We start from the raw sequence: 72,089 nt of genomic DNA, 5'->3' as shown, positions 1-72,089 counted from the left end.
AATCCTGACAATAGGATTAAGTAAATGATTCTTTTTTACTATAATTAACTTTCATTCAATTCATTTAACTTGATACTTCATAAACACTAAAAAACATGATTTTATATGATTATTTTGACGAATATCAAAAATTCATGTTTTAAACTGCTTATAAAGCACTAAGTTATCGAGTCATTCTCCAATTATTATATATATTTAACTGATTAAATTTTTTTAGATGGCAATACAGCAGATGACTCAAGGAATGCTGAGACATTTATTCGTGTGCATACAACTTTGGAAAAGTATGAACATCCAATGTTGAAAATGAACTAAAAGATACTGATTATAAAGAATTAATGCAATGTACGTGTAATGGTTATTGGCTGTAGTTGATAGAAAATTAATAGCAATGTATCTAAAAGTTACTCAAATGCTTCCCAGTCCATAATATTAATTAAATTATTTTAATTTACCATTATCAACTAGCATACATTTCATTTAAGCAGATAATTCATAAACAAAATAAAACACGATTTTATACGATAATTTTGACTAATATTAAATATTTATGTTTCAAAACTGTTTACAAATACACAATTCTCAAGTTAATCTCTTGAAACCTGGACCACTATATTAAGAAAATGATTCAAATTTTTTATTATTAACTTGTATGCATTTCATTTAAGCAGATACTTTATATACTCTATAATACATGATTTTATATGATAATTTTGACGAATATTAAATATTTATGTTTTTAACTGCTTATAAAACCCACAATTCTCAAGTTAATATCTTGAAACCTGTACCACAATATTAAGAAAATGATTCTAATTTTTTATTATTAACTTGCATACATTTCATTTAAGCAGATACTTCATAAACACTATAAAACTTGATTTTATATGATTATTTTGACGAATATTAAATATTTATATTTAGAACTGCTTATAAAACACACAATTTTCAAGTTTATCTCTTGAAACCTGGACCACTATATTAAGAAAATGATTCTAATTTATTATTATTAACTTGCATACATTTCATTTAACCTTATACTTCATAAACACTATAAAACATGATTTTATATGATAATTATGACGAATATTAATTATTCATGTTTTTAACTGCTTATAAAGCACTGAGTTCTCGAGTCATTCTCCAATTATTATATATATTTAACTGAATAAATTTTTTTAGATGGAAATACAGCAGGTCACTCAAGGGATGCTGAAACATTAATTTCTATTCATACAACTTTGTGAAAGTATGAACATCCAATTTTGAAAATGAACTAACAAATACTGTTTATAATGAATTTATGCAATTTACATTTAATGGTTATTGAATATAATTTATAGAATATTAATTGTAGTGATACAATAGAGATTTGTTAACAAAGTGAATAAATGATTATTAAACACCTGAGAACTTTTAATTTTCATTCTTAAAATTTGTCTTAGGTATACAAATCATTTTATTTTTATTACATTTATATGATAATTTTGTTGAATATAACAAATTCATACATTTAACAGCTTAAAAAATATTATATTCTCAAGTACGTTTTTTGAAACCTTGACTGCTATACAATGAAAATTATTCCATTTTATCATTTATAACTATCATATGTTTTGTTTAACTAGATATTTTTACTTCAAAAGAACTTTAACAAATTATTTTATATGTTAATTTCGACGAATTAAACAATTCATATTATTTTTCATATTGAATAGAAGAAAATTTAAGTTATTGTTCGAGTGTATTATTTAGTTACATTTATTTTACATTCAAATTCAACAAAATGATTTGGTAGATTTGTACTATCTTTTATAGCTTATCATAATTATTATTTCTTATCATCTGTTATATGATTATATTTCATATCACCTTGCTGTTTTACAATCGTATTTGCATTTAAGTTTTAACTGAAAATTGTTTTTAAATATTTTGTATTAAGAATAAAGTTGTTCATATAATTATTGTTTGATTGTTTCCGTTACTGACTTATTCAGTATTTTCCAAGTACTAGTTATCATATAAACATTTTCGTTCTAATTATGGTGTGTAGTAGTGACTTTATTTACTACAATTATACGCATATTTAACTGACTACAATATTTTCAGATTGCAATACAGCAGACAATGAAAGCCATGGTGAGACATGAATTCGCGATTCTATCAGTTTGGAAAATATAAACATCCTACGATGACAATGGACTAGAAGATACTGATAATAATAATTGTTTTATTCAACGTACGTTTAGAGCTTATAATTGAATATAATTGATAGAAAATTAATAGTAATGTAACAAAATGTTAATGTCATGAAATCCTGACAATAGGATTAAGTAAATGATTCTTATTTACTATAATTAACTTTCATTCAATTCATTTAACTTGATACTTCATAAACACTAAAAAACATGATTTTATATGATTATTTTGACGAATATCAAAAATTCATGTTTTAAACTGCTTATGAAGCACTAAGTTATCGAGTCATTCTCCAATTATTATATATATTTAACTGATTAAATTTTTTTAGATGGCAATACAGCAGATGACTCAAGGAATGCTGAGACATTTATTCATATGCATACAACTTTGGAAAAGTATGAACATCCAATGTTGAAAATGAACTAAAAGATACTGATTATAAAGAATTAATGCAATGTACGTGTAACGGTTATTGGCTGTAGTTGATAGAAAATTAATAGCAATGTATCTAAAAGTTACTCAAATGCTTCCCTGTCCATAATATTAATTAAATTATTTTAATTTACCATTATCAACTTGCATACATTTCATTTAAGCAGATACTTCATAAACACTATAAAACATGATTTTATATGATAATTTTGATGAATATTAAATATTTATATTTAGAACTGCTTATAAAACACACAATTCTCAAGTTTATCTCTTGAAACCTGGACCACTATAATAAGAAAATGATTCTAATTTATTATTATTAACTTGCATACATTTCATTTAACCTTATACTTCATAAACACTATAAAACATGATTTTATATGATAATTTTGACGAATATTAATTATTTATGTATTGAATTTTTTATTAAACTCACAATTCTCAAGTTAATCTCTTGAAACCTTGACCACTATATTAAGAAAATGATTCTAATTTTTTATTATTAACTTGCATACATTTCATTTAAGCAGATACTTCATAAACACTATAAAACATGATTTTATATGATAATTTTGATGAATATTAAATATTTATATTTAGAACTGCTTATAAAACACACAATTCTCAAGTTTATCTCTTGAAACCTGGACCACTATAATAAGAAAATGATTCTAATTTATTATTATTAACTTGCATACATTTCATTTAACCTTATACTTCATAAACACTATAAAACATGATTTTATATGATAATTTTGACGAATATTAATTATTCATGTTTTTAACTGCTTATAAAGCACTGAGTTCTCGAGTCATTCTCCAATCATTATATATATTTAACTGAATAAATTTTTTTAGATGGAAATACAGCAGGTCACTCAAGGGATGCTGAAACATTAATTTCTATTCATACAACTTTGTGAAAGTATGAACATCCAATTTTGAAAATGAACTAACAAATACTGTTTATAATGAATTTATGCAATTTACATTTAATGGTTATTGAATATAATTTATAGAATATTAATTGTAGTGATACAATAGAGATTTGTTAACAAAGTGAATAAATGATTATTAAACACCTGAGAACTTTTAATTTTCATTCTTAAAATTTGTCTTAGGTATACAAATCATTTTATTTGTATTACATTTATATGATAATTTTGTTGAATATAACAAATTCATACATTTAACAGCTTAAAAAATATTATATTCTCAAGTACGTTTTTTGAAACCTTGACTGCTATACAATGAAAATTATTCCATTTTATCATTTATAACTATCATATGTTTTGTTTAACTAGATATTTTTACTTCAAAAGAACTTTAACAAATTATTTTATATGTTAATTTCGACGAATTAAACAATTCATATTATTTTTCATATTGAATAGAAGAAAATTTAAGTTATTGTTCGAGTGTATTATTTAGTTACATTTATTTTACATTCAAATTCAACAAAATGATTTGGTAGATTTGTACTATCTTTTATAGCTTATCATAATTATTATTTCTTATCATCTGTTATATGATTATATTTCATATCACCTTGCTGTTTTACAATCGTATTTGCATTTAAGTTTTAACTGAAAATTGTTTTTAAATATTTTGTATTAAGAATAAAGTTGTTCATATAATTATTGTTTGATTGTTTCCGTTACTGACTTATTCAGTATTTTCCAAGTACTAGTTATCATATAAACATTTTCGTTCTAATTATGGTGTGTAGTAGTGACTTTATTTACTACAATTATACGCATATTTAACTGACTACAATATTTTCAGATTGCAATACAGCAGACAATGAAAGCCATGGTGAGACATGAATTCGCGATTCTATCAGTTTGGAAAATATAAACATCCTACGATGACAATGGACTAGAAGATACTGATAATAATAATTGTTTTATTCAACGTACGTTTAGAGCTTATAATTGAATATAATTGATAGAAAATTAATAGTAATGTAACAAAATGTTAATGTCATGAAATCCTGACAATAGGATTAAGTAAATGATTCTTATTTACTATAATTAACTTTCATTCAATTCATTTAACTTGATACTTCATAAACACTAAAAAACATGATTTTATATGATTATTTTGACGAATATCAAAAATTCATGTTTTAAACTGCTTATAAAGCACTAAGTTATCGAGTCATTCTCCAATTATTATATATATTTAACTGATTAAATTTTTTTAGATGGCAATACAGCAGATGACTCAAGGAATGCTGAGACATTTATTCGTGTGCATACAACTTTGGAAAAGTATGAACATCCAATGTTGAAAATGAACTAAAAGATACTGATTATAAAGAATTAATGCAATGTACGTGTAATGGTTATTGGCTGTAGTTGATAGAAAATTAATAGCAATGTATCTAAAAGTTACTCAAATGCTTCCCAGTCCATAATATTAATTAAATTATTTTAATTTACCATTATCAACTAGCATACATTTCATTTAAGCAGATAATTCATAAACAAAATAAAACACGATTTTATACGATAATTTTGACTAATATTAAATATTTATGTTTCAAAACTGTTTACAAATACACAATTCTCAAGTTAATCTCTTGAAACCTGGACCACTATATTAAGAAAATGATTCAAATTTTTTATTATTAACTTGTATGCATTTCATTTAAGCAGATACTTTATATACTCTATAATACATGATTTTATATGATAATTTTGACGAATATTAAATATTTATGTTTTTAACTGCTTATAAAACCCACAATTCTCAAGTTAATATCTTGAAACCTGTACCACAATATTAAGAAAATGATTCTAATTTTTTATTATTAACTTGCATACATTTCATTTAAGCAGATACTTCATAAACACTATAAAACTTGATTTTATATGATTATTTTGACGAATATTAAATATTTATATTTAGAACTGCTTATAAAACACACAATTTTCAAGTTTATCTCTTGAAACCTGGACCACTATATTAAGAAAATGATTCTAATTTATTATTATTAACTTGCATACATTTCATTTAACCTTATACTTCATAAACACTATAAAACATGATTTTATATGATAATTATGACGAATATTAATTATTCATGTTTTTAACTGCTTATAAAGCACTGAGTTCTCGAGTCATTCTCCAATTATTATATATATTTAACTGAATAAATTTTTTTAGATGGAAATACAGCAGGTCACTCAAGGGATGCTGAAACATTAATTTCTATTCATACAACTTTGTGAAAGTATGAACATCCAATTTTGAAAATGAACTAACAAATACTGTTTATAATGAATTTATGCAATTTACATTTAATGGTTATTGAATATAATTTATAGAATATTAATTGTAGTGATACAATAGAGATTTGTTAACAAAGTGAATAAATGATTATTAAACACCTGAGAACTTTTAATTTTCATTCTTAAAATTTGTCTTAGGTATACAAATCATTTTATTTTTATTACATTTATATGATAATTTTGTTGAATATAACAAATTCATACATTTAACAGCTTAAAAAATATTATATTCTCAAGTACGTTTTTTGAAACCTTGACTGCTATACAATGAAAATTATTCCATTTTATCATTTATAACTATCATATGTTTTGTTTAACTAGATATTTTTACTTCAAAAGAACTTTAACAAATTATTTTATATGTTAATTTCGACGAATTAAACAATTCATATTATTTTTCATATTGAATAGAAGAAAATTTAAGTTATTGTTCGAGTGTATTATTTAGTTACATTTATTTTACATTCAAATTCAACAAAATGATTTGGTAGATTTGTACTATCTTTTATAGCTTATCATAATTATTATTTCTTATCATCTGTTATATGATTATATTTCATATCACCTTGCTGTTTTACAATCGTATTTGCATTTAAGTTTTAACTGAAAATTGTTTTTAAATATTTTGTATTAAGAATAAAGTTGTTCATATAATTATTGTTTGATTGTTTCCGTTACTGACTTATTCAGTATTTTCCAAGTACTAGTTATCATATAAACATTTTCGTTCTAATTATGGTGTGTAGTAGTGACTTTATTTACTACAATTATACGCATATTTAACTGACTACAATATTTTCAGATTGCAATACAGCAGACAATGAAAGCCATGGTGAGACATGAATTCGCGATTCTATCAGTTTGGAAAATATAAACATCCTACGATGACAATGGACTAGAAGATACTGATAATAATAATTGTTTTATTCAACGTACGTTTAGAGCTTATAATTGAATATAATTGATAGAAAATTAATAGTAATGTAACAAAATGTTAATGTCATGAAATCCTGACAATAGGATTAAGTAAATGATTCTTATTTACTATAATTAACTTTCATTCAATTCATTTAACTTGATACTTCATAAACACTAAAAAACATGATTTTATATGATTATTTTGACGAATATCAAAAATTCATGTTTTAAACTGCTTATGAAGCACTAAGTTATCGAGTCATTCTCCAATTATTATATATATTTAACTGATTAAATTTTTTTAGATGGCAATACAGCAGATGACTCAAGGAATGCTGAGACATTTATTCATATGCATACAACTTTGGAAAAGTATGAACATCCAATGTTGAAAATGAACTAAAAGATACTGATTATAAAGAATTAATGCAATGTACGTGTAACGGTTATTGGCTGTAGTTGATAGAAAATTAATAGCAATGTATCTAAAAGTTACTCAAATGCTTCCCTGTCCATAATATTAATTAAATTATTTTAATTTACCATTATCAACTTGCATACATTTCATTTAAGCAGATACTTCATAAACACTATAAAACATGATTTTATATGATAATTTTGATGAATATTAAATATTTATATTTAGAACTGCTTATAAAACACACAATTCTCAAGTTTATCTCTTGAAACCTGGACCACTATAATAAGAAAATGATTCTAATTTATTATTATTAACTTGCATACATTTCATTTAACCTTATACTTCATAAACACTATAAAACATGATTTTATATGATAATTTTGACGAATATTAATTATTTATGTATTGAATTTTTTATTAAACTCACAATTCTCAAGTTAATCTCTTGAAACCTTGACCACTATATTAAGAAAATGATTCTAATTTTTTATTATTAACTTGCATACATTTCATTTAAGCAGATACTTCATAAACACTATAAAACATGATTTTATATGATAATTTTGATGAATATTAAATATTTATATTTAGAACTGCTTATAAAACACACAATTCTCAAGTTTATCTCTTGAAACCTGGACCACTATAATAAGAAAATGATTCTAATTTATTATTATTAACTTGCATACATTTCATTTAACCTTATACTTCATAAACACTATAAAACATGATTTTATATGATAATTTTGACGAATATTAATTATTCATGTTTTTAACTGCTTATAAAGCACTGAGTTCTCGAGTCATTCTCCAATCATTATATATATTTAACTGAATAAATTTTTTTAGATGGAAATACAGCAGGTCACTCAAGGGATGCTGAAACATTAATTTCTATTCATACAACTTTGTGAAAGTATGAACATCCAATTTTGAAAATGAACTAACAAATACTGTTTATAATGAATTTATGCAATTTACATTTAATGGTTATTGAATATAATTTATAGAATATTAATTGTAGTGATACAATAGAGATTTGTTAACAAAGTGAATAAATGATTATTAAACACCTGAGAACTTTTAATTTTCATTCTTAAAATTTGTCTTAGGTATACAAATCATTTTATTTGTATTACATTTATATGATAATTTTGTTGAATATAACAAATTCATACATTTAACAGCTTAAAAAATATTATATTCTCAAGTACGTTTTTTGAAACCTTGACTGCTATACAATGAAAATTATTCCATTTTATCATTTATAACTATCATATGTTTTGTTTAACTAGATATTTTTACTTCAAAAGAACTTTAACAAATTATTTTATATGTTAATTTCGACGAATTAAACAATTCATATTATTTTTCATATTGAATAGAAGAAAATTTAAGTTATTGTTCGAGTGTATTATTTAGTTACATTTATTTTACATTCAAATTCAACAAAATGATTTGGTAGATTTGTACTATCTTTTATAGCTTATCATAATTATTATTTCTTATCATCTGTTATATGATTATATTTCATATCACCTTGCTGTTTTACAATCGTATTTGCATTTAAGTTTTAACTGAAAATTGTTTTTAAATATTTTGTATTAAGAATAAAGTTGTTCATATAATTATTGTTTGATTGTTTCCGTTACTGACTTATTCAGTATTTTCCAAGTACTAGTTATCATATAAACATTTTCGTTCTAATTATGGTGTGTAGTAGTGACTTTATTTACTACAATTATACGCATATTTAACTGACTACAATATTTTCAGATTGCAATACAGCAGACAATGAAAGCCATGGTGAGACATGAATTCGCGATTCTATCAGTTTGGAAAATATAAACATCCTACGATGACAATGGACTAGAAGATACTGATAATAATAATTGTTTTATTCAACGTACGTTTAGAGCTTATAATTGAATATAATTGATAGAAAATTAATAGTAATGTAACAAAATGTTAATGTCATGAAATCCTGACAATAGGATTAAGTAAATGATTCTTATTTACTATAATTAACTTTCATTCAATTCATTTAACTTGATACTTCATAAACACTAAAAAACATGATTTTATATGATTATTTTGACGAATATCAAAAATTCATGTTTTAAACTGCTTATAAAGCACTAAGTTATCGAGTCATTCTCCAATTATTATATATATTTAACTGATTAAATTTTTTTAGATGGCAATACAGCAGATGACTCAAGGAATGCTGAGACATTTATTCGTGTGCATACAACTTTGGAAAAGTATGAACATCCAATGTTGAAAATGAACTAAAAGATACTGATTATAAAGAATTAATGCAATGTACGTGTAATGGTTATTGGCTGTAGTTGATAGAAAATTAATAGCAATGTATCTAAAAGTTACTCAAATGCTTCCCAGTCCATAATATTAATTAAATTATTTTAATTTACCATTATCAACTAGCATACATTTCATTTAAGCAGATAATTCATAAACAAAATAAAACACGATTTTATACGATAATTTTGACTAATATTAAATATTTATGTTTCAAAACTGTTTACAAATACACAATTCTCAAGTTAATCTCTTGAAACCTGGACCACTATATTAAGAAAATGATTCAAATTTTTTATTATTAACTTGTATGCATTTCATTTAAGCAGATACTTTATATACTCTATAATACATGATTTTATATGATAATTTTGACGAATATTAAATATTTATGTTTTTAACTGCTTATAAAACCCACAATTCTCAAGTTAATATCTTGAAACCTGTACCACAATATTAAGAAAATGATTCTAATTTTTTATTATTAACTTGCATACATTTCATTTAAGCAGATACTTCATAAACACTATAAAACTTGATTTTATATGATTATTTTGACGAATATTAAATATTTATATTTAGAACTGCTTATAAAACACACAATTTTCAAGTTTATCTCTTGAAACCTGGACCACTATATTAAGAAAATGATTCTAATTTATTATTATTAACTTGCATACATTTCATTTAACCTTATACTTCATAAACACTATAAAACATGATTTTATATGATAATTATGACGAATATTAATTATTCATGTTTTTAACTGCTTATAAAGCACTGAGTTCTCGAGTCATTCTCCAATTATTATATATATTTAACTGAATAAATTTTTTTAGATGGAAATACAGCAGGTCACTCAAGGGATGCTGAAACATTAATTTCTATTCATACAACTTTGTGAAAGTATGAACATCCAATTTTGAAAATGAACTAACAAATACTGTTTATAATGAATTTATGCAATTTACATTTAATGGTTATTGAATATAATTTATAGAATATTAATTGTAGTGATACAATAGAGATTTGTTAACAAAGTGAATAAATGATTATTAAACACCTGAGAACTTTTAATTTTCATTCTTAAAATTTGTCTTAGGTATACAAATCATTTTATTTGTATTACATTTATATGATAATTTTGTTGAATATAACAAATTCATACATTTAACAGCTTAAAAAATATTATATTCTCAAGTACGTTTTTTGAAACCTTGACTGCTATACAATGAAAATTATTCCATTTTATCATTTATAACTATCATATGTTTTGTTTAACTAGATATTTTTACTTCAAAAGAACTTTAACAAATTATTTTATATGTTAATTTCGACGAATTAAACAATTCATATTATTTTTCATATTGAATAGAAGAAAATTTAAGTTATTGTTCGAGTGTATTATTTAGTTACATTTATTTTACATTCAAATTCAACAAAATGATTTGGTAGATTTGTACTATCTTTTATAGCTTATCATAATTATTATTTCTTATCATCTGTTATATGATTATATTTCATATCACCTTGCTGTTTTACAATCGTATTTGCATTTAAGTTTTAACTGAAAATTGTTTTTAAATATTTTGTATTAAGAATAAAGTTGTTCAGATAATTATTGTTTGATTGTTTCCGTTACTGACTTATTCAGTATTTTTCAAGTACTAGTTATCATATAAACATTTTCGTTCTAATTATGGTGTGTAGTAGTGACTTTATTTACTACAATTATACGCATATTTAACTGACTACAATATTTTCAGATTGCAATACAGCAGACAATGAAAGCCATGGTGAGACATGAATTCGCGATTCTATCAGTTTGGAAAATATAAACATCCTACGATGACAATGGACTAGAAGATACTGATAATAATAATTGTTTTATTCAACGTACGTTTAGAGCTTATAATTGAATATAATTGATAGAAAATTAATAGTAATGTAACAAAATGTTAATGTCATGAAATCCTGACAATAGGATTAAGTAAATGATTCTTATTTACTATAATTAACTTTCATTCAATTCATTTAACTTGATACTTCATAAACACTAAAAAACATGATTTTATATGATTATTTTGACGAATATCAAAAATTCATGTTTTAAACTGCTTATGAAGCACTAAGTTATCGAGTCATTCTCCAATTATTATATATATTTAACTGATTAAATTTTTTTAGATGGCAATACAGCAGATGACTCAAGGAATGCTGAGACATTTATTCATATGCATACAACTTTGGAAAAGTATGAACATCCAATGTTGAAAATGAACTAAAAGATACTGATTATAAAGAATTAATGAAATGTACGTGTAACGGTTATTGGCTGTAGTTGATAGAAAATTAATAGCAATGTATCTAAAAGTTACTCAAATGCTTCCCTGTCCATAATATTAATTAAATTATTTTAATTTACCATTATCAACTAGCATACATTTCATTTAAGCAGATAATTCATAAACAAAATAAAACACGATTTTATACGATAATTTTGACTAATATTAAATATTTATGTTTTAAAACTGTTTACAAAATACACAATTCTCAAGTTAATCTCTTGAAACCTGGACCACTATATTAAGAAAATGATTCTAATTTTTTATTATTAACTTGCATGCATTTCATTTAAGCAGATACTTCATAAACACTATAAAACATGATTTTATATGATTATTTTGACGAATATTAAATATTTATATTTAGAACTGCTTATAAAACAAACAATTTTAAAGTATATCTCTTGAAACCTGTACCACTATATTAAGAAAATGATTCTAATTTATTATTATTAACTTGCATACATTTCATATAACCTTATACTTCATAAACACTATAAAACATGATTTTATATGATTATTTTGACGAATATTAAATATTTATATTTAGAACTGCTTATAAAACAAACAATTTTAAAGTTTATCTCTTGAAACCTGTACCACTATATTAAGAAAATTATTCTAATTTTTTATTATTAACTTGCATACATTTCATTTAAGCAGATACTTCATAAACACTATAAAACATGATGTTATATGATAATTTTGATGAATATTAAATATTTATATTTAGAACTGCTTATAAAACACACAATTCTCAAGTTTATCTCTTGAAACCTGGACCACTATAATAAGATAATGATTCTAATTTATTATTATTAACTTGCATACATTTCATTTAACCTTATACTTCATAAACACTATAAAACATGATTTTATATGATAATTTTGACGAATATTAATTATTTATGTATTGAATTTTTTATTAAACTCACAATTCTCAAGTTAATCTCTTGAAACCTTGACCACTATATTAAGAAAATGATTCTAATTTTTTATTATTAACTTGCATACATTTCATTTAAGCAGATACTTCATAAACACTATAAAACATGATTTTATATGATAATTTTGATGAATATTAAATATTTATATTTAGAACTGCTTATAAAACACACAATTCTCAAGTTTATCTCTTGAAACCTGGACCACTATATTAAGAAAATGATTCTTATTTATTATTATTAACTTGCATACATTTCATTTAACCTTATACTTCATAAACACTATAAAACATGATTTTATATGATAATTTTGACGAATATTAATTATTTATGTATTGAATTGTTTATTAAACTCACAATTCTCAAGTTAATCTCTTGAAACCTGGACCACTGTATTAAGAAAATGATTCTAATTTATTATTATTAACTTGCATACATTTCATTTAACCTTATACTTCATAAACACTATAAAACATGATTTTATATGATTATTTTGACGAATATTAAATATTTATATTTAGAACTGCTTATAAAACAAACAATTTTAAAGTTTATATCTTGAAACCTGTACCACTGTATTAAGAAAATGATTCTAATTTATTATTATTAACTTGCATACATTTCATATAACCTTATACTTCATAAACACTATAAAACATGATTTTATATGTTAATTTTGACGAATATTAATTATTTATGTATTGAATTGTTTATTAAACTCACAATTCTCAAGTTAATCTCTTGAAACCTTGACCACTATATTAAGAAAATGATTCTAATTTTTTATTATTAACTTGCATACATTTCATTTAAGCAGATACTTCATAAACACTATAAAACATGATTTTATATGATAATTTTGATGAATATTAAATATTTATATTTAGAACTGCTTATAAAACACACAATTCTCAAGTTTATCTCTTGAAACCTGGACCACTATATTAAGAAAATGATTTTAATTTATTATTATTAACTTGCATACATTTCATTTAACCTTATACTTCATAAACACTATAAAACATGATTTTATATGATAATTTTGACGAATATTAATTATTCATGTTTTTAACTGCTTATAAAGCACTGAGTTCTCGAGTCATTCTCCAATCATTATATATATTTAACTGAATAAATTTTTTTAGATGGAAATACAGCAGGTCACTCAAGGGATGCTGAAACATTAATTTCTATTCATACAACTTTGTGAAAGTATGAACATCCAATTTTGAAAATGAACTAACAAATACTGTTTATAATGAATTTATGCAATTTACATTTAATGGTTATTGAATATAATTTATAGAATATTAATTGTAGTGATACAATAGAGATTTGTTAACAAAGTGAATAAATGATTATTAAACACCTGAGAACTTTTAATTTTCATTCTTAAAATTTGTCTTAGGTATACAAATCATTTTATTTGTATTACATTTATATGATAATTTTGTTGAATATAACAAATTCATACATTTAACAGCTTAAAAAATATTATATTCTCAAGTACGTTTTTTGAAACCTTGACTGCTATACAATGAAAATTATTCCATTTTATCATTTATAACTATCATATGTTTTGTTTAACTAGATATTTTTACTTCAAAAGAACTTTAACAAATTATTTTATATGTTAATTTCGACGAATTAAACAATTCATATTATTTTTCATATTGAATAGAAGAAAATTTAAGTTATTGTTCGAGTGTATTATTTAGTTACATTTATTTTACATTCAAATTCAACAAAATGATTTGGTAGATTTGTACTATCTTTTATAGCTTATCATAATTATTATTTCTTGTCATCTGTTATATGTTTATATTTCATATCACCTTGCTGTTTTACAATCGTATTTGCATTTAAGTTTTAACTGAAAATTGTTTTTAAATATTTTGTATTAAGAATAAAGTTGTTCAGATAATTATTGTTTGATTGTTTCCGTTACTGACTTATTCAGTATTTTCCAAGTACTAGTTATCATATAAACATTTTCGTTCTAATTATGGTGTGTAGTAGTGACTTTATTTACTACAATTATACGCATATTTAACTGACTACAATATTTTCAGATTGCAATACAGCAGACAATGAAAGCCATGGTGAGACATGAATTCGCGATTCTATCAGTTTGGAAAATATAAACATCCTACGATGAAAGGACTAGAAAATACTGATAATAATAATTGTTTTATTCAACGTACGTTTAGAGCTTATAATTGAATATAATTGATAGAAAATTAATAGTAATGTAACAAAATGTTAATGTCATGAAATCCTGACAATAGGATTAAGTAAATGATTCTTATTTACTATAATTAACTTTCATTCAATTCATTTAACTTGATACTTCATAAACACTAAAAAACATGATTTTATATGATTATTTTGACGAATATCAAAATTTCATGTTTTAAACTGCTTATGAAGCACTAAGTTATCGAGTCATTCTCCAATTATTATATATATTTAACTGATTAAATTTTTTTAGATGGCAATACAGCAGATGACTCAAGGAATGCTGAGACATTTATTCATATGCATACAACTTTGGAAAAGTATGAACATCCAATGTTGAAAATGAACTAAAAGATACTGATTATAAAGAATTAATGCAATGTACGTGTAACGGTTATTGGCTGTAGTTGATAGAAAATTAATAGCAATGTATCTAAAAGTTACTCAAATGCTTCCCTGTCCATAATATTAATTAAATTATTTTAATTTACCATTATCAACTAGCATACATTTCATTTAAGCAGATAATTCATAAACAAAATAAAACACGATTTTATACGATAATTTTGACTAATATTAAATATTTATGTTTTAAAACTGTTTACAAAATACACAATTCTCAAGTTAATCTCTTGAAACCTGGACCACTATATTAAGAAAATGATTCTAATTTTTTATTATTAACTTGCATGCATTTCATTTAAGCAGATACTTCATAAACACTATAAAACATGATTTTATATGATTATTTTGACGAATATTAAATATTTATATTTAGAACTGCTTATAAAACAAACAATTTTAAAGTATATCTCTTGAAACCTGTACCACTATATTAAGAAAATGATTCTAATTTATTATTATTAACTTGCATACATTTCATATAACCTTATACTTCATAAACACTATAAAACATGATTTTATATGATTATTTTGACGAATATTAAATATTTATATTTAGAACTGCTTATAAAACAAACAATTTTAAAGTTTATCTCTTGAAACCTGTACCACTATTTTAAGAAAATGATTCTAGTTTATTATTATTAACTTGCATACATTTCATTTAAGCAGATACTTCATAAACACTATAAAACTTGATTTTATATGTTAATTTTGATGAATATTAATTATTTATGTATTGAATTGTTTATTAAACACACAATTTTCAAGTTTATCTCTTGAAACCTGTACCACAATATTAAGAAAATTATTCTAATTTTTTATTATTAACTTGCATACATTTCATTTAAGCAGATACTTCATAAACACTATAAAACATGATGTTATATGATAATTTTGATGAATATTAAATATTTATATTTAGAACTGCTTATAAAACACACAATTCTCAAGTTTATCTCTTGAAACCTGGACCACTATAATAAGATAATGATTCTAATTTATTATTATTAACTTGCATACATTTCATTTAACCTTATACTTCATAAACACTATAAAACATGATTTTATATGATAATTTTGACGAATATTAATTATTTATGTATTGAATTTTTTATTAAACTCACAATTCTCAAGTTAATCTCTTGAAACCTTGACCACTATATTAAGAAAATGATTCTAATTTTTTATTATTAACTTGCATACATTTCATTTAACCTTATACTTCATAAACACTATAAAACATGATTTTATATGATTATTTTGACGAATATTAAATATTTATCTTTAGAACTGCTTATAAAACAAACAATTTTAAAGTTTATATCTTGAAACCTGTACCACTGTATTAAGAAAATGATTCTAATTTATTATTATTAACTTGCATACATTTCATATAACCTTATACTTCATAAACACTATAAAACATGATTTTATATGTTAATTTTGACGAATATTAATTATTTATGTATTGAATTGTTTATTAAACTCACAATTCTCAAGTTAATCTCTTGAAACCTTGACCACTATATTAAGAAAATGATTCTAATTTTTTATTATTAACTTGCATACATTTCATTTAAGCAGATACTTCATAAACACTATAAAACATGATTTTATATGATAATTTTGATGAATATTAAATATTTATATTTAGAACTGCTTATAAAACACACAATTCTCAAGTTTATCTCTTGAAACCTGGACCACTATATTAAGAAAATGATTTTAATTTATTATTATTAACTTGCATACATTTCATTTAACCTTATACTTCATAAACACTATAAAACATGATTTTATATGATAATTTTGACGAATATTAATTATTCATGTTTTTAACTGCTTATAAAGCACTGAGTTCTCGAGTCATTCTCCAATCATTATATATATTTAACTGAATAAATTTTTTTAGATGGAAATACAGCAGGTCACTCAAGGGATGCTGAAACATTAATTTCTATTCATACAACTTTGTGAAAGTATGAACATCCAATTTTGAAAATGAACTAACAAATACTGTTTATAATGAATTTATGCAATTTACATTTAATGGTTATTGAATATAATTTATAGAATATTAATTGTAGTGATACAATAGAGATTTGTTAACAAAGTGAATAAATGATTATTAAACACCTGAGAACTTTTAATTTTCATTCTTAAAATTTGTCTTAGGTATACAAATCATTTTATTTGTATTACATTTATATGATAATTTTGTTGAATATAACAAATTCATACATTTAACAGCTTAAAAAATATTATATTCTCAAGTACGTTTTTTGAAACCTTGACTGCTATACAATGAAAATTATTCCATTTTATCATTTATAACTATCATATGTTTTGTTTAACTAGATATTTTTACTTCAAAAGAACTTTAACAAATTATTTTATATGTTAATTTCGACGAATTAAACAATTCATATTATTTTTCATATTGAATAGAAGAAAATTTAAGTTATTGTTCGAGTGTATTATTTAGTTACATTTATTTTACATTCAAATTCAACAAAATGATTTGGTAGATTTGTACTATCTTTTATAGCTTATCATAATTATTATTTCTTATCATCTGTTATATGTTTATATTTCATATCACCTTGCTGTTTTACAATCGTATTTGCATTTAAGTTTTAACTGAAAATTGTTTTTAAATATTTTGTATTAAGAATAAAGTTGTTCAGATAATTATTGTTTGATTGTTTCCGTTACTGACTTATTCAGTATTTTCCAAGTACTAGTTATCATATAAACATTTTCGTTCTAATTATGGTGTGTAGTAGTGACTTTATTTACTACAATTATACGCATATTTAACTGACTACAATATTTTCAGATTGCAATACAGCAGACAATGAAAGCCATGGTGAGACATGAATTCGCGATTCTATCAGTTTGGAAAATATAAACATCCTACGATGAAAGGACTAGAAAATACTGATAATAATAATTGTTTTATTCAACGTACGTTTAGAGCTTATAATTGAATATAATTGATAGAAAATTAATAGTAATGTAACAAAATGTTAATGTCATGAAATCCTGACAATAGGATTAAGTAAATGATTCTTATTTACTATAATTAACTTTCATTCAATTCATTTAACTTGATACTTCATAAACACTAAAAAACATGATTTTATATGATTATTTTGACGAATATCAAAATTTCATGTTTTAAACTGCTTATGAAGCACTAAGTTATCGAGTCATTCTCCAATTATTATATATATTTAACTGATTAAATTTTTTTAGATGGCAATACAGCAGATGACTCAAGGAATGCTGAGACATTTATTCATATGCATACAACTTTGGAAAAGTATGAACATCCAATGTTGAAAATGAACTAAAAGATACTGATTATAAAGAATTAATGCAATGTACGTGTAACGGTTATTGGCTGTAGTTGATAGAAAATTAATAGCAATGTATCTAAAAGTTACTCAAATGCTTCCCTGTCCATAATATTAATTAAATTATTTTAATTTACCATTATCAACTAGCATACATTTCATTTAAGCAGATAATTCATAAACAAAATAAAACACGATTTTATACGATAATTTTGACTAATATTAAATATTTATGTTTTAAAACTGTTTACAAAATACACAATTCTCAAGTTAATCTCTTGAAACCTGGACCACTATATTAAGAAAATGATTCTAATTTTTTATTATTAACTTGCATGCATTTCATTTAAGCAGATACTTCATAAACACTATAAAACATGATTTTATATGATTATTTTGACGAATATTAAATATTTATATTTAGAACTGCTTATAAAACAAACAATTTTAAAGTATATCTCTTGAAACCTGTACCACTATATTAAGAAAATGATTCTAATTTATTATTATTAACTTGCATACATTTCATATAACCTTATACTTCATAAACACTATAAAACATGATTTTATATGATTATTTTGACGAATATTAAATATTTATATTTAGAACTGCTTATAAAACAAACAATTTTAAAGTTTATCTCTTGAAACCTGTACCACTATTTTAAGAAAATGATTCTAGTTTATTATTATTAACTTGCATACATTTCATTTAAGCAGATACTTCATAAACACTATAAAACTTGATTTTATATGTTAATTTTGATGAATATTAATTATTTATGTATTGAATTGTTTATTAAACACACAATTTTCAAGTTTATCTCTTGAAACCTGGACCACTATAATAAGATAATGATTCTAATTTATTATTATTAACTTGCATACATTTCATTTAACCTTATACTTCATAAACACTATAAAACATGATTTTATATGATAATTTTGACGAATATTAATTATTTATGTATTGAATTTTTTATTAAACTCACAATTCTCAAGTTAATCTCTTGAAACCTTGACCACTATATTAAGAAAATGATTCTAATTTTTTATTATTAACTTGCATACATTTCATTTAAGCAGATACTTCATAAACACTATAAAACATGATTTTATATGATAATTTTGATGAATATTAAATATTTATATTTAGAACTGCTTATAAAACACACAATTCTCAAGTTTATCTCTTGAAACCTGGACCACTATATTAAGAAAATGATTCTTATTTATTATTATTAACTTGCATACATTTCATTTAACCTTATACTTCATAAACACTATAAAACATGATTTTATATGATAATTTTGACGAATATTAATTATTTATGTATTGAATTGTTTATTAAACTCACAATTCTCAAGTTAATCTCTTGAAACCTGGACCACTGTATTAAGAAAATGATTCTAATTTATTATTATTAACTTGCATACATTTCATTTAACCTTATACTTCATAAACACTATAAAACATGATTTTATATGATTATTTTGACGAATATTAAATATTTATATTTAGAACTGCTTATAAAACAAACAATTTTAAAGTTTATATCTTGAATCCTGTACCACTGTATTAAGAAAATGATTCTAATTTATTATTATTAACTTGCATACATTTCATATAACCTTATACTTCATAAACACTATAAAACATGATTTTATATGTTAATTTTGACGAATATTAATTATTTATGTATTGAATTGTTTATTAAACTCACAATTCTCAAGTTAATCTCTTGAAACCTTGACCACTATATTAAGAAAATGATTCTAATTTTTTATTATTAACTTGCATACATTTCATTTAAGCAGATACTTCATAAACACTATAAAACATGATTTTATATGATAATTTTGATGAATATTAAATATTTATATTTAGAACTGCTTATAAAACACACAATTCTCAAGTTTATCTCTTGAAACCTGGACCACTATATTAAGAAAATGATTTTAATTTATTATTATTAACTTGCATACATTTCATTTAACCTTATACTTCATAAACACTATAAAACATGATTTTATATGATAATTTTGACGAATATTAATTATTTATGTATTGAATTGTTTATTAAACTCACAATTCTCAAGTTAATCTCTTGAAACCTGGACCACTGTATTAAGAAAATGATTCTAATTTATTATTATTAACTTGCATACATTTCATTTAACCTTATACTTCATAAACACTATAAAACATGATTTTATATGATTATTTTGACGAATATTAAATATTTATATTTAGAACTGCTTATAAAACAAACAATTTTAAAGTTTATATCTTGAAACCTGTACCACTGTATTAAGAAAATGATTCTAATTTATTATTATTAACTTGCATACATTTCATATAACCTTATACTTCATAAACACTATAAAACATGATTTTATATGTTAATTTTGACGAATATTAATTATTTATGTATTGAATTGTTTATTAAACTCACAATTCTCAAGTTAATCTCTTGAAACCTTGACCACTATATTAAGAAAATGATTCTAATTTTTTATTATTAACTTGCATACATTTCATTTAAGCAGATACTTCATAAACACTATAAAACATGATTTTATATGATAATTTTGATGAATATTAAATATTTATATTTAGAACTGCTTATAAAACACACAATTCTCAAGTTTATCTCTTGAAACCTGGACCACTATATTAAGAAAATGATTTTAATTTATTATTATTAACTTGCATACATTTCATTTAACCTTATACTTCATAAACACTATAAAACATGATTTTATATGATAATTTTGACGAATATTAATTATTCATGTTTTTAACTGCTTATAAAGCACTGAGTTCTCGAGTCATTCTCCAATCATTATATATATTTAACTGAATAAATTTTTTTAGATGGAAATACAGCAGGTCACTCAAGGGATGCTGAAACATTAATTTCTATTCATACAACTTTGTGAAAGTATGAACATCCAATTTTGAAAATGAACTAACAAATACTGTTTATAATGAATTTATGCAATTTACATTTAATGGTTATTGAATATAATTTATAGAATATTAATTGTAGTGATACAATAGAGATTTGTTAACAAAGTGAATAAATGATTATTAAACACCTGAGAACTTTTAATTTTCATTCTTAAAATTTGTCTTAGGTATACAAATCATTTTATTTGTATTACATTTATATGATAATTTTGTTGAATATAACAAATTCATACATTTAACAGCTTAAAAAATATTATATTCTCAAGTACGTTTTTTGAAACCTTGACTGCTATACAATGAAAATTATTCCATTTTATCATTTATAACTATCATATGTTTTGTTTAACTAGATATTTTTACTTCAAAAGAACTTTAACAAATTATTTTATATGTTAATTTCGACGAATTAAACAATTCATATTATTTTTCATATTGAATAGAAGAAAATTTAAGTTATTGTTCGAGTGTATTATTTAGTTACATTTATTTTACATTCAAATTCAACAAAATGATTTGGTAGATTTGTACTATCTTTTATAGCTTATCATAATTATTATTTCTTATCATCTGTTATATGTTTATATTTCATATCACCTTGCTGTTTTACAATCGTATTTGCATTTAAGTTTTAACTGAAAATTGTTTTTAAATATTTTGTATTAAGAATAAAGTTGTTCAGATAATTATTGTTTGATTGTTTCCGTTACTGACTTATTCAGTATTTTCCAAGTACTAGTTATCATATAAACATTTTCGTTCTAATTATGGTGTGTAGTAGTGACTTTATTTACTACAATTATACGCATATTTAACTGACTACAATATTTTCAGATTGCAATACAGCAGACAATGAAAGCCATGGTGAGACATGAATTCGCGATTCTATCAGTTTGGAAAATATAAACATCCTACGATGAAAGGACTAGAAAATACTGATAATAATAATTGTTTTATTCAACGTACGTTTAGAGCTTATAATTGAATATAATTGATAGAAAATTAATAGTAATGTAACAAAATGTTAATGTCATGAAATCCTGACAATAGGATTAAGTAAATGATTCTTATTTACTATAATTAACTTTCATTCAATTCATTTAACTTGATACTTCATAAACACTAAAAAACATGATTTTATATGATTATTTTGACGAATATCAAAATTTCATGTTTTAAACTGCTTATGAAGCACTAAGTTATCGAGTCATTCTCCAATTATTATATATATTTAACTGATTAAATTTTTTTAGATGGCAATACAGCAGATGACTCAAGGAATGCTGAGACATTTATTCATATGCATACAACTTTGGAAAAGTATGAACATCCAATGTTGAAAATGAACTAAAAGATACTGATTATAAAGAATTAATGCAATGTACGTGTAACGGTTATTGGCTGTAGTTGATAGAAAATTAATAGCAATGTATCTAAAAGTTACTCAAATGCTTCCCTGTCCATAATATTAATTAAATTATTTTAATTTACCATTATCAACTAGCATACATTTCATTTAAGCAGATAATTCATAAACAAAATAAAACACGATTTTATACGATAATTTTGACTAATATTAAATATTTATGTTTTAAAACTGTTTACAAAATACACAATTCTCAAGTTAATCTCTTGAAACCTGGACCACTATATTAAGAAAATGATTCTAAATTTTTTATTATTAACTTGCATGCATTTCATTTAAGCAGATACTTCATAAACACTATAAAACATGATTTTATATGATTATTTTGACGAATATTAAATATTTATATTTAGAACTGCTTATAAAACAAACAATTTTAAAGTATATCTCTTGAAACCTGTACCACTATATTAAGAAAATGATTCTAATTTATTATTATTAACTTGCATACATTTCATATAACCTTATACTTCATAAACACTATAAAACATGATTTTATATGATTATTTTGACGAATATTAAATATTTATATTTAGAACTGCTTATAAAACAAACAATTTTAAAGTTTATCTCTTGAAACCTGTACCACTATATTAAGAAAATGATTCTAATTTATTATTATTAACTTGCATACATTTCATTTAAGCAGATACTTCATAAACACTATAAAACTTGATTTTATATGTTAATTTTGATGAATATTAATTATTTATGTATTGAATTGTTTATTAAACACACAATTTTCAAGTTTATCTCTTGAAACCTGTACCACAATATTAAGAAAATTATTCTAATTTTTTATTATTAACTTGCATACATTTCATTTAAGCAGATACTTCATAAACACTATAAAACATGATGTTATATGATAATTTTGATGAATATTAAATATTTATATTTAGAACTGCTTATAAAACACACAATTCTCAAGTTTATCTCTTGAAACCTGGACCACTATAATAAGATAATGATTCTAATTTATTATTATTAACTTGCATACATTTCATTTAACCTTATACTTCATAAACACTATAAAACATGATTTTATATGATAATTTTGACGAATATTAATTATTTATGTATTGAATTTTTTATTAAACTCACAATTCTCAAGTTAATCTCTTGAAACCTTGACCACTATATTAAGAAAATGATTCTAATTTTTTATTATTAACTTGCATACATTTCATTTAAGCAGATACTTCATAAACACTATAAAACATGATTTTATATGATAATTTTGATGAATATTAAATATTTATATTTAGAACTGCTTATAAAACACACAATTCTCAAGTTTATCTCTTGAAACCTGGACCACTATATTAAGAAAATGATTCTTATTTATTATTATTAACTTGCATACATTTCATTTAACCTTATACTTCATAAACACTATAAAACATGATTTTATATGATAATTTTGACGAATATTAATTATTTATGTATTGAATTGTTTATTAAACTCACAATTCTCAAGTTAATCTCTTGAAACCTGGACCACTGTATTAAGAAAATGATTCTAATTTATTATTATTAACTTGCATACATTTCATTTAACCTTATACTTCATAAACACTATAAAACATGATTTTATATGATTATTTTGACGAATATTAAATATTTATCTTTAGAACTGCTTATAAAACAAACAATTTTAAAGTTTATATCTTGAAACCTGTACCACTGTATTAAGAAAATGATTCTAATTTATTATTATTAACTTGCATACATTTCATATAACCTTATACTTCATAAACACTATAAAACATGATTTTATATGTTAATTTTGACGAATATTAATTATTTATGTATTGAATTGTTTATTAAACTCACAATTCTCAAGTTAATCTCTTGAAACCTTGACCACTATATTAAGAAAATGATTCTAATTTTTTATTATTAACTTGCATACATTTCATTTAAGCAGATACTTCATAAACACTATAAAACATGATTTTATATGATAATTTTGATGAATATTAAATATTTATATTTAGAACTGCTTATAAAACACACAATTCTCAAGTTTATCTCTTGAAACCTGGACCACTATATTAAGAAAATGATTTTAATTTATTATTATTAACTTGCATACATTTCATTTAACCTTATACTTCATAAACACTATAAAACATGATTTTATATGATAATTTTGACGAATATTAATTATTCATGTTTTTAACTGCTTATAAAGCACTGAGTTCTCGAGTCATTCTCCAATCATTATATATATTTAACTGAATAAATTTTTTTAGATGGAAATACAGCAGGTCACTCAAGGGATGCTGAAACATTAATTTCTATTCATACAACTTTGTGAAAGTATGAACATCCAATTTTGAAAATGAACTAACAAATACTGTTTATAATGAATTTATGCAATTTACATTTAATGGTTATTGAATATAATTTATAGAATATTAATTGTAGTGATACAATAGAGATTTGTTAACAAAGTGAATAAATGATTATTAAACACCTGAGAACTTTTAATTTTCATTCTTAAAATTTGTCTTAGGTATACAAATCATTTTATTTGTATTACATTTATATGATAATTTTGTTGAATATAACAAATTCATACATTTAACAGCTTAAAAAATATTATATTCTCAAGTACGTTTTTTGAAACCTTGACTGCTATACAATGAAAATTATTCCATTTTATCATTTATAACTATCATATGTTTTGTTTAACTAGATATTTTTACTTCAAAAGAACTTTAACAAATTATTTTATATGTTAATTTCGACGAATTAAACAATTCATATTATTTTTCATATTGAATAGAAGAAAATTTAAGTTATTGTTCGAGTGTATTATTTAGTTACATTTATTTTACATTCAAATTCAACAAAATGATTTGGTAGATTTGTACTATCTTTTATAGCTTATCATAATTATTATTTCTTATCATCTGTTATATGTTTATATTTCATATCACCTTGCTGTTTTACAATCGTATTTGCATTTAAGTTTTAACTGAAAATTGTTTTTAAATATTTTGTATTAAGAATAAAGTTGTTCAGATAATTATTGTTTGATTGTTTCCGTTACTGACTTATTCAGTATTTTCCAAGTACTAGTTATCATATAAACATTTTCGTTCTAATTATGGTGTGTAGTAGTGACTTTATTTACTACAATTATACGCATATTTAACTGACTACAATATTTTCAGATTGCAATACAGCAGACAATGAAAGCCATGGTGAGACATGAATTCGCGATTCTATCAGTTTGGAAAATATAAACATCCTACGATGAAAGGACTAGAAAATACTGATAATAATAATTGTTTTATTCAACGTACGTTTAGAGCTTATAATTGAATATAATTGATAGAAAATTAATAGTAATGTAACAAAATGTTAATGTCATGAAATCCTGACAATAGGATTAAGTAAATGATTCTTATTTACTATAATTAACTTTCATTCAATTCATTTAACTTGATACTTCATAAACACTAAAAAACATGATTTTATATGATTATTTTGACGAATATCAAAATTTCATGTTTTAAACTGCTTATGAAGCACTAAGTTATCGAGTCATTCTCCAATTATTATATATATTTAACTGATTAAATTTTTTTAGATGGCAATACAGCAGATGACTCAAGGAATGCTGAGACATTTATTCATATGCATACAACTTTGGAAAAGTATGAACATCCAATGTTGAAAATGAACTAAAAGATACTGATTATAAAGAATTAATGCAATGTACGTGTAACGGTTATTGGCTGTAGTTGATAGAAAATTAATAGCAATGTATCTAAAAGTTACTCAAATGCTTCCCTGTCCATAATATTAATTAAATTATTTTAATTTACCATTATCAACTAGCATACAATTCATTTAAGCAGATAATTCATAAACAAAATAAAACACGATTTTATACGATAATTTTGACTAATATTAAATATTTATGTTTTAAAACTGTTTACAAAATACACAATTCTCAAGTTAATCTCTTGAAACCTGGACCACTATATTAAGAAAATGATTCTAATTTTTTATTATTAACTTGCATACATTTCATTTAAGCAGATACTTCATAAACACTATAAAACTTGATTGTATATGATTATTTTGACGAATATTAAATATTTATATTTAGAACTGCTTATAAAACACACAATTCTCAAGTTAATCTCTTGAAACCTGGACCACTATATTAAGAAAATGATTCTAATTTTTTATTATTAACTTGCATGCATTTCATTTATGCAGATACTTTATATACTCTATAATACATGATTTTATATGATAATTTTGACGAATATTAAATATTTATGTTTTTAACTGCTTATAAAACTCACAATTCTCAAGTTTATCTCTTGAAACTTGTACCACTATATTAAGAAAATGATTCTAATTTATTATTATTAACTTGCATACATTTCATATAACCTTATACTTCATAAACACTATAAAACATGATTTTATATGATAATTTTGATGAATATTAAATATTTATAATTAGAACTGCTTATAAAACACACAATTCTCAAGTTTATCTCTTGAAACCTGGACCACTATATTAAGAAAATGATTTTAATTTATTATTATTAACTTGCATACATTTCATTTAACCTTATACTTCATAAACACTATAAAACATGATTTTATATGATAATTTTGATGAATATTAAATATTTATAATTAGAACTGCTTATAAAACACACAATTCTCAAGTTTATCTCTTGAAACCTGGACCACTATATTAAGAAAATGATTTTAATTTATTATTATTAACTTGCATACATTTCATTTAACTTTATACTTCATAAACACTATAAAACATGATTTTATATGATAATTTTGACGAATATTAATTATTCATGTTTTTAACTGCTTATAAAGCACTGAGTTCTCGAGTCATTCTCCAATCATTATATATATTTAACTGAATAAATTTTTTTAGATGGAAATACAGATGGTCACTCAAGGGATGCTGAAACATTAATTTCTATTCATACAACTTTGTGAAAGTATGAACATCCAATTTTGAAAATGAACTAACAAATACTGTTTATAATGAATTTATGCAATTTACATTTAATGGTTATTGAATATAATTTATAGAATATTAATTGTAGTGATACAATAGAGATTTGTTAACAAAGTGAATAAATGATTATTAAACACCTGAGAACTTTTAATTTTCATTCTTAAAATTTGTCTTAGGTATACAAATCATTTTATTTGTATTACATTTATATGATAATTTTGTTGAATATAACAAATTCATACATTTAACAGCTTAAAAAATATTATATTCTCAAGTACGTTTTTTGAAACCTTGACTGCTATACAATGAAAATTATTCCATTTTATCATTTATAACTATCATATGTTTTGTTTAACTAGATATTTTTACTTCAAAAGAACTTTAACAAATTATTTTATATGTTAATTTCGACGAATTAAACAATTCATATTATTTTTCATATTGAATAGAAGAAAATTTAAGTTATTGTTCGAGTGTATTATTTAGTTACATTTATTTTACATTCAAATTCAACAAAATGATTTGGTAGATTTGTACTATCTTTTATAGCTTATCATAATTATTATTTCTTATCATCTGTTATATGATTATATTTCATATCACCTTGCTGTTTTACAATCGTATTTGCATTTAAGTTTTAACTGAAAATTGTTTTTAAATATTTTGTATTAAGAATAAAGTTGTTCAGATAATTATTGTTTGATTGTTTCCGTTACTGACTTATTCAGTATTTTCCAAGTACTAGTTATCATATAAACATTTTCGTTCTAATTATGGTGTGTAGTAGTGACTTTATTTACTACAATTATACGCATATTTAACTGACTACAATATTTTCAGATTGCAATACAGCAGACAATGAAAGCCATGGTGAGACATGAATTCGCGATTCTATCAGTTTGGAAAATATAAACATCCTACGATGACAAGGACTAGAAAATACTGATAATAATAATTGTTTTATTCAACGTACGTTTAGAGCTTATAATTGAATATAATTGATAGAAAATTAATAGTAATGTAACAAAATGTTAATGTCATGAAATCCTGACAATAGGATTAAGTAAATGATTCTTATTTACTATAATTAACTTTCATTCAATTCATTTAACTTGATACTTCATAAACACTAAAAAACATGATTTTATATGATTATTTTGACGAATATCAAAATTTCATGTTTTAAACTGCTTATGAAGCACTAAGTTATCGAGTCATTCTCCAATTATTATATATATTTAACTGATTAAATTTTTTTAGATGGCAATACAGCAGATGACTCAAGGAATGCTGAGACATTTATTCATATGCATACAACTTTGGAAAAGTATGAACATCCAATGTTGAAAATGAACTAAAAGATACTGATTATAAAGAATTAATGCAATGTACGTGTAACGGTTATTGGCTGTAGTTGATAGAAAATTAATAGCAATGTATCTAAAAGTTACTCAAATGCTTCCCTGTCCATAATATTAATTAAATTATTTTAATTTACCATTATCAACTAGCATACAATTCATTTAAGCAGATAATTCATAAACAAAATAAAACACGATTTTATACGATAATTTTGACTAATATTAAATATTTATGTTTTAAAACTGTTTACAAAATACACAATTCTCAAGTTAATCTCTTGAAACCTGGACCACTATATTAAGAAAATGATTCTAATTTTTTATTATTAACTTGCATGCATTTCATTCAAGCAGATACTTCATAAACACTATAAAACATGATTTTATATGATTATTTTGAAGAATATTAAATATTTATGTTTTTAACTGCTTATAAAACCCACAATTCTCAAGTTAATATCTTGAAACCTGTACCACAATATTAAGAAAATGATTCTTATTTTTTATTATTAACTTGCATACATTTCATTTAAGCAGATACTTCATAAACACTATAAAACTTGATTGTATATGATTATTTTGACGAATATTAAATATTTATATTTAGAACTGCTTATAAAACACACAATTCTCAAGTTAATCTCTTGAAACCTGGACCACTATATTAAGAAAATGATTCTAATTTTTTATTATTAACTTGCATGCATTTCATTTATGCAGATACTTTATATACTCTATAATACATGATTTTATATGATAATTTTGACGAATATTAAATATTTATGTTTTTAACTGCTTATAAAACTCACAATTCTCAAGTTTATCTCTTGAAACTTGTACCACTATATTAAGAAAATGATTCTAATTTATTATTATTAACTTGCATACATTTCATATAACCTTATACTTCATAAACACTATAAAACATGATTTTATATGATAATTTTGATGAATATTAAATATTTATAATTAGAACTGCTTATAAAACACACAATTCTCAAGTTTATCTCTTGAAACCTGGACCACTATATTAAGAAAATGATTCTAATCTATTATTATTAACTTGCATACATTTCATTTAACCTTATACTTCATAAACACTATAAAACATGATTTTATATGATAATTTTGACGAATATTAATTATTCATGTTTTTAACTGCTTATAAAGCACTGAGTTCTCGAGTCATTCTCCAATCATTATATATATTTAACTGAATAAATTTTTTTAGATGGAAATACAGCAGGTCACTCAAGGGATGCTGAAACATTAATTTCTATTCATACAACTTTGTGAAAGTATGAACATCTAATTTTGAAAATGAACTAACAAATACTGTTTATAATGAATTTATGCAATTTACATTTAATGGTTATTGAATATAATTTATAGAATATTAATTGTAGTGATACAATAGAGATTTGTTAACAAAGTGAATAAATGATTATGAAACACCTGAGAACTTTTAATTTTCATTCTTAAAATTTGTCTTAGGTATACAAATCATTTTATTTTTATTACATTTATATGATAATTTTGTTGAATATAACAAATTCATACATTTAACAGCTTAAAAAATATTATATTCTCAAGTACGTTTTTTGAAACCTTGACTGCTATACAATGAAAATTATTCCATTTTATCATTTATAACTATCATATGTTTTGTTTAACTAGATATTTTTACTTCAAAAGAACTTTAACAAATTATTTTATATGTTAATTTCGACGAATTAAACAATTCATATTATTTTTCATATTGAATAGAAGAAAATTTAAGTTATTGTTCGAGTGTATTATTTAGTTACATTTATTTTACATTCAAATTCAACAAAATGATTTGGTAGATTTGTACTATCTTTTATAGCTTATCATAATTATTATTTCTTATCATCTGTTATATGTTTATATTTCATATCACCTTGCTGTTTTACAATCGTATTTGCATTTAAGTTTTAACTGAAAATTGTTTTTAAATATTTTGTATTAAGAATAAAGTTGTTCAGATAATTATTGTTTGATTGTTTCCGTTACTGACTTATTCAGTATTTTCCAAGTACTAGTTATCATATAAACATTTTCGTTCTAATTATGGTGTGTAGTAGTGACTTTATTTACTACAATTATACGCATATTTAACTGACTACAATATTTTCAGATTGCAATACAGCAGACAATGAAAGCCATGGTGAGACATGAATTCACGATTCTATCAGTTTGGAAAATATAAACATCCTACGATGACAAGGACTAGAAAATACTGATAATAATAATTGTTTTATTCAACGTACGTTTAGAGCTTATAATTGAATATAATTGATAGAAAATTAATAGTAATGTAACAAAATGTTAATGTCATGAAATCCTGACAATAGGATTAAGTAAATGATTCTTATTTACTATAATTAACTTTCATTCAATTCATTTAACTTGATACTTCATAAACACTAAAAAACATGATTTTATATGATTATTTTGACGAATATCAAAATTTCATGTTTTAAACTGCTTATGAAGCACTAAGTTATCGAGTCATTCTCCAATTATTATATATATTTAACTGATTAAATTTTTTTAGATGGCAATACAGCAGATGACTCAAGGAATGCTGAGACATTTATTCATATGCATACAACTTTGGAAAAGTATGAACATCCAATGTTGAAAATGAACTAAAAGATACTGATTATAAAGAATTAATGCAATGTACGTGTAACGGTTATTGGCTGTAGTTGATAGAAAATTAATAGCAATGTATCTAAAAGTTACTCAAATGCTTCCCTGTCCATAATATTAATTAAATTATTTTAATTTACCATTATCAACTAGCATACAATTCATTTAAGCAGATAATTCATAAACAAAATAAAACACGATTTTATACGATAATTTTGACTAATATTAAATATTTATGTTTTAAAACTGTTTACAAAATACACAATTCTCAAGATAATCTCTTGAAACCTGGACCACTATATTAAGAAAATGATTCTAATTTTTTATTATTAACTTGCATGCATTTCATTCAAGCAGATACTTCATAAACACTATAAAACATGATTTTATATGATTATTTTGAAGAATATTAAATATTTATGTTTTTAACTGCTTATAAAACCCACAATTCTCAAGTTAATATCTTGAAACCTGTACCACAATATTAAGAAAATGATTCTAATTTTTTATTATTAACTTGCATACATTTCATTTAAGCAGATACTTCATAAACACTATAAAACTTGATTTTATATGATTATTTTGACGAATATTAAATATTTATATTTAGAACTGCTTATAAAACACACAATTCTCAAGTTAATCTCTTGAAACCTGGACCACTATATTAAGAAAATGATTCTAATTTTTTATTATTAACTTGCATGCATTTCATTTATGCAGATACTTTATATACTCTATAATACATGATTTTATATGATAATTTTGACGAATATTAAATATTTATGTTTTTAACTGCTTATAAAACTCACAATTCTCAAGTTTATCTCTTGAAACTTGTACCACTATATTAAGAAAATGATTCTAATTTATTATTATTAACTTGCATACATTTCATATAACCTTATACTTCATAAACACTATAAAACATGATTTTATATGATAATTTTGATGAATATTAAATATTTATAATTAGAACTGCTTATAAAACACACAATTCTCAAGTTTATCTCTTGAAACCTGGACCACTATATTAAGAAAATGATTCTAATCTATTATTATTAACTTGCATACATTTCATTTAACCTTATACTTCATAAACACTATAAAACATGATTTTATATGATAATTTTGACGAATATTAATTATTCATGTTTTTAACTGCTTATAAAGCACTGAGTTCTCGAGTCATTCTCCAATCATTATATATATTTAACTGAATAAATTTTTTTAGATGGAAATACAGCAGGTCACTCAAGGGATGCTGAAACATTAATTTCTATTCATACAACTTTGTGAAAGTATGAACATCTAATTTTGAAAATGAACTAACAAATACTGTTTATAATGAATTTATGCAATTTACATTTAATGGTTATTGAATATAATTTATAGAATATTAATTGTAGTGATACAATAGAGATTTGTTAACAAAGTGAATAAATGATTATGAAACACCTGAGAACTTTTAATTTTCATTCTTAAAATTTGTCTTAGGTATACAAATCATTTTATTTTTATTACATTTATATGATAATTTTGTTGAATATAACAAATTCATACATTTAACAGCTTAAAAAATATTATATTCTCAAGTACGTTTTTTGAAACCTTGACTGCTATACAATGAAAATTATTCCATTTTATCATTTATAACTATCATATGTTTTGTTTAACTAGATATTTTTACTTCAAAAGAACTTTAACAAATTATTTTATATGTTAATTTCGACGAATTAAACAATTCATATTATTTTTCATATTGAATAGAAGAAAATTTAAGTTATTGTTCGAGTGTATTATTTAGTTACATTTATTTTACATTCAAATTCAACAAAATGATTTGGTAGATTTGTACTATCTTTTATAGCTTATCATAATTATTATTTCTTATCATCTGTTATATGTTTATATTTCATATCACCTTGCTGTTTTACAATCGTATTTGCATTTAAGTTTTAACTGAAAATTGTTTTTAAATATTTTGTATTAAGAATAAAGTTGTTCAGATAATTATTGTTTGATTGTTTCCGTTACTGACTTATTCAGTATTTTCCAAGTACTAGTTATCATATAAACATTTTCGTTCTAATTATGGTGTGTAGTAGTGACTTTATTTACTACAATTATACGCATATTTAACTGACTACAATATTTTCAGATTGCAATACAGCAGACAATGAAAGCCATGGTGAGACATGAATTCACGATTCTATCAGTTTGGAAAATATAAACATCCTACGATGACAAGGACTAGAAAATACTGATAATAATAATTGTTTTATTCAACGTACGTTTAGAGCTTATAATTGAATATAATTGATAGAAAATTAATAGTAATGTAACAAAATGTTAATGTCATGAAATCCTGACAATAGGATTAAGTAAATGATTCTTATTTACTATAATTAACTTTCATTCAATTCATTTAACTTGATACTTCATAAACACTAAAAAACATGATTTTATATGATTATTTTGACGAATATCAAAATTTCATGTTTTAAACTGCTTATGAAGCACTAAGTTATCGAGTCATTCTCCAATTATTATATATATTTAACTGATTAAATTTTTTTAGATGGCAATACAGCAGATGACTCAAGGAATGCTGAGACATTTATTCATATGCATACAACTTTGGAAAAGTATGAACATCCAATGTTGAAAATGAACTAAAAGATACTGATTATAAAGAATTAATGCAATGTACGTGTAACGGTTATTGGCTGTAGTTGATAGAAAATTAATAGCAATGTATCTAAAAGTTACTCAAATGCTTCCCTGTCCATAATATTAATTAAATTATTTTAATTTACCATTATCAACTAGCATACAATTCATTTAAGCAGATAATTCATAAACAAAATAAAACACGATTTTATACGATAATTTTGACTAATATTAAATATTTATGTTTTAAAACTGTTTACAAAATACACAATTCTCAAGTTAATCTCTTGAAACCTGGACCACTATATTAAGAAAATGATTCTAATTTTTTATTATTAACTTGCATGCATTTCATTCAAGCAGATACTTCATAAACACTATAAAACATGATTTTATATGATTATTTTGAAGAATATTAAATATTTATGTTTTTAACTGCTTATAAAACCCACAATTCTCAAGTTAATATCTTGAAACCTGTACCACAATATTAAGAAAATGATTCTAATTTTTTATTATTAACTTGCATACATTTCATTTAAGCAGATACTTCATAAACACTATAAAACTTGATTTTATATGATTATTTTGACGAATATTAAATATTTATATTTAGAACTGCTTATAAAACACACAATTCTCAAGTTAATCTCTTGAAACCTGGACCACTATATTAAGAAAATGATTCTAATTTTTTATTATTAACTTGCATGCATTTCATTTATGCAGATACTTTATATACTCTATAATACATGATTTTATATGATAATTTTGACGAATATTAAATATTTATGTTTTTAACTGCTTATAAAACTCACAATTCTCAAGTTTATCTCTTGAAACTTGTACCACTATATTAAGAAAATGATTCTAATTTATTATTATTAACTTGCATACATTTCATATAACCTTATACTTCATAAACACTATAAAACATGATTTTATATGATAATTTTGATGAATATTAAATATTTATAATTAGAACTGCTTATAAAACACACAATTCTCAAGTTTATCTCTTGAAACCTGGACCACTATATTAAGAAAATGATTCTAATTTATTATTATTAACTTGCATACATTTCATTTAACCTTATACTTCATAAACACTATAAAACATGATTTTATATGATAATTTTGACGAATATTAATTATTCATGTTTTTAACTGCTTATAAAGCACTGAGTTCTCGAGTCATTCTCCAATCATTATATATATTTAACTGAATAAATTTTTTTAGATGGAAATACAGCAGGTCACTCAAGGGATGCTGAAACATTAATTTCTATTCATACAACTTTGTGAAAGTATGAACATCTAATTTTGAAAATGAACTAACAAATACTGTTTATAATGAATTTATGCAATTTACATTTAATGGTTATTGAATATAATTTATAGAATATTAATTGTAGTGATACAATAGAGATTTGTTAACAAAGTGAATAAATGATTATGAAACACCTGAGAACTTTTAATTTTCATTCTTAAAATTTGTCTTAGGTATACAAATCATTTTATTTTTATTACATCTATATGATAATTTTGTTGAATATAACAAATTCATACATTTAACAGCTTAAAAAATATTATATTCTCAAGTACGTTTTTTGAAACCTTGACTGCTATACAATGAAAATTATTCCATTTTATCATTTATAACTATCATATGTTTTGTTTAACTAGATATTTTTACTTCAAAAGAACTTTAACAAATTATTTTATATGTTAATTTCGACGAATTAAACAATTCATATTATTTTTCACATTGAATAGAAGAAAATTTAAGTTATTGTTCGAGTGTATTATTTAGTTACATTTATTTTACATTCAAATTCAACAAAATGATTTGGTAGATTTGTACTATCTTTTATAGCTTATCATAATTATTATTTCTTATCATCTGTTATATGATTATATTTCATATCACCTTGCTGTTTTACAATCGTATTTGCATTTAAGTTTTAACTGAAAATTGTTTTTAAATATTTTGTATTAAGAATAAAGTTGTTCATATAATTATTGTTTGATTGTTTCCGTTACTGACTTATTCAGTATTTTCCAAGTACTAGTTATCATATAAACATTTTCGTTCTAATTATGGTGTGTAGTAGTGACTTTATTTACTACAATTATACGCATATTTAACTGACTACAATATTTTCAGATTGCAATACAGCAGACAATGAAAGCCATGGTGAGACATGAATTCGCGATTCTATCAGTTTGGAAAATATAAACATCCTACGATGACAATGGACTAGAAGATACTGATAATAATAATTGTTTTATTCAACGTACGTTTAGAGCTTATAATTGAATATAATTGATAGAAAATTAATAGTAATGTAACAAAATGTTAATGTCATGAAATCCTGACAATAGGATTAAGTAAATGATTCTTATTTACTATAATTAACTTTCATTCAATTCATTTAACTTGATACTTCATAAACACTAAAAAACATGATTTTATATGATTATTTTGACGAATATCAAAATTTCATGTTTTAAACTGCTTATGAAGCACTAAGTTATCGAGTCATTCTCCAATTATTATATATATTTAACTGATTAAATTTTTTTAGATGGCAATACAGCAGATGACTCAAGGAATGCTGAGACATTTATTCATATGCATACAACTTTGGAAAAGTATGAACATCCAATGTTGAAAATGAACTAAAAGATACTGATTATAAAGAATTAATGCAATGTACGTGTAACGGTTATTGGCTGTAGTTGATAGAAAATTAATAGCAATGTATCTAAAAGTTACTCAAATGCTTCCCTGTCCATAATATTAATTAAATTATTTTAATTTACCATTATCAACTAGCATACAATTCATTTAAGCAGATAATTCATAAACAAAATAAAACACGATTTTATACGATAATTTTGACTAATATTAAATATTTATGTTTTAAAACTGTTTACAAAATACACAATTCTCAAGTTAATCTCTTGAAACCTGGACCACTATATTAAGAAAATGATTCTAATTTTTTATTATTAACTTGCATGCATTTCATTCAAGCAGATACTTCATAAACACTATAAAACATGATTTTATATGATTATTTTGAAGAATATTAAATATTTATGTTTTTAACTGCTTATAAAACCCACAATTCTCAAGTTAATATCTTGAAACCTGTACCACAATATTAAGAAAATGATTCTAATTTTTTATTATTAACTTGCATACATTTCATTTAAGCAGATACTTCATAAACACTATAAAACTTGATTTTATATGATTATTTTGACGAATATTAAATATTTATATTTAGAACTGCTTATAAAACACACAATTCTCAAGTTAATCTCTTGAAACCTGGACCACTATATTAAGAAAATGATTCTAATTTTTTATTATTAACTTGCATGCATTTCATTTATGCAGATACTTTATATACTCTATAATACATGATTTTATATGATAATTTTGACGAATATTAAATATTTATGTTTTTAACTGCTTATAAAACTCACAATTCTCAAGTTTATCTCTTGAAACTTGTACCACTATATTAAGAAAATGATTCTAATTTATTATTATTAACTTGCATACATTTCATATAACCTTATACTTCATAAACACTATAAAACATGATTTTATATGATAATTTTGATGAATATTAAATATTTATAATTAGAACTGCTTATAAAACACACAATTCTCAAGTTTATCTCTTGAAACCTGGACCACTATATTAAGAAAATGATTCTAATTTATTATTATTAACTTGCATACATTTCATTTAACCTTATACTTCATAAACACTATAAAACATGATTTTATATGATAATTTTGACGAATATTAATTATTCATGTTTTTAACTGCTTATAAAGCACTGAGTTCTCGAGTCATTCTCCAATCATTATATATATTTAACTGAATAAATTTTTTTAGATGGAAATACAGCAGGTCACTCAAGGGATGCTGAAACATTAATTTCTATTCATACAACTTTGTGAAAGTATGAACATCTAATTTTGAAAATGAACTAACAAATACTGTTTATAATGAATTTATGCAATTTACATTTAATGGTTATTGAATATAATTTATAGAATATTAATTGTAGTGATACAATAGAGATTTGTTAACAAAGTGAATAAATGATTATGAAACACCTGAGAACTTTTAATTTTCATTCTTAAAATTTGTCTTAGGTATACAAATCATTTTATTTTTATTACATCTATATGATAATTTTGTTGAATATAACAAATTCATACATTTAACAGCTTAAAAAATATTATATTCTCAAGTACGTTTTTTGAAACCTTGACTGCTATACAATGAAAATTATTCCATTTTATCATTTATAACTATCATATGTTTTGTTTAACTAGATATTTTTACTTCAAAAGAACTTTAACAAATTATTTTATATGTTAATTTCGACGAATTAAACAATTCATATTATTTTTCACATTGAATAGAAGAAAATTTAAGTTATTGTTCGAGTGTATTATTTAGTTACATTTATTTTACATTCAAATTCAACAAAATGATTTGGTAGATTTGTACTATCTTTTATAGCTTATCATAATTATTATTTCTTATCATCTGTTATATGATTATATTTCATATCACCTTGCTGTTTTACAATCGTATTTGCATTTAAGTTTTAACTGAAAATTGTTTTTAAATATTTTGTATTAAGAATAAAGTTGTTCATATAATTATTGTTTGATTGTTTCCGTTACTGACTTATTCAGTATTTTCCAAGTACTAGTTATCATATAAACATTTTCGTTCTAATTATGGTGTGTAGTAGTGACTTTATTTACTACAATTATACGCATATTTAACTGACTACAATATTTTCAGATTGCAATACAGCAGACAATGAAAGCCATGGTGAGACATGAATTCGCGATTCTATCAGTTTGGAAAATATAAACATCCTACGATGACAATGGACTAGAAGATACTGATAATAATAATTGTTTTATTCAACGTACGTTTAGAGCTTATAATTGAATATAATTGATAGAAAATTAATAGTAATGTAACAAAATGTTAATGTCATGAAATCCTGACAATAGGATTAAGTAAATGATTCTTATTTACTATAATTAACTTTCATTCAATTCATTTAACTTGATACTTCATAAACACTAAAAAACATGATTTTATATGATTATTTTGACGAATATCAAAAATTCATGTTTTAAACTGCTTATGAAGCACTAAGTTATCGAGTCATTCTCCAATTATTATATATATTTAACTGATTAAATTTTTTTAGATGGCAATACAGCAGATGACTCAAGGAATGCTGAGACATTTATTCGTGTGCATACAACTTTGGAAAAGTATGAACATCCAATGTTGAAAATGAACTAAAAGATACTGATTATAAAGAATTAATGCAATGTACGTGTAATGGTTATTGGCTGTAGTTGATAGAAAATTAATAGCAATGTATCTAAAAGTTACTCAAATGCTTCCCAGTCCATAATATTAATTAAATAATTTTAATTTACCATTATCAACTAGCATACATTTCATTTAAGCAGATAATTCATAAACAAAATAAAACACGATTTTATACGATAATTTTGACTAATATTAAATATTTATGTTTCAAAACTGTTTACAAATACACAATTCTCAAGTTAATCTCTTGAAACCTGGACCACTATATTAAGAAAATGATTCAAATTTTTTATTATTAACTTGTATGCATTTCATTTAAGCAGATACTTTATATACTCTATAATACATGATTTTATATGATAATTTTGACGAATATTAATTATTTATGTATTGAATTTTTTATTAAACTCACAATTCTCAAGTTAATCTCTTGAAACCTTGACCACTATATTAAGAAAATGATTCAAATTTTTTATTATTAACTTGTATGCATTTCATTTAAGCAGATACTTTATATACTCTATAATACATGATTTTATATGATAATTTTGACGAATATTAAATATTTATGTTTTTAACTGCTTATAAAACCCACAATTCTCAAGTTAATATCTTGAAACCTGTACCACAATATTAAGAAAATGATTCTAATTTTTTATTATTAACTTGCATACATTTCATTTAAGCAGATACTTCATAAACACTATAAAACTTGATTTTATATGATTATTTTGACGAATATTAAATATTTATATTTAGAACTGCTTATAAAACACACAATTTTCAAGTTTATCTCTTGAAACCTGGACCACTATATTAAGAAAATGATTCTAATTTATTATTATTAACTTGCATACATTTCATTTAACCTTATACTTCATAAACACTATAAAACATGATTTTATATGATAATTATGACGAATATTAATTATTCATGTTTTTAACTGCTTATAAAGCACTGAGTTCTCGAGTCATTCTCCAATTATTATATATATTTAACTGAATAAATTTTTTTAGATGGAAATACAGCAGGTCACTCAAGGGATGCTAAAACATTAATTTCTATTCATACAACTTTGTGAAAGTATGAACATTCAATTTTGAAAATGAACTAACAAATACTGTCTATAAAGAATTTATGCAATTTACATTTAATGGTTATTGAATATAATTTATAGAATATTAATTGTAGTGATACAATAGAGATTTGTTAACAAAGTGAATAAATGATTATTAAACACCTGAGAACTTTTAATTTTCATTCTTAAAATTTGTCTTAGGTATACAAATCATTTTATTTTTATTACATTTATATGATAATTTTGTTGAATATAACAAATTCATACATTTAACAGCTTAAAAAATATTATATTCTCAAGTACGTTTTTTGAAACCTTGACTGCTATACAATGAAAATTATTCCATTTTATCATTTATAACTATCATATGTTTTGTTTAACTAGATGTTTTTACTTCAAAAGAACTTTAACAAATTATTTTATATGTTAATTTCGTCGAATTAAACAATTCATATTATTTTTCATATTGAATAGAAGAAAATTTAAGTTATTGTTCGAGTGTATTATTTAGTTACATTTATTTTACATTCAAATTCAACAAAATGATTTGGTAGATTTGTACTATCTTTTATAGCTTATCATAATTATTATTTCTTATCATCTGTTATATGATTATATTTCATATCACCTTGCTGTTTTACAATCGTATTTGCATTTAAGTTTTAACTGAAAATTGTTTTTAAATATTTTGTATTAAGAATAAAGTTGTTCAGATAATTATTGTTTGATTGTTTCCGTTACTGACTTATTCAGTATTTTCCAAGTACTAGTTATCATATAAACATTTTCGTTCTAATTATGGTGTGTAGTAGTGACTTTATTTACTACAATTATACGCATATTTAACTGACTACAATATTTTCAGATTGCAATACAGCAGACAATGAAAGCCATGGTGAGACATGAATTCGCGATTCTATCAGTTTGGAAAATATAAACATCCTACGATGACAAGGACTAGAAAATACTGATAATAATAATTGTTTTATTCAACGTACGTTTAGAGCTTATAATTGAATATAATTGATAGAAAATTAATAGTAATGTAACAAAATGTTAATGTCATGAAATCCTGACAATAGGATTAAGTAAATGATTCTTATTTACTATAATTAACTTTCATTCAATTCATTTAACTTGATACTTCATAAACACTAAAAAACATGATTTTATATGATTATTTTGACGAATATCAAAATTTCATGTTTTAAACTGCTTATGAAGCACTAAGTTATCGAGTCATTCTCCAATTATTATATATATTTAACTGATTAAATTTTTTTAGATGGCAATACAGCAGATGACTCAAGGAATGCTGAGACATTTATTCATATGCATACAACTTTGGAAAAGTATGAACATCCAATGTTGAAAATGAACTAAAAGATACTGATTATAAAGAATTAATGCAATGTACGTGTAACGGTTATTGGCTGTAGTTGAAAGAAAATTAATAGCAATGTATCTAAAAGTTACTCAAATGCTTCCCTGTCCATAATATTAATTAAATTATTTTAATTTACCATTATCAACTAGCATACAATTCATTTAAGCAGATAATTCATAAACAAAATAAAACACGATTTTATACGATAATTTTGACTAATATTAAATATTTATGTTTTAAAACTGTTTACAAAATACACAATTCTCAAGTTAATCTCTTTAAACCTGGACCACTATATTAAGAAAATGATTCTAATTTTTTATTATTAACTTGCATGCATTTCATTCAAGCAGATACTTCATAAACACTATAAAACATGATTTTGTATGATTATTTTGAAGAATATTAAATATTTATATTTAGAACTGCTTATAAAACACACAATTCTCAAGTTAATCTCTTGAAACCTGGACCACTATATTAAGAAAATGATTCTAATTTTTTATTATTAACTTGCATGCATTTGATTTATGCAGATACTTTATATACTCTATAAAACATGATTTTATATGATAATTTTGACGAATATTAATTATTTATGTATTGATTTTTTTATTAAACTCACAATTCTCAAGTTAATCTCTTGAAACCTTGACCACTATATTAAGAAAATGATTCTAATTTTTTATTATTAACTTGCATACATTTCATTTAAGCAGATACTTCATAAACACTATAAAACATGATTTTATATGATAATTTTGATGAATATTAAATATTTATATTTAGAACTGCTTATAAAACACACAATTCTCAAGTTTATCTCTTGAAACCTGGACCACTATATTAAGAAAATGATTCTTATTTATTATTATTAACTTGCATACATTTCATTTAACCTTATACTTCATAAACACTATAAAACATGATTTTATATGATAATTTTGACGAATATTAATTATTTATGTATTGAATTGTTTATTAAACTCACAATTCTCAAGTTAATCTCTTGAAACCTGGACCACTGTATTAAGAAAATGATTCTAATTTATTATTATTAACTTGCATACATTTCATTTAACCTTATACTTCATAAACACTATAAAACATGATTTTATATGATTATTTTGACGAATATTAAATATTTATATTTAGAACTGCTTATAAAACAAACAATTTTAAAGTTTATATCTTGAAACCTGTACCACTGTATTAAGAAAATGATTCTAATTTATTATTATTAACTTGCATACATTTCATATAACCTTATACTTCATAAACACTATAAAACATGATTTTATATGTTAATTTTGACGAATATTAATTATTTATGTATTGAATTGTTTATTAAACTCAAAATTCTCAAGTTAATCTCTTGAAACCTTGACCACTATATTAAGAAAATGATTCTAATTTTTTATTATTAACTTGCATACATTTCATTTAAGCAGATACTTCATAAACACTATAAAACATGATTTTATATGATAATTTTGATGAATATTAAATATTTATATTTAGAACTGCTTATAAAACACACAATTCTCAAGTTTATCTCTTGAAACTTGGACCACTATATTAAGAAAATGATTTTAATTTATTATTATTAACTTGCATACATTTCATTTAACCTTATACTTCATAAACACTATAAAACATGATTTTATATGATAATTTTGACGAATATTAATTATTCATGTTTTTAACTGCTTATAAAGCACTGAGTTCTCGAGTCATTCTCCAATCATTATATATATTTAACTGAATAAATTTTTTTAGATGGAAATACAGCAGGTCACTCAAGGGATGCTGAAACATTAATTTCTATTCATACAACTTTGTGAAAGTATGAACATCCAATTTTGAAAATGAACTAACAAATACTGTTTATAATGAATTTATGCAATTTACATTTAATGGTTATTGAATATAATTTATAGAATATTAATTGTAGTGATACAATAGAGATTTGTTAACAAAGTGAATAAATGATTATTAAACACCTGAGAACTTTTAATTTTCATTCTTAAAATTTGTCTTAGGTATACAAATCATTTTATTTGTATTACATTTATATGATAATTTTGTTGAATATAACAAATTCATACATTTAACAGCTTAAAAAATATTATATTCTCAAGTACGTTTTTTGAAACCTTGACTGCTATACAATGAAAATTATTCCATTTTATCATTTATAACTATCATATGTTTTGTTTAACTAGATATTTTTACTTCAAAAGAACTTTAACAAATTATTTTATATGTTAATTTCGACGAATTAAACAATTCATATTATTTTTCATATTGAATAGAAGAAAATTTAAGTTATTGTTCGAGTGTATTATTTAGTTACATTTATTTTACATTCAAATTCAACAAAATGATTTGGTAGATTTGTACTATCTTTTATAGCTTATCATAATTATTATTTCTTATCATCTGTTATATGATTATATTTCATATCACCTTGCTGTTTTACAATCGTATTTGCATTTAAGTTTTAACTGAAAATTGTTTTTAAATATTTTGTATTAAGAATAAAGTTGTTCATATAATTATTGTTTGATTGTTTCCGTTACTGACTTATTCAGTATTTTCCAAGTACTAGTTATCATATAAACATTTTCGTTCTAATTATGGTGTGTAGTAGTGACTTTATTTACTACAATTATACGCATATTTAACTGACTACAATATTTTCAGATTGCAATACAGCAGACAATGAAAGCCATGGTGAGGCATGAATTCGCGATTCTATCAGTTTGGAAAATATAAACATCCTACGATGACAATGGACTAGAAGATACTGATAATAATAATTGTTTTATTCAACGTACGTTTAGAGCTTATAATTGAATATAATTGATAGAAAATTAATAGTAATGTAACAAAATGTTAATGTCATGAAATCCTGACAATAGGATTAAGTAAATGATTCTTATTTACTATAATTAACTTTCATTCAATTCATTTAACTTGATACTTCATAAACACTAAAAAACATGATTTTATATGATTATTTTGACGAATATCAAAATTTCATGTTTTAAACTGCTTATGAAGCACTAAGTTATCGAGTCATTCTCCAATTATTATATATATTTAACTGATTAAATTTTTTTAGATGGCAATACAGCAGATGACTCAAGGAATGCTGAGTCATTTATTCATATGCATACAACTTTGGAAAAGTATGAACATCCAATGTTGAAAATGAACTAAAAGATATTGATTATAAAGAATTAATGCAATGTACGTGTAACGGTTATTGGCTGTAGTTGATAGAAAATTAATAGCAATGTATCTAAAAGTTACTCAAATGCTTCCCTGTCCATAATATTAATTAAATTATTTTAATTTACCATTATCAACTAGCATACATTTCATTTAAGCAGATAATTCATAAACAAAATAAAACACGATTTTATACGATAATTTTGACTAATATTAAATATTTATGTTTTAAAACTGTTTACAAAATACACAATTCTCAAGTTAATCTCTTGAAACCTGGACCACTATATTAAGAAAATGATTCTAATTTTTTATTATTAACTTGCATGCATTTCATTTATGCAGATACTTTATATACTCTATAATACATGATTTTATATGATAATTTTGACGAATATTAAATATTTATGTTTTTAACTGCTTATAAAACTCACAATTCTCAAGTTAATATCTTGAAACCTGTACCACAATATTAAGAAAATGATTCTAATTTATTATTATTAACTTGCATACATTTCATATAACCTTATACTTCATAAACACTATAAAACATGATTTTATATGATAATTTTGATGAATATTAAATATTTATAATTAGAACTGCTTATAAAACACACAATTCTCAAGTTTATCTCTTGAAACCTGGACCACTATATTAAGAAAATGATTCAAATTTTTTATTATTAACTTGTATGCATTTCATTTAAGCAGATACTTTATATACTCTATAATACATGATTTTATATGATAATTTTGACGAATATTAAATATTTATGTTTTTAACTGCTTATAAAACCCACAATTCTCAAGTTAATATCTTGAAACCTGTACCACAATATTAAGAAAATGATTCTAATTTTTTATTATTAACTTGCATACATTTCATTTAAGCAGATACTTCATAAACACTATAAAACTTGATTTTATATGATTATTTTGACGAATATTAAATATTTATATTTAGAACTGCTTATAAAACACACAATTCTCAAGTTTATCTCTTGAAACCTGGACCACTATATTAAGAAAATGATTCTAATTTATTATTATTAACTTGCATACATTTCATTTAACCTTATACTTCATAAACACTATAAAAACATGATTTTATATGATAATTATGACGAATATTAATTTATTCATGTTTTTAACTGCTTATAAAGCACTGAGTTCTCGAGTCATTCTCCAATATTATATATATTTAACTGAATAAATTTTTTTAGATGGAAATACAGCAGGTCACTCAAGGGATGCTGAAACATTAATTTCTATTCATACAACTTTGTGAAAGTATGAACATCCAATTTTGAAAATGAACTATTAAATACTGTTTATAATGAATTTATGCAATTTACATTTAATGGTTATTGAATATAATTTATAGAATATTAATTGTAGTGATACAATAGAGATTTGTTAACAAAGTGAATAAATGATTATTAAACACCTTAGAACTTTTAATTTTCATTCTTAAAATTTGTCTTAGGTATACAAATCATTTTATTTTTTATTACATTTATATGATAATTTTGTTGAATATAACAAATTCATACATTTAACAGCTTAAAAAATATTATATTCTCAAGTACGTTTTTTGAAAACCTTGACTGCTATACAATGAAAATTATTCCATTTTATCATTTATAACTATCATATGTTTTGTTTAACTAGATATTTTTACTTCAAAAGAACTTTAACAAATTATTTTATATGTTAAATTCGACGAATTAAACAATTCATATTATTTTTCATATTGAATAGAAGAAAATTTTAAGTTATTGTTCGAGTGTATTATTTAATTACATTTATTTTTACATTCAAATTCAACAAAATGATTTGGTAGATTTGTACTATCTTTTATAGCTTATCGTAATTATTATTTCTTATCATCTGTTATATGATTATATTTCATATCACTTTGCTGTTTTACAATCGTATTTGCATTTAAGTTTTAACTGAAAAATTGTTTTTAAATATTTTGTATTAAGAATAAAGTTGTTCAGATTAATTATTGTTTGATTGTTTCCGTTACTGACTTATTCAGTATTTTCCAAGTACTAGTTATCATATAAACATTTTCGTTCTAATTATGGTGTGTAGTAGTGGACTTTATTTTACTACAATTATATGCATATTTAACTGACTACAATATTTTCAGATTGCAATACAGCAGACAATGAAAGCCATGGTGAGACATGAATTCGCGATTCTATCAGTTTGGAAAATATAAACATCCTACGATGAGCAATGGACTAGAAGATACTGATATTAATAATTGTTTTTATTCAACGTACGTTTAGAGCTTATAATTGAATATAATTGATAGAAAATTAATAGTAATGTAACAAAATGTTAATGTCATGAAATCCTGACAATAGGATTAAGTAAATGATTCTTATTTACTATAATTAACTTTCATACAATTCATTTAACTTGATACTTCATAAACACTAAAAAACATGATTTTATATGATTATTTTGACGAATATCAAAAATTCATGTTTTAAACTGCTTATAAAGCACTAAGTTATCGAGTCATTCTCCAAAATATATTTAACTGATTAAATTTTTTTTAGATGGCAATACAGCAGATGACCTCAAGGAATGCTGAGACATTTATTCGTGTGCATACAACTTTGGAAAAGTATGAACATCCAATGTTGAAAATGAACTAAAAGATACTGATTATAAAGAATTAATGCAATGTACGTGTAATGGTTATTGGCTGTAGTTGATAGAAAATTAATAGCAATGTATCTAAAAGTTACTCAAATGCTTCCCTGTCCATAATATTAATTAAATTATTTTAATTTACCATTATCAACTAGCATACACTTCATTTAAGCAGATAATTCATAAACAAAATAAAACACGATTTTATACGATAATTTTGACTAATATTAAATATTTATGTTTCAAAAACTGTTTACAAAATACACAATTCTCAAGTTAATCTCTTGAAACCTGGACCACTATATTAAGAAAATGATTCTAATTTTTTATTATTAACTTGCATGCATTTCATTTAAGCAGATACTTTATATACTCTATATTACATGATTTTATATGATAATTTTGACGAATATTAAATATTTATGTTTTTAACTGCTTATAAAACCCACAATTCTCAAGTTAATATCTTGAAACCTGTACCACAATATTAAGAAAATGATTCTAATTTTTTATTATTAACTTGCATACATTTCATTTAAGCAAATACTTCATAAACACTATTAAACATGATTTTATATGATAATTTTGACGAATATTAAATATTTATGTTTTTAACTGCTTATAAAACCCACAATTCTCAAGTTAATATCTTGAAACCTGTACCACAATATTAAGAAAATGATTCTAATTTTTTATTATTAACTTGCATACATTTCATTTAAGCAGATACTTCATAAACACTATAAAACTTGATTTTATATGATTATTTTGACGAATATTAAATATTTATATTTAGAACTGCTTATAAAACACACAATTCTCAAGTTTATCTCTTGAAACCTGGACCACTATATTAAGAAAATGATTCTAATTTATTATTATTAACTTGCATACATTTCATTTAACCTTATACTTCATAAACACTATAAAACATGATTTTATATGATAATTATGACGAATATTAATTATTCATGTTTTTAACTGCTTATAAAGCACTGAGTTCTCGAGTCATTCTCCAATTATTATATATATTTAACTGAATAAATTTTTTTAGATGGAAATACAGCAGGTCACTCAAGGGATGCTGAAACATTAATTTCTATTCATACAACTTTGTGAAAGTATGAACATCCAATTTTGAAAATGAACTAACAAATACTGTTTATAATGAATTTATGCAATTTACATTTAATGGTTATTGAATATAATTTATAGAATATTAATTGTAGTGATACAATAGAGATTTGTTAACAAAGTGAATAAATGATTATTAAACACCTTAGAACTTTTAATTTTCATTCTTAAAATTTGTCTTAGGTATACAAATCATTTTATTTTTATTACATTTATATGATAATTTTGTTGAATATAACAAATTCATACATTTAACAGCTTAAAAAATATTATATTCTCAAGTACGTTTTTTGAAACCTTGACTGCTATACAATGAAAATTATTCCATTTTATCATTTATAACTATCATATGTTTTGTTTAACTAGATATTTTTACTTCAAAAGAACTTTAACAAATTATTTTATATGTTAAATTCGACGAATTAAACAATTCATATTATTTTTCATATTGAATAGAAGAAAATTTAAGTTATTGTTCGAGTGTATTATTTAGTTACATTTATTTTACATTCAAATTCAACAAAATGATTTGGTAGATTTGTACTATCTTTTATAGCTTATCGTAATTATTATTTCTTATCATCTGTTATATGATTATATTTCATATCACTTTGCTGTTTTACAATCGTATTTGCATTTAAGTTTTAACTGAAAATTGTTTTTAAATATTTTGTATTAAGAATAAAGTTGTTCAGATAATTATTGTTTGATTGTTTCCGTTACTGACTTATTCAGTATTTTCCAAGTACTAGTTATCATATAAACATTTTCGTTCTAATTATGGTGTGTAGTAGTGACTTTATTTACTACAATTATACGCATATTTAACTGACTACAATATTTTCAGATTGCAATACAGCAGACAATGAAAGCTATGGTGAGACATGAATTCGCGATTCTATCAGTTTGGAAAATATAAACATCCTACGATGACAACGGACTAGAAGATACTGATAATAATAATTGTTTTATTCAACGTACGTTTAGAGCTTATAATTGAATATAATTGATAGAAAATTAATAGTAATGTAACAAAATGTTAATGTCATGAAATCCTGACAATAGGATTAAGTAAATGATTCTTATTTACTATAATTAACTTTCATTCAATTCATTTAACTTGATACTTCATAAACACTAAAAAACATGATTTTATATGATTATTTTGACGAATATCAAAAATTCATGTTTTAAACTGCTTATAAAGCACTAAGTTATCGAGTCATTCTCCAATTATTATATATATTTAACTGATTAAATTTTTTTAGATGGCAATACAGCAGATGACTCAAGGAATGCTGAGACATTTATTCGTGTGCATACAACTTTGGAAAAGTATGAACATCCAATGTTGAAAATGAACTAAAAGATACTGATTATAAAGAATTAATGCAATGTACGTGTAATGGTTATTGGCTGTAGTTGATAGAAAATTAATAGCAATGTATCTAAAAGTTACTCAAATGCTTCCCAGTCCATAATATTAATTAAATTATTTTAATTTACCATTATCAACTAGCATACATTTCATTTAAGCAGATAATTCATAAACAAAATAAAACACGATTTTATACGATAATTTTGACTAATATTAAATATTTATGTTTCAAAACTGTTTACAAAATACACAATTCTCAAGTTAATCTCTTGAAACCTGGACCACTATATTAAGAAAATGATTCTAATTTTTTATTATTAACTTGCATGCATTTTATTTAAGCAGATACTTTATATACTCTATATTACATGATTTTATATGATAATTTTGACGAATATTAAATATTTATGTTTTTAACTGCTTATAAAACCCACAATTCTCAAGTTAATATCTTGAAACCTGTACCACAATATTAAGAAAATGATTCTAATTTTTTATTATTAACTTGCATACATTTCATTTAAGCAAATACTTCATAAACACTATTAAACATGATTTTATATGATAATTTTGACGAATATTAAATATTTATGTTTTTAACTGCTTATAAAACCCACAATTCTCAAGTTAATATCTTGAAACCTGTACCACAATATTAAGAAAATGATTCTAATTTTTTATTATTAACTTGCATACATTTCATTTAAGCAAATACTTCATAAACACTATTAAACATGATTTTATATGATAATTTTGACGAATATTAATTATTCATGTTTTTAACTGCTTATAAAGCACTGAGTTCTCGAGTCATTCTCCAATCATTATATATATTTAACTGAATAAATTTTTTTAGATGGAAATACAGCAGGTCACTCAAGGGATGCTGAAACATTAATTTCTATTCATACAACTTTGTAAAAGTATGAACATCCAATTTTGAAAATGAACTAACAAATACTGTTTATAATGAATTTATGCAATTTACATTTAATGGTTATTGAATATAATTTATAGAATATTAATTGTAGTGATACAATAGAGATTTGTTAACAAAGTGAATAAATGATTATTAAACACCTGAGAACTTTTAATTTTCATTCTTAAAATTTGTCTTAGGTATACAAATCATTTTATTTGTATTACATTTATATGATAATTTTGTTGAATATAACAAATTCATACATTTAACAGCTTAAAAAATATTATATTCTCAAGTACGTTTTTTGAAACCTTGACTGCTATACAATGAAAATTATTCCATTTTATCATTTATAACTATCATATGTTTTGTTTAACTAGATATTTTTACTTCAAAAGAACTTTAACAAATTATTTTATATGTTAATTTCGACGAATTAAACAATTCATATTATTTTTCATATTGAATAGAAGAAAATTTAAGTTATTGTTCGAGTGTATTATTTAGTTACATTTATTTTACATTCAAATTCAACAAAATGATTTGGTAGAATTGTACTATCTTTTATAGCTTATCATAATTATTATTTCTTATCATCTGTTATATGATTATATTTCATATCACCTTGCTGTTTTACAATCGTATTTGCATTTAAGTTTTAACTGAAAATTGTTTTTAAATATTTTGTATTAAGAATAAAGTTGTTCAGATAATTATTGTTTGATTGTTTCCGTTACTGACTTATTCAGTATTTTCCAAGTACTAGTTATCATATAAACATTTTCGTTCTAATTATGGTGTGTAGTAGTGACTTTATTTACTACAACTATACGCATATTTAACTGACTACAATATTTTCAGATTGCAATACAGCAGACAATGAAAGCCATGGTGAGACATGAATTCGCGATTCTATCAGTTTGGAAAATATAAACATCCTACGATGACAACGGACTAGAAGATACTGATAATAATAATTGTTTTATTCAACGTACGTTTAGAGCTTATAATTGAATATAATTGATAGAAAATTAATAGTAATGTAACAAAATGTTAATGTCAAGAAATCCTGACAATAGGATTAAGTAAATGATTCTTATTTACTATAATTAACTTTCATACAATTCATTTAACTTGATACTTCATAAACACTAAAAAACATGATTTTATATGATTATTTTGACGAATATCAAAAATTCATGTTTTAAACTGCTTATAAAGCACTAAGTTATCGAGTCATTCTCCAATTATTATATATATTTAACTGATTAAATTTTTTTAGATGGCAATACAGCAGATGACTCAAGGAATGCTGAGACATTTATTCGTGTGCATACAACTTTGGAAAAGTATGAACATCCAATGTTGAAAATGAACTAAAAGATACTGATTATAAAGAATTAATGCAATGTACGTGTAATGGTTATTGGCTGTAGTTGATAGAAAATTAATAGCAATGTATCTAAAAGTTACTCAAATGCTTCCCAGTCCATAATATTAATTAAATTATTTTAATTTACCATTATCAACTAGCATACATTTCATTTAAGCAGATAATTCATAAACAAAATAAAACACAATTTTATACGATAATTTTGACTAATATTAAATATTTATGTTTCAAAACTGTTTACAAAATACACAATTCTCAAGTTAATCTCTTGAAACCTGGACCACTATATTAAGAAAATGATTCTAATTTTTTATTATTAACTTGCATGCATTTCATTTAAGCAGATACTTTATATACTCTATAATACATGATTTTATATGATAATTTTGAAGAATATTAAATATTTATGTTTTTAACTGCTTATAAAACCCACAATTCTCAAGTTAATATCTTGAAACCTGTACCACAATATTAAGAAAATGATTCTAATTTATTATTATTAACTTGCATACATTTCATTTAAGCAGATACTTCATAAACACTATAAAACATGATTTTATATGATAATTTTGATGAATATTAAATATTTATATTTAGAACTGCTTATAAAACACACAATTCTCAAGTTTATCTCTTGAAACCTGGACCACTATATTAAGAAAATGATTCTAATTTATTATTATTAACTTGCATACATTTCATTTAACCTTATACTTCATAAACACTATAAAACATGATTTTATATGATAATTTTGACGAATATTAATTATTCATGTTTTTAACTGCTTATAAAGCACTGAGTTCTCGAGTCATTCTCCAATCATTATATATATTTAACTGAATAAATTTTTTTAGATGGAAATACAGCAGGTCACTCAAGGGATGCTGAAACATTAATTTCTATTCATACAACTTTGTGAAAGTATGAACATCCAATTTTGAAAATGAACTAACAAATACTGTTTATAATGAATTTATGCAATTTACATTTAATGGTTATTGAATATAATTTATAAAATATTAATTGTAGTGATACAATAGAGATTTGTTAACAAAGTGAATAAATGATTATTAAACACCTGAGAACTTTTAATTTTCTTTCTTAAAATTTGTCTTAGGTATACAAATCATTTTATTTGTATTACATTTATATGATAATTTTGTTGAATATAACAAATTCATACATTTAACAGCTTAAAAAATATTATATTCTCAAGTACGTTTTTTGAAACCTTGACTGCTATACAATGAAAATTATTCCATTTTATCATTTATAACTATCATATGTTTTGTTTAACTAGATATTTTTACTTCAAAAGAACTTTAACAAATTATTTTATATGTTAATTTCGACGAATTAAACAATTCATATTATTTTTCATATTGAATAGAAGAAAATTTAAGTTATTGTTCGAGTGTATTATTTAGTTACATTTATTTTACATTCAAATTCAACAAAATGATTTGGTAGATTTGTATTATCTTTTATACCTTATCATAATTATTATTTCTTATCATCTGTTATATGATTATATTTCATATCACCTTGCTGTTTTACAATCGTATTTGCATTTAAGTTTTAACTGAAAATTGTTTTTAAATATTTTGTATTAAGAATAAAGTTGTTCAGATAATTATTGTTTGATTGTTTCCGTTACTGACTTATTCAGTATTTTCCAAGTACTAGTTATCATATAAACATTTTCGTTCTAATTATGGTGTGTAGTAGTAACTTTATTTACTACAATTATACGCATATTTAACTGACTACAATATTTTCAGATTGCAATACAGCAGACAATGAAAGCCATGGTGAGACATGAATTCGCGATTCTATCAGTTTGGAAAATATAAACATCCTACGATGACAAGGACTAGAAAATACTGATAATAATAATTGTTTTATTCAACGTACGTTTAGAGCTTATAATTGAATATAATTGATAGAAAATTAATAGTAATGTAACAAAATGTTAATGTCATGAAATCCTGACAATAGGATTAAGTAAATGATTCTTATTTACTATAATTAACTTTCATTCAATTCATTTAACTTGATACTTCATAAACACTAAAAAACATGATTTTATATGATTATTTTGACGAATATCAAAATTTCATGTTTTAAACTGCTTATGAAGCACTAAGTTATCGAGTCATTCTCCAATTATTATATATATTTAACTGATTAAATTTTTTTAGATGGCAATACAGCAGATGACTCAAGGAATGCTGAGACATTTATTCATATGCATACAACTTTGGAAAAGTATGAACATCCAATGTTGAAAATGAACTAAAAGATACTGATTATAAAGAATTAATGCAATGTACGTGTAACGGTTATTGGCTGTAGTTGATAGAAAATTAATAGCAATGTATCTAAAAGTTACTCAAATGCTTCCCTGTCCATAATATTAATTAAATTATTTTAATTTACCATTATCAACTAGCATACAATTCATTTAAGCAGATAATTCATAAACAAAATAAAACACGATTTTATACGATAATTTTGACTAATATTAAATATTTATGTTTTAAAACTGTTTACAAAATACACAATTCTCAAGTTAATCTCTTGAAACCTTGACCACTATATTAAGAAAATGATTCTAATTTTTTATTATTAACTTGCATACATTTCATTTAAGCAGATACTTCATAAACACTATATCGACATTAAATTATTTACTGACGTTTATAATATTAAATATTTATATTTAGAACTGCTTATAAAACACAATTCTCAAGTTTATCTCTTGAAACCTGGACTACTATATTATGAAAATGATTCTAATTTATTATTATTAACTTGCATACATTTCATTTAACCTTATACTTCATAAACACTATAAAACATGATTTTATATGATAATTTTGACGAATATTAATTATTTATGTATTGAATTGTTTATTAAACTCACAATTCTCAAGTTAATCTCTTGAAACCTGGACCACTGTATTAAGAAAATGATTCTAATTTATTATTATTAACTTGCATACATTTCATTTAACCTTATACTTCATAAACACTATAAAACATGATTTTATATGATTATTTTGACGAATATTAAATATTTATATTTAGAACTGCTTATAAAACAAACAATTTTAAAGTTTATATCTTGAAACCTGTACCACTATATTAAGAAAATGATTCTAATTTATTATTATTAACTTGCATACATTTCATATAACCTTATACTTCATAAACACTATAAATATGATTTTATATGTTAATTTTGACGAATATTAATTATTTATGTATTGAATTGTTTATTAAACTCACAATTCTCAAGTTAATCTCTTGAAACCTGAACCACTGTATTAAGAAAATGATTCTAATTTATTATTATTAACTTGCATACATTTCATTTAACCTTATACTTCATAAACACTATAAAACATGATTTTATATGATAATTTTGATGAATTTTAAATATTTATAATTAGAACTGCTTATAAAACACACAATTCTCAAGTTATTCTCTTGAAACCTAAACCACTATATTAAGAAAATGATTCTAATTTTTTATTATTAACTTGCATACATTTCATTTAAGCAGATACTTCATAAACACTATAAAACATGATTTTATATGATAATTTTGATGAATATTAAATATTTATATTTAGAACTGCTTATAAAACACACAATTCTCAAGTTTATCTCTTGAAACCTGGACCACTATATTAAGAAAATGATTCTTATTTATTATTATTAACTTGCATACATTTCATTTAACCTTATACTTCATAAACACTATAAAACATGATTTTATATGATAATTTTGATGAATATTAATTATTTATGTATTGAATTGTTTATTAAACTCACAATTCTCAAGTTAATCTCTTGAAACCTGAACCACTGTATTAAGAAAATGATTCTAATTTATTATTATTAACTTGCATACATTTCATTTAACCTTATACTTCATAAACACTATAAAACATGATTTTATATGATAATTTTGATGAATTTTAAATATTTATAATTAGAACTGCTTATAAAACACACAATTCTCAAGTTATTCTCTTGAAACCTAAACCACTATATTAAGAAAATGATTCTAATTTTTTATTATTAACTTGCATACATTTCATTTAAGCAGATACTTCATAAACACTATAAAACATGATTTTATATGATAATTTTGATGAATATTAAATATTTATATTTAGAACTGCTTATAAAACACACAATTCTCAAGTTTATCTCTTGAAACCTGGACCACTATATTAAGAAAATGATTCTAATTTATTATTATTAACTTGCATACATTTCATTTAACCTTATACTTCATAAACACTATAAAACATGATTTTATATGATAATTTTGACGAATAGTAATTATTCATGTTTTTAACTGCTTATAAAGCACTGAGTTCTCGAGTCATTCTCCAATCATTATATATATTTAACTGAATAAATTTTTTTAGATGGAAATACAGCAGGTCACTCAAGGGATGCTGAAACATTAATTTCTATTCATACAACTTTGAGAAAGTATGAACATCCAATTTTGAAAATGAACTAACAAATACTGTTTATAATGAATTTATGCAATTTACATTTAATGGTTATTGAATATAATTTATAGAATATTAATTGTAGTGATACAATAGAGATTTGTTAACAAAGTGAATAAATGATTATTAAACACCTGAGAACTTTTAATTTTCATTCTTAAAATTTGTCTTAGGTATACAAATCATTTTATTTGTATTACATTTATATGATAATTTTGTTGAATATAACAAATTCATACATTTAACAGCTTAAAAAATATTATATTCTCAAGTACGTTTTTTGAAACCTTGACTGCTATACAATGAAAATTATTCCATTTTATCATTTATAACTATCATATGTTTTGTTTAACTAGATATTTTTACTTCAAAAGAACTTTAACAAATTATTTTATATGTTAATTTCGACGAATTAAACAAATCATATTATTTTTCATATTGAATAGAAGAAAATTTAAGTTATTGTTCGAGTGTATTATTTAATTACATTTATTTTACATTCAAATTCAACAAAATGATTTGGTAGATTTGTACTATCTTTTATAGCTTATCATAATTATTATTTCTTATCATCTGTTATATGATTATATTTCATATCACCTTGCTGTTTTACAATCGTATTTGCATTTAAGTTTTAACTGAAAATTGTTTTTAAATATTTTGTATTAAGAATAAAGTTGTTCAGATAATTATTGTTTGATTGTTTCCGTTACTGACTTATTCAGTATTTTCCAAGTACTAGTTATCATATAAACATTTTCGTTCTAATTATGGTGTGTAGTAGTGACTTTATTTACTACAATTATACGCATATTTAACTGACTACAATATTTTCAGATTGCTATACAGCAGACAATGAAAGCCATGGTGAGACATGAATTCGCGATTCTATCAGTTTGGAAAATATAAACATCCTACGATGACAATGGACTAGAAGATACTGATAATAATAATTGTTTTATTCAACGTACGTTTAGAGCTTATAATTGAATATAATTGATAGAAAATTAATAGTAATGTAACAAAATGTTAATGTCATGAAATCCTGACAATAGGATTAAGTAAATGATTCTTATTTACTATAATTAACTTTCATTCAATTCATTTAACTTGATACTTCATAAACACTAAAAAACATGATTTTATATGATTATTTTGACGAATATCAAAAATTCATGTTTTAAACTGCTTATGAAGCACTAAGTTATCGAGTCATTCTCCAATTATTATATATATTTAACTGATTAAATTTTTTTAGATGGCAATACAGCAGATGACTCAAGGAATGCTGAGACATTTATTCATATGCATACAACTTTGGAAAAGTATGAACATCCAATGTTGAAAATGAACTAAAAGATACTGATTATAAAGAATTAATGCAATGTACGTGTAACGGTTATTGGCTGTAGTTGATAGAAAATTAATAGCAATGTATCTAAAAGTTACTCAAATGCTTCCCTGTCCATAATATTAATTAAATTATTTTAATTTACCATTATCAACTAGCATACATTTCATTTAAGCAGATAATTCATAAACAAAATAAAACACGATTTTATACGATAATTTTGACTAATATTAAATATTTATGTTTTAAAACTGTTTACAAAATACACAATTCTCAAGTTAATCTCTTGAAACCTGGACCACTATATTAAGAAAATGATTCTAATTTTTTATTATTAACTTGCATGCATTTCATTTAAGCAGATACTTCATAAACACTATAAAACATGATTTTGTATGATTATTTTGAAGAATATTAAATATTTATATTTAGAACTGCTTATAAAACACACAATTCTCAAGTTAATCTCTTGAAACCTGGACCACTATATTAAGAAAATGATTCTAATTTTTTATTATTAACTTGCATACATTTCATTTAAGCAGATACTTCATAAACACTATAAAACTTGATTTTATATGATTATTTTGACGAATATTAAATATTTATATTTAGAACTGCTTATAAAACACACAATTCTCAAGTTAATCTCTTGAAACCTGGACCACTGTATTAAGAAAATGATTCTAATTTATTATTATTAACTTGCATACATTTCATTTAACCTTATACTTCATAAACACTATAAAACATGATTTTATATGATTATTTTGACGAATATTAAATATTTATATTTAGAACTGCTTATAAAACAAACAATTTTAAAGTTTATCTCTTGAAACCTGTACCACTATATTAAGAAAATGATTCTAATTTATTATTATTAACTTGCATACATTTCAAATAACCTTATACTTCATAAACACTATAAAACATGATTTTATATGATTATTTTGACGAATATTAAATATTTATATTTAGAACTGCTTATAAAACAAACAATTTTCAAGTTTATCTCTTGAAACCTGTACCACTATATTAAGAAAATGATTCTAATTTATTATTATTAACTTGCATACATTTCATATAACCTTATACTTCATAAACACTATAAAACATGATTTTATATGTTAATTTGGACGAATATTAATTATTTATTTATTGAATTGTTTATTAAACTCACAATTCTCAAGTTAATCTCTTGAAACCTGGACCACTGTATTAAGAATATGATTCTAATTTATTATTATTAACTTGCATACATTTCATTTAACCTTATACTTCATAAACACTATAAAACATGATTTTATATGATTATTTTGACGAATATTAAATATTTATATTTAGAACTGCTTATAAAACAAACAATTTTCAAGTTTATCTATTGAAACCTGTACCACAATATTAAGAAAATTATTCTAATTTTTTATTATTAACTTGCATACATTTCATTTAAGCAGATACTTCATAAACACTATAAAACTTGATTTTATATGTTAATTTTGATGAATATTAATTATTTATGTATTGAATTGTTTATTAAACACACAATTTTCAAGTTTATCTCTTGAAACCTGTACCACTATATTAAGAAAATGATTCTAATTTATTATTATTAACTTGCATACATTTCATATAACCTTATACTTCATAAACACTATAAAACATGATTTTATATGATAATTTTGATGAATTTTAAATATTTATAATTAGAACTGCTTATAAAACACACAATTCTCAAGTTTATCTCTTGAAACCTGGACCACTATATTAAGAAAATGATTCTAATTTATTATTATTAACTTGCATACATTTCATTTAACCTTATACTTCATAAACACTAAAAAACATGATTTTATATAATTATTTTGACGAATATCAAAAATTCATGTTTTAAACTGCTTATGAAGCACTAAGTTATCGAGTCATTCTCCAATTATTATATATATTTAACTGATTAAATTTTTTTAGATGGCAATACAGCAGATAACTCAAGGAATGCTGAGACATTTATTCATATGCATACAACTTTGGAAAAGTATGAACATCCAATGTTGAAAATGAACTAAAAGATACTGATTATAAAGAATTAATGCAATGTACGTGTAACGGTTATTGGCTGTAGTTGATAGAAAATTAATAGCAATGTATCTAAAAGTTACTCAAATGCTTCCCTGTCCATAATATTAATTAAATTATTTTAATTTACCATTATCAACTAGCATACATTTCATTTAAGCAGATACTTCATAAACAAAATAAAACACGATTTTATACGATAATTTTGACTAATATTAAATATTTATGTTTTTAACTGCTTATAAAACCCACAATTCTCAAGTTAATATCTTGAAACCTGTACCACAATATTAAGAAAATGATTCTAATTTTTTATTATTAACTTGCATACATTTCATTTAAGCAGATACTTCATAAACACTATAAAACATGATTTTATATGATAATTTTGATGAATATTAAATATTTATATTTAGAACTGCTTATAAAACACACAATTCTCAAGTTTATCTCTTGAAACCTGGACCACTATATTAAGAAAATGATTCTAATTTATTATTATTAACTTGCATACATTTCATTTAACCTTATACTTCATAAACACTATAAAACATGATTTTATATGATAATTTTGACGAATATTAATTATTCATGTTTTTAACTGCTTATAAAGCACTGAGTTCTCGAGTCATTCTCCAATCATTATATATATTTAACTGAATAAATTTTTTTAGATGGAAATACAGCAGGTCACTCAAGGGATGCTGAAACATTAATTTCTATTCATACAACTTTGTGAAAGTATGAACATCCAATTTTGAAAATGAACTAACAAATACTGTTTATAATGAATTTATGCAATTTACATTTAATGGTTATTGAATATAATTTATAGAATATTAATTGTAGTGATACAATAGAGATTTGTTAACAAAGTGAATAAATGATTATTAAACACCTGAGAACTTTTAATTTTCATTCTTAAAATTTGTCTTAGGTATACAAATCATTTTATTTGTATTACATTTATATGATAATTTTGTTGAATATAATAAATTCATACATTTAACAGCTTAAAAAATATTATATTCTCAAGTACGTTTTTTGAAACCTTGACTGCTATACAATGAAAATTATTCCATTTTATCATTTATAACTATCATATGTTTTGTTTAACTAGATATTTTTACTTCAAAAGAACTTTAACAAATTATTTTATATGTTAATTTCGACGAATTAAACAATTCATATTATTTTTCATATTGAATAGAAGAAAATTTAAGTTATTGTTCGAGTGTATTATTTAATTACATTTATTTTACATTCAAATTCAACAAAATGATTTGGTAGATTTGTACTATCTTTTATAGCTTATCATAATTATTATTTCTTATCATCTGTTATATGATTATATTTCATATCACCTTGCTGTTTTACAATCGTATTTGCATTTAAGTTTTAACTGAAAATTGTTTTTAAATATTTTGTATTAAGAATAAAGTTGTTCAGATAATTATTGTTTGATTGTTTCCGTTACTGACTTATTCAGTATTTTCCAAGTACTAGTTATCATATAAACATTTTCGTTCTAATTATGGTGTGTAGTAGTGACTTTATTTACTACAATTATACGCATATTTAACTGACTACAATATTTTCAGATTGCTATACAGCAGACAATGAAAGCCATGGTGAGACATGAATTCACGATTCTATCAGTTTGGAAAATATAAACATCCTACGATGACAATGGACTAGAAGATACTGATAATAATAATTGTTTTATTCAACGTACGTTTAGAGCTTATAATTGAATATAATTGATAGAAAATTAATAGTAATGTAACAAAATGTTAATGTCATGAAATCCTGACAATAGGATTAAGTAAATGATTCTTATTTACTATAATTAACTTTCATTCAATTCATTTAACTTGATACTTCATAAACACTAAAAAACATGATTTTATATGATTATTTTGACGAATATCAAAAATTCATGTTTTAAACTGCTTATGAAGCACTAAGTTATCGAGTCATTCTCCAATTATTATATATATTTAACTGATTAAATTTTTTTAGATGGCAATACAGCAGATGACTCAAGGAATGCTGAGACATTTATTCATATGCATACAACTTTGGAAAAGTATGAACATCCAATGTTGAAAATGAACTAAAAGATACTGATTATAAAGAATTAATGCAATGTACGTGTAACGGTTATTGGCTGTAGTTGATAGAAAATTAATAGCAATGTATCTAAAAGTTACTCAAATGCTTCCCTGTCCATAATATTAATTAAATTATTTTAATTTACCATTATCAACTAGCATACATTTCATTTAAGCAGATAATTCATAAACAAAATAAAACACGATTTTATACGATAATTTTGACTAATATTAAATATTTATGTTTTAAAACTGTTTACAAAATACACAATTCTCAAGTTAATCTCTTGAAACCTGGACCACTATATTAAGAAAATGATTCTAATTTTTTATTATTAACTTGCATGCATTTCATTTAAGCAGATACTTCATAAACACTATAAAACATGATTTTATATGATTATTTTGAAGAATATTAAATATTTATGTTTTTAACTGCTTATAAAACCCACAATTCTCAAGTTAATATCTTGAAACCTGTACCACAATATTAAGAAAATGATTCTAATTTTTTATTATTAACTTGCATACATTTCATTTAAGCAGATACTTCATAAACACTATAAAACATGATTTTATATGATAATTTTGATGAATATTAAATATTTATATTTAGAACTGCTTATAAAACACACAATTCTCAAGTTTATCTCTTGAAACCTGGACCACTATATTAAGAAAATGATTCTAATTTATTATTATTAACTTGCATACATTTCATTTAACCTTATACTTCATAAACACTATAAAACATGATTTTATATGATAATTTTGACGAATATTAATTATTTATTTATTGAATTGTTTATTAAACTCACAATTCTCAAGTTAATCTCTTGAAACCTGGACCACTGTATTAAGAATATGATTCTAATTTATTATTATTAACTTGCATACATTTCATTTAACCTTATACTTCATAAACACTATAAAACATGATTTTATATGATTATTTTGACGAATATTAAATATTTATATTTAGAACTGCTTATAAAACAAACAATTTTCAAGTTTATCTATTGAAACCTGTACCACAATATTAAGAAAATTATTCTAATTTTTTTATTATTAACTTGCATACATTTCATTTAAGCAGATACTTCATAAACACTATAAAACTTGATTTTATATGTTAATTTTGATGAATATTAATTATTTATGTATTGAATTGTTTATTAAACACACAATTTTCAAGTTTATCTCTTGAAACCTGTACCACTATATTAAGAAAATGATTCTAATTTATTATTATTAACTTGCATACATTTCATATAACCTTATACTTCATAAACACTATAAAACATGATTTTATATGATAATTTTGATGAATATTAAATATTTATATTTAGAACTGCTTATAAAACACACAATTCTCAAGTTTATCTCTTGAAACCTGGACCACTATATTAAGAAAATGATTCTAATTTATTATTATTAACTTGCATACATTTCATTTAACCTTATACTTCATAAACACTAAAAAACATGATTTTATATAATTATTTTGACGAATATCAAAAATTCATGTTTTAAACTGCTTATGAAGCACTAAGTTATCGAGTCATTCTCCAATTATTATATATATTTAACTGATTAAATTTTTTTAGATGGCAATACAGCAGATGACTCAAGGAATGCTGAGACATTTATTCATATGCATACAACTTTGGAAAAGTATGAACATCCAATGTTGAAAATGAACTAAAAGATACTGATTATAAAGAATTAATGCAATGTACGTGTAACGGTTATTGGCTGTAGTTGATAGAAAATTAATAGCAATGTATCTAAAAGTTACTCAAATGCTTCCCTGTCCATAATATTAATTAAATTATTTTAATTTACCATTATCAACTAGCATACATTTCATTTAAGCAGATAATTCATAAACAAAATAAAAACACGATTTTATACGATAATTTTGACTAATATTAAATATTTATGTTTTAAAAACTGTTTACAAAATACACAATTCTCAAGTTAATCTCTTGAAACCTGGACCACTATATTAAGAAAATGATTCTAATTTTTTTATTATTAACTTGCATGCATTTCATTTAAGCAGATACTTCATAAACACTATAAAACATGATTTTATATGATTATTTTGAAGAATATTAAATATTTATGTTTTTAACTGCTTATAAAACCCACAATTCTCAAGTTAATATCTTGAAACCTGTACCACAATATTAAGAAAATGATTCTAATTTTTTATTATTAACTTGCATACATTTCATTTAAGCAGATACTTCATAAACACTATAAAACATGATTTTATATGATAATTTTGATGAATATTAAATATTTATATTTAGAACTGCTTATAAAACACACAATTCTCAAGTTTATCTCTTGAAACCTGGACCACTATATTAAGAAAATGATTCTAATTTATTATTATTAACTTGCATACATTTCATTTAACCTTATACTTCATAAACACTATAAAACATGATTTTATATGATAATTTTGACGAATATTAATTATTCATGTTTTTAACTGCTTATAAAGCACTGAGTTCTCGAGTCATTCTCCAATCATTATATATATTTAACTGAATAAATTTTTTTAGATGGAAATACAGCAGGTCACTCAAGGGATGCTGAAACATTAATTTCTATTCATACAACTTTGTGAAAGTATGAACATCCAATTTTGAAAATGAACTAACAAATACTGTTTATAATGAATTTATGCAATTTACATTTAATGGTTATTGAATATAATTTATAGAATATTAATTGTAGTGATACAATAGAGATTTGTTAACAAAGTGAATAAATGATTATTAAACACCTGAGAACTTTTAATTTTCATTCTTAAAATTTGTCTTAGGTATACAAATCAATTTTATTTGTATTACATTTATATGATAATTTTGTTGAATATAACAAATTCATACATTTAACAGCTTAAAAAATATTATATTCTCAAGTACGTTTTTTGAAACCTTGACTGCTATACAATGAAAATTATTCCATTTTATCATTTATAACTATCATTTGTTTTGTTTAACTAGATATTTTTACTTCAAAAGAACTTTACCAATTATTTTATATGTTAATTTCGACGAATTAAACAATTCATATTATTTTTCATATTGAATAGAAGAAAATTTAAGTTATTGTTCGAGTGTATTATTTAATTACATTTATTTTACATTCAAATTCAACAAAATGATTTGGTAGATTTGTACTATCTTTTATAGCTTATCATAATTATTATTTCTTATCATCTGTTATATGATTATATTTCATATCACCTTGCTGTTTTACAATCGTATTTGCATTTAAGTTTTAACTGAAAATTGTTTTTAAATATTTTGTATTAAGAATAAAGTTGTTCAGATAATTATTGTTTGATTGTTTCCGTTACTGACTTATTCAGTATTTTCCAAGTACTAGTTATCATATAAACATTTTCGTTCTAATTATGGTGTGTAGTAGTGACTTTATTTACTACAATTATACGCATATTTAACTGACTACAATATTTTCAGATTGCAATACAGCAGACAATGAAAAGCCATGGTGAGACATGAATTCGCGATTCTATCAGTTTGGAAAATATAAACATCCTACGATGACAATGGACTAGAAGATACTGATAATAATAATTGTTTTATTCAACGTACGTTTTAGAGCTTATAATTGAATATAATTGATAGAAAATTAATAGTAATGTAACAAAATGTTAATGTCATGAAATCCTGACAATAGGATTAAGTAAATGATTCTTATTTACTATAATTAACTTTCATACAATTCATTTAACTTGATACTTCATAAACACTAAAAAACATGATTTTATATGATTATTTTGACGAATATCAAAAATTCATGTTTTAAACTGCTTATAAAGCACTAAGTTATCGAGTCATTCTCCAATTATTATATATATTTAACTGATTAAATTTTTTTAGATGGCAATACAGCAGATGACTCAAGGAATGCTGAGACATTTATTCGTGTGCATACAACTTTGGAAAAGTATGAACATCCAATGTTGAAAATGAACTAAAAGATACTGATTATAAAGAATTAATGCAATGTACGTGTAATGGTTATTGGCTGTAGTTGATAGAAAATTAATAGCAATGTATCTAAAAGTTACTCAAAATGCTTCCCAGTCCATAATATTAATTAAATTATTTTAATTTACCATTATCAACTAGCATACACTTCATTTAAGCAGATAATTCATAAACAAAATAAAACACGATTTTATACGATAATTTTGACTAATATTAAATATTTATGTTTCAAAACTGTTTACAAAATACACAATTCTCAAGTTAATCTCTTGAAACCTGGACCACTATATTAAGAAAATGATTCTAATTTTTTATTATTAACTTGCATGCATTTCATTTAAGCAGATACTTTATATACTCTATATTACATGATTTTATATGATAATTTTGACGAATATTAAATATTTATGTTTTTAACTGCTTATAAAACCCACAATTCTCAAGTTAATATCTTGAAACCTGTACCACAATATTAAGAAAATGATTCTAATTTTTTATTATTAACTTGCATACATTTCATTTAAGCAAATACTTCATAAACACTATTAAACATGATTTTATATGATAATTTTGACGAATATTAAATATTTATGTTTTTAACTGCTTATAAAACCCACAATTCTCAAGTTAATATCTTGAAACCTGTACCACAATATTAAGAAAATGATTCTAATTTTTTATTATTAACTTGCATACATTTCATTTAAGCAGATACTTCATAAACACTATAAAACTTGATTTTATATGATTATTTTGACGAATATTAAATATTTATATTTAGAACTGCTTATAAAACACACAATTCTCAAGTTTATCTCTTGAAACCTGGACCACTATATTAAGAAAATGATTCTAATTTATTATTATTAACTTGCATACATTTCATTTAAACCTTATACTTCATAAACACTATAAAACATGATTTTATATGATAATTATGACGAATATTAATTATTCATGTTTTTAACTGCTTATAAAGCACTGAGTTCTCGAGTCATTCTCCAATTATTATATATATTTAACTGAATAAATTTTTTTAGATGGAAATACAGCAGGTCACTCAAGGGATGCTGAAACATTAATTTCTATTCATACAACTTTGTGAAAGTATGAACATCCAATTTTGAAAATGAATAACAAATACTGTTTATAATGAATTTATGCAATTTACATTTAATGGTTATTGAATATAATTTATAGAATATTAATTGTAGTGATACAATAGAGATTTGTTAACAAAGTGAATAAATGATTATTAAACACCTTAGAACTTTTAATTTTCATTCTTAAAATTTGTCTTAGGTATACAAATCATTTTATTTTTATTACATTTATATGATAATTTTGTTGAATATAACAAATTCATACATTTAACAGCTTAAAAAATATTATATTCTCAAGTACGTTTTTTGAAACCTTGACTGCTATACAATGAAAATTATTCCATTTTATCATTTATAACTATCATATGTTTTGTTTAACTAGATATTTTTACTTCAAAAGAACTTTAACAAATTATTTTATATGTTAAATTCGACGAATTAAACAATTCATATTATTTTTCATATTGAATAGAAGAAAATTTAAGTTATTGTTCGAGTGTATTATTTAGTTACATTTATTTTACATTCAAATTCAACAAAATGATTTGGTAGATTTGTACTATCTTTTATAGCTTATCGTAATTATTATTTCTTATCATCTGTTATATGATTATATTTCATATCACTTTGCTGTTTTACAATCGTATTTGCATTTAAGTTTTAACTGAAAATTGTTTTTAAATATTTTGTATTAAGAATAAAGTTGTTCAGATAATTATTGTTTGATTGTTTCCGTTACTGACTTATTCAGTATTTTCCAAGTACTAGTTATCATATAAACATTTTCGTTCTAATTATGGTGTGTAGTAGTGACTTTATTTACTACAATTATACGCATATTTAACTGACTACAATATTTTCAGATTGCAATACAGCAGACAATGAAAGCCATGGTGAGACATGAATTCGCGATTCTATCAGTTTGGAAAATATAAACATCCTACGATGACAATGGACTAGAAGATACTGATAATAATAATTGTTTTATTCAACGTACGTTTAGAGCTTATAATTGAATATAATTGATAGAAAATTAATAGTAATGTAACAAAATGTTAATGTCATGAAATCCTGACAATAGGATTAAGTAAATGATTCTTATTTACTATAATTAACTTTCATTCAATTCATTTAACTTGATACTTCATAAACACTAAAAAACATGATTTTATATGATTATTTTGACGAATATCAAAAATTCATGTTTTAAACTGCTTATAAAGCACTAAGTTATCGAGTCATTCTCCAATTATTATATATATTTAACTGATTAAATTTTTTTAGATGGCAATACAGCAGATGACTCAAGGAATGCTGAGACATTTATTCGTGTGCATACAACTTTGGAAAAGTATGAACATCCAATGTTGAAAATGAACTAAAAGATACTGATTATAAAGAATTAATGCAATGTACGTGTAATGGTTATTGGCTGTAGTTGATAGAAAATTAATAGCAATGTATCTAAAAGTTACTCAAATGCTTCCCAGTCCATAATATTAATTAAATTATTTTAATTTACCATTATCAACTAGCATACATTTCATTTAAGCAGATAATTCATAAACAAAATAAAACACGATTTTATACGATAATTTTGACTAATATTAAATATTTATGTTTTAAAACTGTTTACAAAATACACAATTCTCAAGTTTATCTCTTGAAACTTGGACCACTATATTAAGAAAATGATTCTTATTTATTATTATTAACTTGCATACATTTCATATAACCTTATACTTCATAAACACTATAAAACATGATTTTATATGTTAATTTTGACGAATATTAATTATTTATTTATTGAATTGTTTATCAAACTCACAATTCTCAAGTTAATCTCTTGAAACCTGGACCACTGTATTAAGAAAATGATTCTAATTTATTATTATTAACTTGCATACATTTCATTTAACCTTATACTTCATAAACACTATAAAACATGATTTTATATGATTATTTTGAAGAATATTAAATATTTATATTTAGAACTGCTTATAAAACAAACAATTTTCAAGTTTATCTATTGAAACCTGTACCACAATATTAAGAAAATTATTCTAATTTTTTATTATTAACTTGCATACATTTCATTTAAGCAGATACTTCATAAACACTATAAAACTTGATTTTATATGATTATTTTGACGAATATTAAATATTTATATTTAGAACTGCTTATAAAACACACAATTCTCAAGTTAATCTCTTGAAACCTGGACCACTGTATTAAGAAAATGATTCTAATTTATTATTATTAACTTGCATACATTTCATTTAACCTTATACTTCATAAACACTATAAAACATGATTTTATATGATTATTTTGACGAATATTAAATATTTATATTTAGAACTGCTTATAAAACAAACAATTTTCAAGTTTATCTCTTGAAACCTGTACCACAATATTAAGAAAATTATTCTAATTTTTTATTATTAACTTGCATACATTTCATTTAAGCAGATACTTCATAAACACTATAAAACATGATTTTATATGATAATTTTGATGAATATTAATTATTTATGTATTGAATTGTTTATTAAACTCACAATTCTCAAGTTATTCTCTTGAAACCTAAACCACTATATTAAGAAAATGATTCTAATTTTTTATTATTAACTTGCATACATTTCATTTAAGCAGATACTTCATAAACACTATAAAACATGATTTTATATGATAATTTTGATGAATTTTAAATATTTATAATTAGAACTGCTTATAAAACACACAATTCTCAAGTTATTCTCTTGAAACCTAAACCACTATATTAAGAAAATGATTCTAATTTTTTATGATTAACTTGCATACATTTCATTTAAGCAGATACTTCATAAACACTATAAAACATGATTTTATATGATAATTTTGATGAATATTAAATATTTATATTTAGAACTGCTTATAAAACACACAATTCTCAAGTTTATCTCTTGAAACCTGGACCACTATATTAAGAAAATGATTCTAATTTATTATTATTAACTTGCATACATTTCATATAACCTTATACTTCATAAACACTATAAAACATGATTTTATATGTTAATTTTGACGAATATTAATTATTTATGTATTGAATTTTTTATTAAACTCACAATTCTCAAGTTAATCTCTTGAAACCTTGACCACTATATTAAGAAAATGATTCTAATTTTTTATTATTAACTTGCATACATTTCATTTAAGCAGATACTTCATAAACACTATAAAACATGATTTTATATGATAATTTTGATG

At 22.8% G+C, this 72,089-nt stretch overlaps 1 long non-coding RNA gene across 1 annotated transcript; it reads left to right on the top strand.

Annotated features, from left to right (window-relative positions):
- Window positions 1–45,599: 45,599 nt before the first annotated feature.
- Window positions 45,600–51,358, top strand: LOC132931154 (uncharacterized). The gene is made up of 3 exons (XR_009662351.1): window positions 45,600–45,717; window positions 50,773–50,902; window positions 51,194–51,358. It is a non-coding gene; the product is annotated as an uncharacterized LOC132931154 (long non-coding RNA).
- The last annotated feature ends 20,731 nt before the right edge of the window (window positions 51,359–72,089 follow it).

The sequence above is a fragment of the Rhopalosiphum padi genome, unplaced genomic scaffold (genome assembly GCF_020882245.1).
Source record: "Rhopalosiphum padi isolate XX-2018 unplaced genomic scaffold, ASM2088224v1 scaffold1, whole genome shotgun sequence".
NCBI lineage: Eukaryota > Metazoa > Arthropoda > Insecta > Hemiptera > Aphididae > Rhopalosiphum > Rhopalosiphum padi.
This window is presented reverse-complemented; position numbering and strand designations above follow the sequence as displayed.